The sequence below is a fragment of the Sphaerodactylus townsendi genome, linkage group LG11, assembly GCF_021028975.2.
Source record: "Sphaerodactylus townsendi isolate TG3544 linkage group LG11, MPM_Stown_v2.3, whole genome shotgun sequence".
In the NCBI taxonomy this organism is placed as follows: Eukaryota; Metazoa; Chordata; class Lepidosauria; order Squamata; family Sphaerodactylidae; genus Sphaerodactylus; species Sphaerodactylus townsendi.
In genome coordinates this window covers 10,337,381-10,408,698 of record NC_059435.1, presented here as the reverse complement: position 1 = coordinate 10,408,698, position 71,318 = coordinate 10,337,381, and the positions used below count along the sequence as shown (strand labels likewise).

Here is a 71,318-nt window from a genome sequence, read left to right as displayed (position 1 = left end):
GGTACTGCTTTAGTAAACAAGTCAGCTTGATTGTTTTCACTTTCAATATAAGACAAAGAAATTGTTTTATTTTGCACCATTTGCTTTACATTTTGGTACCTAACACCAATGTATTTTGTTCTTGTTCTCATGCTTTCAGTTTCAGCTAAACTTATACAAGTTTGTGAATCATCTTGAATGACTACAGGTTCTACACATTGCACCTTTAAGTCAGATAGCAATTGCTTCATCCATTGCAACTCTGTGCATGTCTCAGATAACGCACAATACTCTGCCTCAGATGTTGACAAGGCAGTTGTTGTCTGTTTTCTCGATCTCCATACAACAAGAACATCAGCATATTTAATAAGATAACCTGTGCAGGACTTACTTTCAGAATCATCTGCAAAAGAACTATCTGCTGCAGCTGTTAACACTTGGGTTTTGTTTGGAGCTATCACCAAGCAAAAATGCTGTGTACCTTTTAAATAACGAACGACCACGCTTCACTTCTTGCCAAGCACGAGTGTGGGTTTAGACACAAGTCTGCTTAAATAGCTAACAGCAAACATTATATCTGGTCTTGTCCAGTTTGCCAAATGGGCCAAACTTCCAATGACAGAACGATATAATCCAGGATTATCAAAAGAAACATCAGAATCCTTCTTTCCTTTAGTAAACTCAGTAGACATAGGTGTTTTGCTACTTTGGCTTTCTCTAAGCCAGTACTCACTATGAGCTCTTCAATTTTGTCTTTCTGACTTAGCAGCAAGGTTCCTTCTGCTGTTTTAGTTATGCTAATACCTAGATAGGTTTTCAGGTAGCCTAAATCTTTCACCTGAAATGTCTTCCTCAAACTGTCATAGACATCAGTGATTTGAGCATCAGTTAAGGCAGTAACACACATGTCATCTACGTAAACAATTATGATGACTTGCTCTTGGCCTTCACCTTTAGTATACACGCAAGGATCCGCAACACTTCGTTGGAAACCTAGTTTACACAAACCATCATGCAAACACTGATTCCAATTTCTAGCTGCCTGGCGTAGGCCATACAGCGATTTACATAATTTGTACACCTTGCCTTTTTTTCAACTGCATATCCAGGTGCTGGTTTCATGTACACATCCTCTGCCAGAGGAGCGTGTAAATATGCACACTGGAAGTCAAAGTGACGCATTTTCCATTCCCTTTGCATTGCTATAGCTAGCACCAGTCTCATAGACTCAGCCTTAGCAGTAGGCGAATATGTTTGCTCATAATTTTCTAGATAGGTTTGCCTCAGAAATCCTGGGTGACCAAACGAGCTTTGTACAAGCTATCCCCATTGGGCAATGATTTCTTCTTGTACACCCAACGTGATCCAACCACTTTCTGGTCTTGTGGCAAGTCTACAATTTCAAAAACATTTTGCTTCACTAAGGATTCAAATTCATCATCCATAGCAGCATTCCACAATTCTTGTTCCTCAGGAGGTCTAGTTACCATCTCCTGGAAACTTTGAGGCTCTACCCATGTTTGACAGATCCTAACAACCTGAGTAACACCAAATCTTTGTGGCGGCACTCCTTTATTTTCTCTGTTGGACCTTCTCGGAAAATCAACACATTTGCGTTTTTCCTCTTCTTTATCTGAGTCTGAACTACTGCTGTCCTCTCTCTCTCTCTTCACTCTAGGAATGTGACCTTGAGCAGAGGAGGATGGTGCGCTCTGGCTACTGATTGCTGCACCTGCAGGCTGTTCAGTTAAGGCAGGCAGAAAAACCTCTGAATTAGAATGAACATGCTCCCAACCTGTGTGCCTCTCAAAGGTGGCACTTCTGGAGACCACAATTCTGCCAAAATTCAGACTAAATCTATAACCTTTCGTGTTTTCTGAATAGCCTGTAAATCTTAATCTTTGATACCTGGGTTTACCTTTAGTTCTTTGTGCACTTGGTATCAAGACATTGGCAAAGCTCCCAAACCTTCTCAGGTGTTTCAAAGAGGGTTTCTTGCCAAACAACATGTAATGGGGTGTTTCCTGAATACTGGAACTCCAGAGACGATTAATTACATGAGTGGCAGCACAGACAGCCTCTCCCCAATAGTGAAAGGGTAGTTTTGCATCCTCAAGCATGCAGTCACGCATCACCTGCAAAATTCCCAAGCGTCTCTCTGATACCCCGTTCTCCTGAGGTGTAAAAGGGTTAGTTGTTCTGTGCACAATCCCCTTCTTTGCCAACCAGGATTGAAAGGCTTTACTCATGTACTCTCCCCCCGCGATCTGTTTGTAGCCTCGCTACCTTATAGGTGGTTTCTTTCAACCATGGCAACCCCATCCTGGAACCTCTCACAGGCTTCTGCTTTGGACTTTAACAGTAGACAATAAGAGTACCTACTATAATCACCCACAATCAACATGATGTAACGTGCACCCCCTTGGCTGGCTGGGAAAGGTCCAGCAAGGTCAGAATGGACCAAAGCAAAAGGTCTGTCTGTTTGTCTATTGCTTGCTTTAGCAACAGGAATGGCTTTGACTTTACAGCCACTACAAACAGAACACTCCAGGTAATGTTTACAGGGTTTTACTTGTATGTCACACACTTTAGCTAACTGCTTTATAGTAGACCAACCTGCATGACCTAGTACACGGTGTAACTCGTGCACACAGTTGTCGTGTAAAGGCTTATTAGACAGACTGGATAGTTGTTTTACACTCCCACTAGTACCTTTGGGAATCATGTGGTACAACATATCCCTTAGTTGTCCCTTTGCACACAACACATTATTTTTGTTCACATAGCACATGTCATTATTAAATGTGACTTTATACCCCTCCTGAACAAGGCATGGAACACTTAACAAATTAAAGTCTAGGTGGGGGACTAGTAACACATTTTGAATATTTAGTCCAAAAGCAGGTACATACACAGTTCCTTGTAAAGACACCTCTGATGATGAACCATCAGCAAGGCTTACGTGGGAAATGGTAGCAGCAGTTTCATCACGAAGCAAACTTCTGTCGTTTACACAATGTGCTGTGCAGGCACTATCCATCAACCAGCTGCTTTGCTTTTTCTCCACAGCACTAGACACCAACATAGCTGCGTCATACCGGTCAGGCTTGTTCTGGGCTGTAAATCTTCCGTTTCGCCCCTTCTGTCCTTTCATCTGCCTTTTATTGCCGGCATCTGGACAGTTTCTGGCGATGTGATTTACGGACCCACAGCAGTAACATCTCCGGACAGAATAGGCTTTCGCAGGCACCGTCTCTGATGAAACCTTCACCTCAGAGCGTTGTCGTCTCATAGGGGCAGCTCCAACAGCACGGCTCTCCTGCTGGAATTCCCTCTGTTGCTGACCTTCAAGCAGCTTAGCAGTCACGAAGGAAAGTGTGAGGTCTGCTTTCTTTCACACTTTGTAAACTGTAAACCAGCTGATCCCAACTTTGATCAAGTGATGATAAGATGATATAAGATTTATGGGACTCTGGAAAAACCATCCCACGGTCTTCCAATTGGACGAATAGGGACCTCATTAGCTGCAAATGAGTAGAAACGCACTCACCAGCTTTCAGCTTGCAGTTATATAGCCGTCTCGCTATCAGCATTTTAGACCCTGCTGTATCTTGCTGATATATGGCCTTGAGCGCCTCCCAACATTCTTTCGCGTTCACAGTGTCCCGAACATGCAGAAGCTGGGAGTTCTCCACGGCCAGAATTATGGAGGCACGGGCTTTTTGATCAGCGCGTCGACCTGCCGCGTCGGCAGCAGCCGGGGTTGTCTCCACCACAGACCACAAATCTTCCCGAATAAGATAGGACTGCATCTTACACGCCCATGACAAGTAGTTGTCCTCATTAAGACGTTCAAACGGCATGCCGGCTGCTGTGACCGCCATCGTAGACTCTGTACTGGACAGCCACACCACAGCTCACAGGAACACACAGGAACACACAGGAACCACCGCCTTACTCACAGGTAGACCACACCGCCTGGGCCCATAACCTGATAGCAGAATTTGAGCGGGGCTACTTAGAGTAGAACTAGTGGTCTTGTACAGCAACACTCCCACCTTCACGAAGTAAACTCCACACAGCTTTGTCATTCATAAGAAGGCGTTTATCATTCAGTTGCTCTATGTATAAGTAGCTATATACAACGAAGAATATACAGTAGACAATCAAAGTGCTTCGCCTAACACCTGTTTCCCAAAGGAACACTGACCCAGTATCATACAAGTGCTTTTATACAAGACTCAACCAATCATGTTAAAGGTCACTTGGAACAGGCTAGAACCGGTTTGTCAGCTCAGTCTCATGCTGACTCATGCTGGATAGGATATGGACACTTTAACTATCATGACATTCCCCACTTACTGTTTTCTGCGTGCTACTCTCCCCAAATAGCGCGGGGTCCAGCGGCGCTCCCCACGAATCCGGGTGGTGAGAGCGCAGCCGCCCCAACTCTGCCGCTCTCACGCCCTCTCAGCGCGCGTCATTTCTGGCGCTGAAGAAACAGCACCTTCTGACTGCCCCACGCTGTGGGGAACACGACCCCGCCGCAGAAATCATGCGCGCTGAGAGTAGCGCGCCGCAAACGGTAAGTGGGGAAAGGGCCAGTGTCACTTCCAGCTTTTCCTCAGAAGAGGCATTATCACACTTGTTTTCTTTAATTTTCCCTCAGGTGTGCAGGGAGCTAAGGGCAGGGAAATCGCCACTGGGTGGTATCTATGGAAAACAGTGCCAAGGGCAAGCAATGAAAATCCCATTTCCTCCACAGCAGTATTCAATTGTGAGCTCTGCCTCCAAAGTCCACATGAACTTCAGAGTTGAAAGCTGGACCCACCCAGGCAAAGCCCAGCATTGAACTGCTGACTCCACCTCTGCCTAATCCCCTTTTGAAGCCACCCACGTCTGTGGCCATCATTCCATCCTCTGGCAGCGAATTCCATGCTGATTACTGGACAGATGTAGCACTAAGATGCTGACTTCCCTGTGCGAATGGTTGGTTAGGGCTGGCCCATTGGGCAGGCCATTGGGGTCAAGAACCAGAGGGAACCCCCAACCAGAGGTGGGATCCAGCCGGTTCTTACCAGTTCCCGAGAGTGGGTTACTAATTATTTGTGTGTGCCGAGAGGGGGTTACTAATGGGGTCTGCTTTTCCATCTCCACGCCCTCGCCGACCCCGAGAGGCATCCTGCCTTTGAACGTGAAGGTTCCGTATAGCAATTGCGACTAATAATGTAACTCCCTGAACTGGGTTAATCCCTTCCAGGTACTGCAATTCATTGATTCTCAGCCTTTCGTACCTTTTATCTCACCAGTCTCTATCAAAGAACCTCTGTATTTCACCATTGCTGTGTTCAGATTTGTGAGTTGGGGCATTTTCTATAATGTGATGATGATTTAGACATGACCTGCTGCAAAAAAATTGGGGGGGGGTTGTGGTGGGGTGGCTGCCCATGGGGGTGGCATCCAACTCGGGTTTTGCCCAGGGCTCAGGTTTGCCTAGGTACGCCTCTGTCCCCTTTGCTGAGGGGGGGCTGGCGAGGGAACCTGTTACTAACATTTTTGGATCCCACCACTGCCCCCAACTCATGCTTTCAGGTGCCAGTTCTTAGAAGAAGTTATTTTCCTTTCTCAGCCACCATCCCCAGGTATCCCTTTCAACACAACAGAGGCAGCGGGGGAATTTTTTTTACTCTCAGATGTGAAAACTCAACAGTCAAATCCCCAAGTCCAAAATCTCTCATCCTTCCACGTATCCCGTGGAGATATCAGTCTGTGATCCAGGGCTGTTGTGAAGTTTACGGACATGGTGCACCTGGAATACTTTGAACAAAAGGAAAAATGTGAATATCGGCTTCTGCATTTCTCATCGTACACTCGATATTATCAGGTTATTACAGAGATGAATTCAGTCGGCATCGATGCTTTGTTTTGTTTTGTTTGATTGTCAGAGCTATTCAAGAAGCTTCTTTACACAGCGTCTGAAAGACAATACCTTTGGCTGCTGGCGAAAAGGGAGGTAGCCACGGCTCTGTTTATGTTTTTCAATGAGTTGAAAACTGCTGAAAGAAAACTAATATATGAAGACCTGTTATCTTCCAGTGGAGATCTTCCACGAGGGCTTCTGGGAACAGCCAGAGACCCTCAAGAACGCAGAAACGTTCTGTTCATCTTGTTCGCCATTTGTTTCCAAATGGCCTGGGGCTGTTATCAGCTCTTCCAAAGAACGCAGATGACTCAGACCCCCAAAATTGGGTAGCAACATAATTTGGATCCTTCTGTGATAGGGCAGTCAGATGTTTGCGCTACGGTTGGGAGCTGCCGAAAGGCAAACAAAATGGATCAATCTGAACTGCTTTTCCTTGGCTTATATTTTACTAGAAATTAGTGCTAACTATTTCCCCCCCCAAAAAAAAGCTGTAATTGGAGAACTGCCACCCTGTTTTCCAGCCAGATATTGGCTTTTTAATAAACTTAGACAGCACTTTCAGGAGCAAGATGCAATTCCTCCCCATCGTCTTTACTTCAAGGTCAGTTCTTAAACGTCCCTCGGCATGATCGACACTGTTCTCTCTGCCTTTCCTATACTGACTCCTTTGAACGCATCTTGCTCTTCTGCCCAAAGTATAACAGCTTTAGGCCTGATTTCTCTGCCATAACCTCAGCTGGGTTCAGGGATCTCTCTTCCAAGGTAAGATCATTTTTCTGCTCAACAACCCTTAGGCGGAAATAACAGAAATCGTAGCCAAAGTTTTGCTGCGCTCTTTGAACTAGGTTCTCTTGGCTTCTGCTCACACTATTTTCACTGTTCTCTATTGGATTTACCTTTCCCTTTTGTCCCTATGCTGTATATGCCTAATAAATACGATGACCAGACGTCCTGTTTTTGGCGGGACAGTCCCGCCTTAAGACAATTTGTCCCGCGGGTTTTTTGAAGTGTCTGGGCCGCAGGAGTGCACTGCCTTCTGGGGCGCTCCTGTCACAGGGCGGGAAACCAGGGAGCACCCCAGAAGGCAGTGCACTCCTGTGGCCGCGTGCGCAGGAGGCTGCCGCACTGCCTTCTGGGGTGCAAGGCAGTGCAGCAGCCTCCCGCACATGCGGCTGCAGGAGTACTGCCTTCTGGGGCGCTCCCGTTTCCCACCCTGTCACAGGGCAGGAAACGGGAGCGCCCCAGAAGGCAGTGCGCTCCTGCGGCTGCGCATGCATGCACGCGCGGCCACCCGCCTACCTGCCCGTCCCGGTTTACAAAGGTGACCATCTGGTCACCTTACTAATAAAGGTCTCTGAATCTGAATACTGGTTTTTAACTATTTAAAATATTTTATGCCTCTTCTCAACCCAACTAACAGTGCAATTCAGAATGGAGGGCTCGAAAGCGCTGTGGAGCTAGTGTGACCCTGGCATCAGCACAATTGCCACTTTAAGCAACGTAAGTGGCACTTAACGCTGGCATGGGAGACATTGACACAGGCAACAGGGAGCCACATGACTCCGTGTCACCTGGGCAGCATCGCAACAGCTGTGCCGGCGCTCTTCTGCCACAGGAACCTGCACAGTCAGTAATGAGGGTATTCATGAGGGAAGAGCCAACTTTTTAGTTGGCTTCCTGAGAGCATTTGGCCGAGGAATGTCCCCCTTGGCTGGTATTGACTTATACCAACTTAAAATGTGGCACATCATGAAATATTTAATAGGGTCACAAAGATCCCGAAAACATCCTAAGCAGCAAATTATTTAAATGTTCTTCTGAGATTTCTCTTTCTTTGACTGCAGTTAAGTTTAAGATTAAGGGGAAGAGAGAAAGCGAATGAGCTCAAGAGTGCCAAGTGGATTTAAAGTAAAATCTGCTAATCACAATCAATAAAAGGGGGACCTTGAATCACATAGATTGTGATTGGGCTTCTTTTCATGCACTAGTTCAGTAATTGTGCTGGGCATAACAAAATCAGTCATGCATTTGAGAACCACCCCCCCCACACACACACACGTTTATCATGGCACAAAAAACATTTTCATTTCTGTAAAGTCAGCATGGCAGGGGCAGGCGGGGGTGTGGCAGGGGCAGGCGGGGGTGTGGCAGGGGCAGGCGGGGGTGTGGTAGGAATGCAGGGCACATACGTGCCCTGGGGGCAGTTCCCCCTTGCTCCAGCCCATGACTAGGCTGTCAGGGACTCCAAGGCAGTAGCCAAGAAAATGCATATGGACAAATATCCATCCATCCATCCATCCATCCATCCATCCATCCATCCATCCATCCATCCATCCATCCATCCATCCATCCATCCATCCATCCATCCATCCATCCATCCATCCATCCATCCATCCATCCATCCAATAAAGATCAAAAACAACAATTAATGAGAAGCATAAACATCAGAATGAACGGTAAGTTCAGGTATTCCCAAACAAAATAAAAAGTCTTCACCCACAGGCAGAAGACAATGGCACAGGGTGTGCACGTGTGCACGCATGTGTGTACAAACAGATTTGCTGGGTGGTGTAGTTGTTAAGAGCATGTGGACTCTAATCTGGAGAACTGGGTTTGATTCCACAGACATCCACATGAGAGGCAGATTCTTATCTGGTGAACTGGATTTGTTTCCCCATTCCTACACATGAAGCCTGCTGGGTGACCTTGGGCTAGTCCTCTCAGAACTCTCTCAGCCCCATCTACCTCACAAGGTGTCTGCTGGAGGGCCACCACCACTGTGCGTAATAGCCAACCCCAGCCCAATCAGAGATCTCCAGGCCAGACCCGCACACATTGTCCCTGGTGCCACACAAAGAAGATTCAGAGGGAGTTTTGACTCTCAAAAGCTCATATCCCAAAAATCCTGTTGGTCTCTACTGGAGCCTAATCTAGCTGTTCTATTGCAGACCATGGCTAACCTCTGAAATACTGGGCTCGACTTGTAACAACCCACAGTGTGTGGATTCATCTTGAATAGCGACAATTTCCAGTCCTCCGACAGAATCCCAAAGCCTGCTGCCTTAGACAATCTACACTGCTCTGCCTAATGGAGCCAACTCCATTGCTCTACCTAATGGAGCCAACTCCCAGTAGAGTTCCAGATCGTCTTCAAGGTGTTGGTATTGACCTTTAAGGCCTTACGCGGCCTGGGACCCTCGTATCTTCGAGACCGCATCACCCCATATGTCCCCACACGGCCTCTTCGTTCAGCGGAGGCCAATTTACTGGTGGTCCCTGGCCCCTCGATGATGCGGCTGGCCTCCACACGGGCCAGGGCCTTTACAGCTCTGGCCCCGGCCTGGTGGAATGCTCTCCCACCAGCTGTCCGGGTCCTGCGGGATCTCAGTGAGTTCCGCAGGGCCTCTAAGGCAGAACTGTTCCGCCGGGCCTTTGGAGGGACCAGCTGCTGATAGTGCCCCCCCTTTCTGGCTCCTACATCTGGGCCTGTATCATCTGACGGGACCTGCCGTTCCTCCCTTGGGGGAAGGATTTAATGTCAGGTTATCGGGCGCCACCTACACTTATACCTATACTTCCATTTAAGTGTTAATGTTTAGTTAGTTTTCCGCTGCTTTTACAGGTTTTAGTTAATTTATGATGGTTTTATGATTGTATTTATTATATGCTGTACACCGCCCAGAGCCATTCGGGGACGGGGTGGTATAAAAGCTCAAAGTATAAATATAATAAATAGTATAAATAAACTCCAACAAATTAAAATACAAATCCCTCTACAAGGTCAAGAAACAGAGCCTTCTCTTTCAGGGGCCAGAATCAAGATAGAGGCAGTTGTGGAGGTCTGGCAGTGAAGCAGAAAGTCAGTCTGGTACTGCTCATCGTTTTGGGGAGCGCAAGGCTGGAGCTCAGCATTTTCTGTTGGCTCTGGGACCAAGCTGCAATGGTGTAACACTGGTCTAGTTATCTAAGTAAACAACTACACTTCATCTTAGCCAAAAGGCTGAGAAGCGATTGAGTTCTCTACCCTAATCACCGCAGCCAAGAAAACGTGCTCCCCCCTATATTTTTCTCTCCCATTTGAATGGGGCCACTTGGCACACTACCTGTATTGCTTAATAAACCCTGCTCAAAGGAGAACCAAAATGCTCGCCAGGTTTAATGTTATGCCTTCTGCCTTGTTACATGGCAGATTTAATAAGCAAGAAAAGGCTAAAAGATTGCGCCCATGTAACGATGGCTCAGTCGAATCTCTGGCCCACCAATTGCTACACTGTCTCAGATTCAAGGAAATCAGATCCAAGTATGTGAATCTTACTCCTTTACATTTACCCAATCTCCCCAATTTAATTAGATTACACTACTTGTTGGACAATCCTGATTCTTCTCTCAGTATGATAGTGGCAGACTTTCTTCTGGAAATTACTAAACGCCAGTAGATTTCCTTCAACCTAATATTTATTTCCTGTATTGTATATGTTTTTTAATCTGTTTTTATTATTGTTGTACTGTTGTCTATGCCAGTAAAGACTTGCTGCATACTAAGTAAACAACTACAATAAAAGTGGGAGGGAGTGGTTGGGGGAGCAGGGATGGTCTTAGTGAATTTGGGGCCCTGGGTCAGAATCCCCAAAACTGAAACAAACTCCTGAAAAAGAACAGTAGTTTATTGAGTATTGAGATCTTCTCTGGTCAATGCCAGAACTAAGGTTTGCCCTCACAAAAATAGTTAAAGCAGACTGCACCCCCCATTGTGGGAATGCGCACCCAAAAGGATCTGTGCAAGAGATAACAGTAAAGACAGCCAGGCACTGACCTTGGGCAGCACCTGGTACAGTATAAGATCATACAGAAGACAGAGGAAAGTCAGAAATGCAATTAACCCATTCCTCCCCCCTCAGCATACAGAAAGCAGTAATAGCAAAATCCCCATAATAACAGGCCTCCTGACACCCTGGGCCAAACTCGGATGGTACCCCAGAACCACTCAGGAACGTTGCCAATATTTCTGCCCCACTGAGGAAGGGAGAAAGATCCAGCTGATTGATTGCTTCCTTCCCACGGTGCATGGGTGGATGAGGGCAACCATCTGAAGGACTGGTCAGGAGACTCTTCATGCAAGGAAGGGGGCAGCTGTCCCTGAATTCCACTGGTGGGGGCCAGCATTGCCCCTTGCTTTTCTGGCAGGTAGAAGGCGTGGCCCCGCCCAGTCTCATCAGATTTTGTAAGCCAATCAAGGGCACTACATGGACCACAAAGGAAGACTTTGTAGAGGATGGCAATGGCAAACCACCTCTGCTTCTCACTGTGATTCGACAGCACATACATACAAACATTGTCTGGAAGTAACCCGAGACATTTTTTTCCTAATGAACCAGAAACCTTCTAAAAGGCATGTGGTCAATTTTTATTTGTAGAGGACAATGGAGGTTGGGGGCAGATTGACAGAGAAGAAGAAGAGAGAAGAAGGAGAAGAGTTGGATTTATATCCAGAGGTGGGATCCAGCAGGTTCTCACAGGTTCCCAAGAGTAGGTTACTAATTATTTGTGTGTGTTGAGAGGGGGTTACTAATTGGTGATTTTGCCACGTGATTTTTGCCTTAGTTACACCCCTCCTCTCAGCAGTAGCACACAGAACTTGAAGCAGTCTAGCAGGAGGTGCACCGGCGGGCGTGGCAGCCTGCGCCTGTGTGCATTCGTTTCCCGCCCAAAGTCCTTACAACAGCCCTGCCCAGGAGTGCCCCGCCCCCGGAATGCCCGGCTACGCCTCCATCGTGCCCCACCCATCCCCATTGGCACTAAGCCACAGTTTGAATCCCACCACCATGGGAACCTGTTACTAAAATTTTTGGATCCCACCACTGTTTATATCCCCCCTTTCTCTCCTGTAAGGAGACTCAAAGGGGCTTACAATCTCCTTTCCCTTCTCCCTTCGCCCACCCAGCAAAACCCCTGTGAGGCAGGTGGGGCTGAGAGAGCTCAGAAAAACTGTGACTAGCCCAAGGTCACCCAGCTGGCGTGTGTGGGAGTGCACAGGCTAATCTGAATTCCCCAGATAAGCCTCCACAACTCAAGCGGCAGAGCGGGGAATCAAACCTGGTTCCTCCAGATTAGAGTGCACCTGCTCTTAACCACTATGCCACTGCTGCTCCCTTCTGGAAGAAAAGGAAAACATAGCCCGTTTGCCATGATCATGTTGGCAGGTAAAACGTTATTCAAGATGGTCATACATCCCATGGTCTTGAGTAAAAAAAAAAAAAGCAACAAAGGCTGAAAATGTATTGCTGTAGAGTCACCACACTTGTACTATGGCCACAACAGGGCAATAGTTTCTGAGAACAAAATGAAGATGCCTAAGAAACTAAGGTGACACTTCAAAGCGGTGGAGAGAATGGATGTTTCAATTTGTCCCTTGATTACAGTGGGCTGATTGAACGTGCAAGTCAACTTATTAAAAATGATAATTGCTAAAGGAATCATGAAATATTTAATAGGGTCACAAAGATCCCGAAAACATCCTAAGCAGCAAAGTATTTAAATGTTCTTCTGAGATTTCTCTTTCTTTGACTGCAGTTAAGTTTAAGATTAAGGGGAAGAGAGAAAGCGAATTAGCTCAAGAGGGCCAAGTGGATTTAAAGTAAAATCTGCTAATCACAATCAATAAAAGGGGGACCTTGAATCACATAGATTGTGATTGGGCTTCTTTTCATGCATAACCAAATCAGTCATGCATTTGAGAATTCCTCCCCCCCCACACACACACACACATTTATCATGGCACAAAAAAAAAATTCATTTCTGTAAAGTCAGCGTGGTGTAGTAGTCAGGAGCAGGTGGACTCTAATCTGGAGAACTGGGTTTGATTTCCCCTCCTCCACTTGAGTAGTGGACACTAATCCAGTGAACCGGATTTGATTCCCTGCTGCTCCACATGAAGCCAGCTGGGTGACCTTGGGCTAGTCACAGTTCTTCAGAACTCGCTCAGCACCAACTAACTCACAAGGTGTCTCTTGTGGGGAAGGGAGGGAAAAGAGTTTATAAGCTCTTTTGAGATTCCTTATGGGTGAGAAAAGGGGGGGGAGAGGTGGGATCCAGCAGGTTCTCACCAGTTCCCAAGAGGGGGTTACTAATGGGGTCCGCTTTTCCATCTCCCCGCCCTCGCCTCCCTGAGAGGCCTACTGCCTTTGAACGTGAAGGTTCCATATAGCAATTGCGACTAATAATGTAACTCCCCGAACTGGGTTAATCCCTTTCAGGTACTGCAATTCATGGATTCTCAGCCTTCCGTACCTTTTATCTCACCAGTCTCTATCAAAGAACCTGTGTGTTTCACCATTGCTGTGTTCAGATTTGTGAGTTGGGGCATTTCCTATAATGTGATGATGATTTAGAAATGACCTGGTGCAAAAAATTTGGGGGGGGGGTCATGGTGGGGTGGCTGCCCATGGGGGGGGGCATCCAACTCAGGTTTTGCCCAGGGCTCAGGTTTGACTAGGTACGCCTCTGTCCCCTTTGCTGAGAGGGGGCTGGCGAGGGAACCTGTTACTAAAATTTTTGGATCCCACCACTGGGGGGGGGGGGGGGTTTATAAATCCAAACTCTTTCTTCTAAAACTACTGGTGAAGAGTTGGCATGATGGAAGTGTGATTCTTTCAGATGCTTCTGGAGTTTCAGCCTTTTTAATTGGTTGAACATTTCAGTGTCAAGCGATCTCCAGCAGTTGTCATCAAAGCGCTTCTGAGAGTGAATTGTGCATACGTAAGACAACCCATGCAAAGAAACAGGAAGAGAGGAACCCTGATCCCGTGACTGGTGTTTTCTCTTCCTGTTGCTTCAAAGCCTAATTTAAACGTGATGCTGGATGGCCAGCAGAATGTCCCCCTAAAGTGCTGCATGAACCTGGATTCTGTTCACCATGCATGCCATGTTATTATACCAGAACGTGTTAGACAAGGCAGGCATTGAGCGGGTATGTTCGTGTAACCCCCATGCTCAGAATGGGTTGACCCAGAAAGGGATGGAGACTCAAAGCAGCAAGAGGCTGCAGAGCTCACGTAGTTTGGAGGAGACAAGGCTACCAGACTCGGACCTTGATTTCTATAAGCCCTTAACACCTTGTTAAGGTAACTGCAATGTTGTTGGGAACTAGTGGGAAGGTAGTTTATTTTTTGCTGTGTTGTAAATGTTGGAGTTTATTGTTTCAGGGTTCTTTTTGTGGTTGTAATGGGTGAGAGTTCTCCTGGAAACCTTCATCATGTTGAATCCTGTTCATCAAGCCCTTGGAGTCTTCAGGAGCCAACCCACTTGCAAAGAAGAATTGGACTTGGCAGTATCAGTAGACTGTAAATATAAGGACTTGAAAATGCAACCTGAACAGGACTTTGAAGTGTGATGTTAAATGTTGATGTTTGATGTTATATGTTAAGAAAGTAAACCATTTTGTTTTTAAAATTTGTTGTTGCAAACTCATTCCAAGTTCTGCCCCACAGAACCCACAGATAGAGGTTACATTCGCATTAGTCTTGTCGAATGGTTTCCTTTTGCAAACACGGAAAAGCATGTTTGTCAAGACCTGCCTTCAGGTCTCCTGGAAAATATTGGCACCTCGCATCCTTTTTCAGGCAGCTTCTGGACCTTTCAACACCTAGGAATATGGTGTGGCCTTAACAATTGCAGTGTCTGGGAACTACTGCCCTTTTGAGAAGGGGAGAGGGGGAGTACAGTGTGGACAGGTTGGTAGGGGTCGCTTGTGCTTTGCTGCATCTTTCTTTGCCTGACAATTCTGGCAAGCCCTGCTGTGAAGAACAATGCCCATTCTCTTCGAATCAGTCCAGGTGTTATTTACCCTCAAGTCTGTGTGGTTTGAGAGTGGGGCACGACACATGTTCTTTCCCCACGATGGCGAGGCTCGGGGACCGTTCGCACGCTATCGTGCGAGCGGCCCCGACTTTCCCCTCAGCTGGAGAGGTGGCTCCGTTGGGTCGCTCCCTCCACTCAGCGTCCTGTCCAGCGTCGCTCTGGAGGGCTGCAGGGACCCACCCACGCTGCCCTCTGACCTCCAGGGGTCGGAGGGCAGTGTGGGCGGGTCTCTGCAGCCCTCTAGAATGATGCTGGATGGGACGGTGAGTGGAAGTAAGGGGGAAAGCAGCATCTTCCCAGCGGTACGATTCGCACCACGCCGATGGGAAGACACTGCTTTGCAAAAACCTTGCTTGTTTAGCGAGGTTAAAAGCAGCGGCTTCACACCGCTCCCATACAGCCAGGACAGAACTGCTGCAGTGCAGCAGCGCCTCCTGTGCGAACAGCAGCCCAGTGATGGCATTTTTGCCATCCCTGGGCCACTGTATATTGCCTGTGTGGAAAGGGCCTAGGAGATACAAGTTGGAATCCTTACTCTGCTTGGAAGCTTGCTAGACAACCCTGGGCCTGTCAAATATTCCCAACATAACATACCTCATGGAATTATGAGCATAAAATGGAAGAGAGGAAAATGAGGTAAGCCATTTTGGTGTTGAGCCAGCTTGCTGTGGTCACATGGTTAAGAGTTGTCGACTCTAATCTGGTGAACCCGGTTTGTTTCCCCACTCATACACATGAAACCTTCTTTGGAACTCTCTCAGTCCCACCTACCTCACAAGGTGCCTGTTGTGTTTCTCACAATACTAGAACCAGGGGGCATTCATTGAAAATGCTGGGGGGAAAATTAGGACTAATAAAAGGAAACACTTCTTCACACAACGTGTGATTGGTGTGTGGAATATGCTGCCACAGGAGGTGGTGATGGCCACTAACCTGGATAGCTTTAAAAGGGGCTTGGACAGATTTATGGAGGAGAAGTCGATTTATGGCTACCAACCTTGATCCTGTTTGATCTGAGATTGCAAATGCCTTAGGAGCAGCAGTGGTGTAGTGGCTAAGAGCAGTGGCTAAGAGCAGGTGCACTCTGATCTGGAGGAACCAGGTTTGATTCCCAGCTCCTGCTGCTTGAGTTGTGGAGGCCTTATCTATGCGAATTCAGTTTAGAGCCTGTACACTCCCCACACACGCCAGCTGGGTGACCTTGGGCTAGTCACAGCTTCTCGGAGCTCTCTCAGCCCCACCTACCTCACAGGGTGTTTGTTGTGAGGGGGGAAGGGCAAGGAGATTGTCAGCCCCTTTGAGTCTCCTACAGGAGAGAAAGGGGGGATATAAATCCAAACTCTTCTTCTTCTTCTTCTTAACAGACCAGGTGCTCGGGAGCAACAGCCGCAGAAGGCCATTGCTTTCACATCCTGCATGTGAGTTCCCAATGGCACCTGGTGGGCCACTGCGAGTAGCAGAGAGCTGGACTAGATGGACTCTTGTCTGATCCAGCTGGCTTGTTCTTATGTTCTTAAAGGAGTTTGTAAGCCCTTTTGAGTCTCTTTACAGGAGTTTGTAAGCCCTTTTGAGTCTCTTTACATCCAAACGTCTCCTCCTCACCTTCTTCAGGTTCCCACCAGAATGAAAGGCAAGGAATAAAAGAAGTAAATAAAAACGTAATGTTAATGACAGTCCTACCTTAATCTTCTCCGGTGATGTCCTTCCTCCTGTAACTAACTTCCTGCCTGCCCTTAACTTTGCTAGCATCCCAATTCTCTGTTTATCTTGCATACATTACCCTGGAACTTTGGCAATGAGGAGTTTCAGGAGGAATGGTCCTCTCAAGTCCCTTCTTTATCTTTCCTTAAGATTGATCTGCACCACTGGTAGCAGGGAAAAGAAGAATGGCTAATCATCCCACACAGTTTCTCCTCCACTATAAATCTGAGGTGCTTTACAACGAAGAAAGGACTGTTAGGCTAATGTTAGGCTAATGTTTAAATGCAGAGGGATTTAACGGTCAGGAAAATGCACTTCCTGTAGTGGGGAACTACAAGAGAAAGTGCATTCCCGAATGCCTGAAGAAAAGAAGTACTTTACCAAATGATATTTCTCTGAAAGAAACTTCCAGAAAGCCTACTGTCTCCCACATCCCAAAATAACTACAGAATTAAAAAAAATGCATGGTTACAATAATCATTAACCAATTACTGCTTGGCGTCCAGTAAGTGCATGCCATTCAATAGATGTCCATTTGGATGTGGGTGTTTCTGGTAGAAAGAAACGGAACAATTGCTTGGGTCGATCAAGAGAATGTCAAGTGGTCTTCAAATGGCAATTATTTTCAGATGTCCAGTGACCTTTCTTTGGACCTTTCCACTTCCAGGGGGGCTATTGAAACATTTTTTTCCACAATTGGTGTCTTCCTAGTAGCCAAATTGGGCCCCTACTTATAGGCTTCTAGGCTGATGGACAGGTGGAAATACAAATTTCTATTTTCCTGTTCAAATCTGTCACTCTCCTTGTTCTGCAAGCACCGCACAATTAAAGTAGTGCTTACTGTTTTATGTATTTAAGGGGAAACACAGTAGTTTAGAGTTTAGAGTTAGAGTTTGGATTTATATCCCCCTTTCTCTCCTGCAGGAGACTCAAAGGGGCTGACAATCTCCTTGCCCTTCCCCCCTCACAACAAACACCCTGTGAGGTGGGTGGGGCTGAGAGAGCTCCGAAAAGCTGTGACTAGCCCAAGGTCACCCAGCTGGCCTGTGTGGGAGTGCACAGGCTAATCTGAATTCCCCAGATAAGCCTCCACAGCTCAGGCGGCAGAGCTGGGAATCAAACCCGGTTCCTCCAGATTAGATACACGAGCTCTTAACCTCCTACGCCACTGCTGCTCTTACGCCAGCTTCTGCAGCAGTTCTTAATGAGTTCCAAATTATGTAGGGTGGTGAGAACCGCAAAGGATTGCGAAGAGCTCCAAGCCGACTCCTGGGTATTTTCAAATTAGGGGTGAGGGGCTAAGAAATGGCAAATGCAGTTCAATGTAGCAAAATGTAAAATGATGCACATAGGGGCAAAAAATCCAAACTTCACATACACGCTACAGGGGTCAGTGCTATCAGTCACAGACTGCAGGAAAGGGATTTAAGGCTGCCTTAAGTTGATAGTTCCATGGGAATGTCAACTCAATGCATGGCAAAGCTGTGAAAAAGGCAACCTCTATGCTGGGGATCATTAGGAAAGGAATTGATAATAAAACTGCAAAGATTGTCATGCCCTTATATAAAGCAGTGGTGCGACCGCACTTGGAGTACTGTGTTCAGTTCTGGTCGCCACATCTCAAAAAGGATATCAAAGAGATAGAAAAAGTGCAGAGAAGGGCAACGAAGATGATTGAGGGACTGGAGCACCTTCCTTATGAGGAGAGGCTGCAGTGTTTGGGACTCTTTAGTTTGGAGAGGAGGTGTCTGAGGGGGGATATGATTGAAGTCTGTAAAATTATGCATGGGTGTAGTCGTGCCCGCGAGGTCAGCGCAAGAACAAGATGAGACGCGGTGATAACATCTGGTGGAGAGTGCCAGCAGCGGGAGCGCGGGTGTCCGTGTTCCTAGCGACTCTCCCGCGTGCTGGTTCTTGGCACCTTTTATTATGATTCTAGCGGGGGCGTATAGAGGGGCGGAACGGGGGGGATTCCGGGAGAGCAGGAGACTGAGAGATCATCATGTGATGCATGATCTCACCTGGCTGCTCACCACGATGCGGAGAGAGGAAGCATCCAAGCGTCTGGGCCTAATCCTCACCTGGGGGCAAGACCATTGTCCCTTTGTCCGGGACACCCGGTGGTTGTGAGCCAGGTAGTTCATGACCCGTGACTCATCGGGGGATGAGGGGTGGGGGAGCGGTGCGACCAGAAGGCTGTAGGAGCGCCGGTGTTCCAGCGCTCTACTTACGGTGCTGCTGGGTCAGCAGTTCATCCCTACACATGGGGTAGAAAATGTTGACAGAGAGAAATTTTTTTCTCTTTCTCACAATACTAGAACCAGGGGGCATACATTGAAAATACTGGGGGGAAGAATTAGGACTAATAAAAGAAAACACTTCTTCACGCAACGTGTGATTGGTGTTTGGAATATGCTGCCACAGGAGGTGGTGATGGCCACTAACCTGGATAGCTTTAAAAGGGGCCTGGACAGATTTATGGAGGAGAAGTCGATTTATGGCTACCAATCTTGATCCTCCTTGATCTGAGATTGCAAATGCCTTAACAGTCCAGGTGCTCGGGAGCAGCAGGCCATTGCTTTCACCTCCTGCATGTGAGCTCCCAAAGGCACCTGGTGGGCCACTGCGAGTAGCAGAGAGCTGGACTAGATGGACTCTGGTCTGATCCAGCTGGCTTGTTCTTATGTTCTTATGAGACTGTTTAGTACAGCAAAAAGTTTTCCTATGAACTCATCAACCTCCCTCCTAATTGGTCAAACTAAACTATTTCGATACCTCTGTTGAAAAAGTGAACAGGAAGAGGCTAACCTGACATACATGTATTACAGCACAGTATAGTGGAGGGCGGGCCTACAAGGAGCACATGTCCTGGTGGAGAGCTAGGTACCTAGGCGGGTGAAAACCCCTCAGTTCTGCCCCCACAAAAGTCAGAAGTCTTAGCCACGGTGGAGCTGCACTGGCATCCACAATGGATGCCAGCATGGGAAGGACAGAACACTGTAAGGAATGTAGTATAGTTCTGCAGAGCCTGCAAGACAGAGCTGTTCCACCAGGCTTATGGCTGAGGATAACAATGATATCCCATGTGTTTGGCCTCCCCTCTCCCCTTCCTTGATCTCATCTTCCTTTCTCTTTCCACTGTCCCTATTTCCCCCTTAGACCAGTACAAGTAAGCAATTTGTGAATAGTTGATTTCATTACCATTCCCTTAATTGGATTTTATGACACCTGTACTGGTGAGAATGTATGGATTTCATGGTATTTTATCCTATCCTATTGATGTTGTATGACGTCTTGAACCCATACAGGGAAAGGTATGTCATAAATCAAATAAATATATACCCAAAGCAGCACTATACAAAAGCAATCATATTAGCCTGCACCATGAAAGTATAGAAAGGCAAAACAGACAAGGACATTTTTGTATATTTGATTTTTATCCTGCCCTTCCTGACAAAAGTCTGACTGAGGCCCACTAACAATAAGAGAAATGGAACAAAATTAAAATAAAATACAATCCTAAACCATTTATATATATCAACACATTTTAAATCCTCACCTAATATTAAATTCCACCACAAGCCTTTATTGGCATATAAAACAGGACCAAATTTTAAAACAAAACAAGGTTAAGAAATGCAGTTAAAACTACTAATTTCCAGTATAAAATTTGCAACAGTTTCACAAAAGAGCACATCAGAGCTGTTCAGGAGATTGGGTATCTTATAACACTCATGCCACTGAGAACATTGCAAGAAAATGGAATTCATGTATTTCATGCGTATCTTGTTGTATTTAGGGCATAGAAACAAAGAATGGTCAAGTGTTTCAACCGTAGTTTCAACTCTTTTAGAACGTTCCATATTCTTAAATCTTCCCTCCAGCCGAGCTGATGGCAGCACATTACATCTTGCAGTAGCCAAGGCTCTCCTCTGGGTGGGATTAATCAGCAGACGAAGACATGCTGCCATAATTCCACGCTCGCATGGGATTAATAATGTAGTCGGAGAACAGGTTGTCTTGGCAGCAAGAGTCAAATTATGAAAATCAAGATCCAAGAGCCTATTCTTAACTAGTCTGAAGGCTTCCACCTTTGTGAGCATAAGGAGTGATTCCAAGGGGAAACCAATAGCTTCAACCTTTCTAAAGATCAAAGTATACCATTCTGAAATAAAGTGATCTGATATTAAATTCCAGATGACATGCCTGCTAGAAGTTGGAGTTCCCCTGGGTTCATGTGTAGCTATGTTTCCCACAGCTGCCATTTTGTTACTCAACCCTCCACCCTGTGTCAGAATTCCAGAATTATCCATAGGCTCAAAAAGTTTGGAGACTGCTAATGTTTACTAATACGCCCATTTGGGCATATTTAATCAGTTAGGGCTCCTATTCACCTACAGTTCCTTTAGTAGTTTTGAGGCAGTCCGTTTGTCTTATTTTCCTAGGCTTGGGCATAAACGAACAATGACGGTTGCTCTATCTGGAACAATTGTCTCATTTAACCTCCCTGAGATGTGTCTTGCCTGGCACTCAACGACTGATCCCTCTGATTGCTGTTTGCATGGCAATGAACGTCTCTGCCGGAGCAACGAGTAAAATGTTTAGGTTTTCCATGCACGAGAGAAATCATCTTCTAGCAGCCACAGGTGCCACATTCTCACGTGCAGTAATGAAAATCAGTCAGACTCTCTCATGATTAGTTTATCTGCAGAAATGATTTGGCAAGCCCTCCTGTTGACAAGTTCATTTTTCAAGCCGCCTGTCCTATAATAGCCAGCCCTCCTAGCAGGCGTCACCTTATCCGGCCTCCCTCAGAACCCTGAAGTAGCTTCTGGCTGACTGAGATTCATTATTGCCTGTACAAAAATCGAGTCCCACAAGATACACATGCCCATACAAATGAGAGGAAGGAGTGTTTGAATAATCTATATTTAATACATTCCCAGAAACACTGCGGAACATTTTTCAAAATAATAATAATAAGAGTTTGGATTTATACCCTGTCTTTCTCTCCTGTAAGGAGACTCACGGTGGCTTACAAATTCCTCTCCCTTCCTCTCCCCACAACAGACACCTTGTGAGGTAGATGAGGCTGAGTGTCAAACCCCAGATCTATGACCCAAATCAGACTCTGTAACTGGAAGCTTAAGAAGCCTTTATTGGTAAACACATGGGTAAGAGGGAAAAAGCTGGTTCTGCCAGAACATTCAAACAGCCCCAATATATCAAACCCTGTTCCTTCTTCCTTCTCCCTAACCCGTAATACTATCCCACACTCCGGAAGGCACAAAACACAGGAATGCAGGATGGACTCAAGGTCAGAAGGCTGAGATAATGGGCCTTTCCCCACTTACCTTAAGCCCTGTGCTACTCTCCTCAAGTAGCGCGGGGTCCCCCTGCACTCCCCACGACAGGGGCGGTGACAGCGCAGCCGTCCCGACGCTGCCGCTGTCGTGCCCCCTCATCGCGTGGCATCCCTGGCGCTGGAGAAAACGGCACCTTTTGATGATCCCGCGCAGAGCGCAGGGTCGTGGGGACGCCCGGGCGTGCACCAGGGATGCTGCGCGCTGAGAGCAGCGCGCGGCATAGGGGGGATCCCTGTGAGTGGGAAAACGCCCAATGTCTTTAGCTCCGGGAGCCTTTACTTCAGGGGTGGCCAACTTATGGCGCTCCAGATGTTCATGGACTACAATTCCCATCAGCTCCTGACAGCCCCTACCAATTGGCCATGCGGGCAGGGGCTGATGGGAATTATAGTCCATGAACATCCAGAGCGTCATAGGTTGGCCACGCCTGCCTGGTTACCGAGGGGAAACTAAAGTAATTTCCCAGCATCTGGAACTCCCTGTCCCCTCTAGCATCTTCCTGCTTGATGCCAGGCTCCAGTCTGATACTGTTCTGAATGAACTGGGGCTAGCTAGCCCAAGAGTCGTCCATTAGGCTTCATTTGTAGAAGCATGGAAACAAATCCAGTTCACCAGACAAGAGTCTGCCAAATCATGGAATGAATCTGAATAAATCTGAAAAAAAAAGAACTTTGGGGGGAAAATAAAGGCTACCGACCAATGAAAGCTGCTTAGATTGATTAGCTCATTAATCCAGAACAAATCCCAACACTGAGTCAAAGGGTTCTTTGATTGTTCAATATAGATGAAAATTAAACTTGCATATTTCCAGACCCTCAACCTGGGTTTCTGTTAGAGATAATGGCAGCCACGTCATAATGGGAGGCCATGGGCCGTGGCGCTGATGCGGGCCTGTCCTCCTGCTCCCATAGGGGCTTCCGAGTGATATGGGGAGGCTCGCAAAGTGCAAAAGTCTCCCCACTGCTGAGAAGCCCCTATGGGCCACATTGGACATTTGCAGTGTGTCTTCAGTCCAACCTGTTGCCCACCAGGATAATGATCTTTGGCTATGCCGCTGGCGAGGGTGCCGGGACACTGGCATTCCAATGCCAGGGAGGGCTGCAGTGGCTGCACGGCAAAGGAATCACCCCTCCACCACAGGGGGATTCCCAGCCCCCCGATGGGGCTCTAAAGCAGATGGGGAGCAGCAGTGGCGTAGGAGGATACGAGCTTGTGCATCTAATCTGGAGGAACCGGGTTTGATTCCCAGCTCTGCCGCCTGAGCTCTGGAGGCTTATCTGGGGAATTCAGATTGGCCTGTACACTCCCACACACACCAGCTGGGTGACCTTGGGCTAGTCACAGCTTCTCGGAGCTCTCTCAGCCCCACCTACCTCACAGGGTGTTTGTTGTGAGGGGGGAAGGGCAAGGAGATTGTCAGCCCCTTTGAGTTTCCTGCAGGAGAGAAAGGGGGGGATATAAATCCAAACTCTTCTTCTTCTTCTTCTAAATAAAATATGAATACTAACCAAGACCAGTCACGGGTGGTGGGGTTAGCTTAGACCTTAAGTTAAAGGAGACCGCAAATGTAGACACTTGTTAATTTTCTGGAATTCATAAGTGTCATAGCTTGTTTTTATACACACCACATGTCATCGTTTTAAAATGTTTTTATGATGATGAAGAAGAAGAGTTGGATTTATATTCCCCCTTTCTCTCCTAAAGGAGACTCAAAGGGGCTTACAATCTCCTTTCCCTTCCCCCCTCACAACAAACACTCGGTGAGGTGGGTGGGGCTGAGAGAGTTCAAAAAAACTGTGACTAGCCCAAGGTCACCCAGCATGCATACGTTGGAGTCAGCGGTGAGATCCAAAAATTTTACTAACAGGTTCCCATGGTGGTGGGATTCAAACTGTGGCGTAGCGCCAATGGGGCTGGGCGGGGCACGACGTGGGGTGGCCGGGCATTCCGGGGGCAGGGCATTCCTGGGCGGGGCTGTGGCAAGGACACAGCCACTGTGCCAGTCCTTGGGCGGGAAACGAATGCATGCAGGCGCAGGCTGCCACGCATGCCGGTGCACCTCCTGCTAGACTGCTTTAAGTTTTGCACGCTACTGCTGAGAGGAGGGGCGTAACTAAGGCAAAAATCACGTGGCAAAATCACCAATTAGTCACCCCCTCTCGGCACACACAAATAATTAGTAACCTACTCTCGGGAACCTGTGAGAACCTGCTGGATCCCACCTCTGGTTGGAGTGTAGAGGCTAATCTGAATTCCGCAGATAAGCCTCCACAGCTCAGGCGGCAGAACAAGGAATCAAACCCAGTTCCTCCAGATTAGAGTATAGTACACCTGCTCTTAACCTCTACACCACTGCTGCTCCTATGGAGGGGTCTAAATAGTTGGTCAAGATCCTGATGAACTTCTGAGAAGGCCTGGAAGCTCCGGCTATCAGGCTTGGTGGAACAAAATGCTACCTTTTATTTTTCATTCTTGATCATGGGGACACATTCAGACAAGACAGACTCACAGAATAAACAAGAAAGCTTTCAGCCTGTTCAAAACCAGCCTCCATCCATTAATTACTTCACACTTCAGCCTGATTAGCCTACAGACTAAACAGACACACAATTAATCAGTAATGAGATTATATGCCATTAAAGGTTTTGTATTTGTATTTGTATTTGTAATCAGTAATGAGATGGAAAACATTTGGGGAAGCAATTTCTATACTATCCTCTCACAAGAGTCCCGAGTTGCAGCTTTCTCATCATATATGTATATGTATGTATGTATGTATGTATGTATGTATGTATGTATGTATGTATGTATGTATGTATTATGTACGCATGCATGCATGAGTGTGTGTGTGTGTGTGTGCGCGTGTGTTTCAGCAAAGCCAAAAATCCTGGGTTCATTAGAACTGCACGTCACTCATCTGTCCTGATTTACATATTGTGCCAAAATGCCAAGATGCACGGAGGCAGCAGGGTACGGAACGTGCCTCTCTTTGACAAAGCGGCCTCCGAAAGATGTCTTTGCCAGATCGTTGGCTGTCAGTCAAGATAATGAACAGGCTAACCTTCAACAGTTTGGGCCACACACTTGAATGCACGCGGTGCCACTTTCCACAGCTTCAGAGAGAATCCTGAGTTTTTGAAGAGCTCGTTTATTTGCCTTTGCTTTGAGAGACAAATTTCAAAAAGACAGGCACCGATACAAAATGAAGAACAGAAGCCCAACACTACATGAAAATGCATCTGTCCCTTGAACATCGCTGGGGTTAGGGGCGCTCCCCCTGCCCTGGCAATCTGGACAAACAGCCAATTTTTGTTGTTGTTGTTAAGGTGGACACCTCTGGGTGAAAGTGAGTGGTAGGGATGCAGGTTTTACTGACAGCTTGTGTGCAGTGGTGGCAGCTATTCTCCGCCACTGTGGCATAGTGGTTAAGAACAGATGTACTCTAATCTGGAGGAACCGGGTTTGATTCTCCACTCTGCCGCCTGAGCTGTGGAGGCTTATCTGGGGAATTCAAATTAGCCTGTGCACTCCAACACATGCTGGATGGGTGACTTTTGGCTAGTCACAGTTCTTCGGAGCTCTCTCAGCCCCACCCACCTCACAGGGTGTTTGTTGTGAGGGGGGGAGGGAAAGGAGTTTGTCAGCCTCTTTGAGTCTCCTTACAGGAGAGAAAGGGGGGATATAAATCCAAACTCCTCCTCCTCCTCCTCCTCCTCCTCCTCCTCCTCCTCCTCCTCCTCCTCCTCCTCCTCCTCCTCCTCCTCCTCCTCTTCTTCTTCTTCTTCTTCTTCTTCTTCGGGTCTGCTCTGAAGGCAGCGGGTGTTGGAATTAGCAGTGGCAGCCCCCTGATAGTAGTGGATGTGGGGGGACTTTTAATCAACCCTTGTAGTAGAGGAGCCCACTTTGAGGGAACTCTCTGCCAGCTGACACCAGGGCCCTGGAGGATGTTAGACAGAGGGACACGAGCTAAGAACATGCAGCATTTGTGACTCGTAGGATAGAGGGAGAATAAGCCAATGGGATTTTAAGGTTCATGCTTATAGCATGTGAAAGGGGTATGGATCTTATGGGATACGTTTACAGGTATGATTAATGTCTGTACCAGTATTCTTTGTATCTATAAAGACTAAGGTCTTTCGTATGGTGGGTGTGTCTCTCTTTCAAGAGCACCCGGAGTGTGCCTCTCCCTTGGGAGGGGTCACCTTCTGTCAGAGATCTATATTCTGTTCAGTAAAACTTTCTGTTTGTTTCTGATGTCTGATGCTTTTGGGGGGTTTATTTCCTAACCTATCATTTCTTAAGACAGCTGCGCAGGCCGGACATGGGTTCTGGCCTCACAGTTTATACAGGCTTAACGCTTTAAAAAATAGGCACTAGGGGACAATGAAATTGACAGATGAAATACTGTAACTGTCACTTGCAAATTTAAGAGAAGCCATACAGCTTCCTAAAACTCCATAAATGCAACTTTTCCTCAGCTAGCTTTGACTTTGCTCACCCATTCCATAGCAGTTCCTACTACTCTTTGGGCCAGCACTGTATTCCAAAGGGTGGGCGGGTGGGTGGCTGGGTGGGTTGGTTGGTTGGTTCCTTCCTTCCATGCTAGCAGGACAAATCATGAGATGTCCCCAGGGTGTTGGGACATCTGGTTTTGTGGAATATGTTTCACTTAGTGCTTCCTGAGAATGGTAAGTCCTTGGCACTCCTTGATTTCCTGGGCAATTTTCAAATGTGAATTTTGACCTTTATAGTCCTGAGTGATCTGCAACCGGGACAGCCCAAAGACCACCTTTTCTTGGCTTGCCTCTGTACTTGCCTCTTCTAGAAGTCAGGACAAAAATGTTCAGTTTCAAGTCATACTATTAGAAGGGTTGCTGCATAATAGCACCTTGCTAGGTTTTGTGGGTTATTAATTTTGTGGATAGCTGTGAAGCTCTCTTCTAGTTACACATGAATTTTACTGCTTTTGGTTTAGAATTGATTTTATCTCCTTACATTGTTTGTGATGTGGTAATGCGTTGTTGTAAGCCAAATTGAAAGAAAGGGTATAAATCCCCTTAATTAAATTAAACGAAACTAACTCAAAGGTATGGGGAGGATTTGAGTGCAAATCACTATGTAATGCAATAAATTTCAAAGAGCTTCCAATAGCTTATAATAAACCAGATGAAAAGCACCTCTGGAAAAAAAACTGTGTATAGTGAGCTTAATTATTAAAAAAATACCTGCATGTTGATACAAGCGGAAAAAACAATCCATTAAAGAAAGACAACAATAATAAACTGAAGAGATGTTTTTAAAAAAGAAGAATACTGTGAAAGTAATTAAAACATCTTAAATTATTTTACTTTTCTAGTGCAGAAGTGCGTGGTTGATTAAACTGTCATGCGGAAAAGCCGTGTGGAATTATATTAACGTGGAATAATGAGCTTTAGAAAGGCCCAATCGTTCAACACTGCTAAGAAGCCCAAGAACAGAAAATGTGAAATGATTTCTGTATGATGTCGACGGAAGTCTATTGAACTGTCAAGCACTATTAAGTTGTGTTGATTTTTTTTCTAAAAAAATGACCCTCTAATATAAAACAAACGGAGAATCGCTGCTTCTTCTAATTGCTCTTCTCTAAGATAAAGGGAGACTTGTTTAAAAAGTTATCATCAGCAAAATACATAAATGTATATTGTTAATATGCGACAGCGAGGTTCTAAGCACAGTACTGTCCGGAGTCCCATAAACTGGATAGGTTTTGGATGAATAGAAAAATGTACAGGTGGCATCCGAACCTGTCCCCAGAATTTCTCCAGACTTTTTCAATCATCTCAAGCCCCTTCCGCACATGCAGAATAATGCACTTTCAATCCACTTTCACAATTGTTTGCAAGCTGATTTTGCTATTCTGCACAGTAAAATCCAGCTTCAAAGTGGATTGAAAGTGAATTGAAAGTGCATTATTTTGCACGTGCGGAAGAGGCCTCAATAGCAGGTGTGAGGGTCACCTTGCATGAAGCTGCTGGGGGCATCTTATGAAAGCTAAGTGATTCTCCGTTTGTTTTAGATTAGAGGGTCATTTTTTTAAAAAATAATCAACACAACTTAATAGTGCTTGACAGTTCAATATACTTCAGTCGACGTAATACAGAAATCATTTCACATTTTCTGTACTTGGGCTTCTTAGCAGTGTTGAACAATTGGGCCTTTCCGAAGCTCATTATTCCACGTTAATATAATTCCGCGCGGCTTTTCCGCATGACAGTTTAATCAACCACACACTTCTGCACAAGAAAAGTAAAATAATTTAAGATGTTTTAATTACTTTCACAGTATTTTTCTTTTTAAAAAAATCTCTTCAGTTTATTATTGTTGTCTTTCTTTAATGGATTGTTTTTTCCGCTTGTATCAACACGCAGGTATTTTTTAAATAATTAAGCTCACTGTTACACAGTTTTTTTCCAGAGGTGTTTTTCATCTGGTTTATTATAAGCTATTGGAAGCTTCTTCTAATTGCTCTTCTCTCAGATAAAGGGAGACTTATTTTAAAAGTTATCATCAGCAAAATACATAAATGTATATTGTTAATATGAGACAGCGAGGTTCTAAGCACAGTATTGTCCACAGTATTGTCCAGAGTCACAAAAACTGGATAGGTTTTGGATGAGTCGGAAAATGCAGAGGTGGGATCAGAACCTGTCCCCAGAATTCTCCAGACTTTTTCAATCAGCTCAATAGCAGCTGTGAGGGTCATCTTGCATGAAGCTCCTGGGGGCATCTTATGGGCTTTTTCGCACACACGGTTTGTTCTTGAATTAAGGCAATCCGCATTGACATCCTGACCTTTTTGTTGCTGTTTCGTTGCTCAAGATCATACACACATCACTAGGTTGTTGTGGATGTTCTTGTTGCTTCAGAAACCCCTAGGTTTTGCATTGCCCTGGAATGCAGTACAAACGAGAGTTCCGATTGGCTGTTGTGCCATCCAAGGGCGTGTTCTGTGTGGCACTTGGCCCCCATCATCACAAGCTAATGAGCTAACAAATCAGTATGATTTCACTATCTCAGTGTACCACTGCATTGAGAACTCGCTGTCTCGAGATATCGGGGCTGCGTTGGAAACAATGCACTGAGCAACCGCAAGGAGGGGCTGGAGGAGAGTGAGACGTAAACGAAACAGTGAAATGTGCGAGCACAACTGGCAAGCTCTACCGCATCCTGATTGGTTGGAGGAAATCGCATCACACAGTGGGCGTGATCCCTCACAGTCGCTTGTTCGAGTTGCGTTTTGCACCTAGGCACCAGATTGTGGGGGGGATCCGTTTTATCCAAGAAAGTTGCACAATTATCGAGCGACAGGAAAAATGTGAGACAAAGGCTGAAATGAGCGACAGATTAGGGGTCGAGGCACATTACGGCTCAAGTGTGTGTGAAAAAAAGGCAGAAACCGTGACGACCTCATATATTAAATCAAGAACAAACCGTGCGTGTGAAAAAGCCCTATGAAGGCTGCTCTGGTGGCTCCTAGCAACACCCTACCTGTCCTGTTCTCCTTAAGAGTAGAACCTGTCGTGGCCAGCAGGGAAGAAGACTAGGGGCCTCAGAGAGTGTGTCACTTCAGAGGAGAAGTCTGCGACCTGTCTTGCCTTGTTCCCCTCCTCAGGGCTCCGTAATTCCATTGTAATTCCTTGACTTGCGTTTTAATTTTTCACGCTGCTTGGATGGTCTGCGATCTTTTAAAAAAAATTGTACGCAGCTGTTGGAATAGGAAACTCTTCTACCTGCTACTGTTCACTGAGTTTGATCCAGTTTACTGGCATAATTTTTAATTATGTCTATTTTGAAAAGATTGTTGTGAGTAAACTTGGGAGTTCTTTTTTTACGGAGATTATAAATATTTCAGACAAACAAACACAAGATGTCTGTTCCCTTCAACATCCATGTGGTGAAATAGTGTTCCAGAAGCTGTGGCATATGCTATGATTCATCAACTAGTGTGTCCTGAAAAAAATTACAAATGCCAGATACATGGCAAATAGAGAAAAACAGTTTAAGCTTCCTTTTTTTCCCACGAACAGCCATCAAACCCCTATTAGGGATTAGAGGTATTATTGCCAGTTTAATTAAACCTCTGAGGTCAAGAAGCAAAGACCCCTTTGACCAAGAGTCTTGAACTGTGATATCCCAGTCATTAGTTATTGATCTGTCCAGTGAGGGGTGGATTCCGCACTACACAAATATAATGGGCCGAGGAAGGAAAATATCCTGTTTAGGGGAAGAATTTCGCACAGGTCTCTTCCCCCAAACGAGCTCAGCCTACTATATTTATTTCAACCAGGTTTTACAAAATTAACTAAACTAGCAATCTTTTTGCAAAATCATAGGTTTAAAATGCTTCCTGTTTGCCGGTGCAAACTACAGCATCAGGAAGCGTCCAATTTCCCCTGTTCTGTCCACCATTTGAGTGGATCCTCCAGAGAGTCCACTCAAATGGCAGCTGCCATTCTCAGAGGTGGGGGAGACTCTGTTGTGGGGGGAATCTCTTGCTACCCACCATTCAAAAATCCCAAGTACGGGGGAGAAGGGAGATACATTTTTATTTCATTTTTGTTTTCTTGTATGGCCACAGAGGTCCTGGGAAGGGGGGAAAAGTGTCTTTTGCCCCTTCCGCACACGCAAAATAATGTGTTTTCAAACCATTTTCACAACTGTTTGCAAGTGGATTTTGCCATTCCGCACATGTTCAGAAAAAAGAGCCAAACTGAAAGCAGTTTGAAAGTGCATTATTCTGCATGTGCGGAATGAGCCTTTGTGTGAAGGAGCTGCAGCAGTTACACTCATTATGAATTAGCTTTGCAGAATGTACCCCAGGGGCACACAAGATGGCAGCTGGTGGCGGCGAGATCCTGCAGACCAAGGCAGTTTACAGGGAGGAGTCCTACCCCAGGCCAGAGGCTGTTGCCCAGCAACAGAAGAGGCCTAGAAGTTAGGTTGAGCCACTCAGCCTTTTCTGCCCAAGTCATCCCAAGTCATCCTAGATATATAACTCAGTGGTGGGATCCAAAAATTTTAGCAACAGGTTCCCATGGTGGTGGGATTCAAACAGTGGCGTAGCACCAATGGGGCTGGGCGGGGCACGACGGGGGCGTGGCTGGGCATTCCGTGGGTGGGGCATTAATAATTTCTCTGTTACTGTAAAAAACTCTTACTGTAAAAAAAAGTTCCTAATTTCCAGCTGGTATCTTTCTGTCCATAAGTTAAACTCATTATAGCAAGTCCTATCGTCTACTGCCAACAGAAACAACTACTTCTCCTCTAATTGACTGCCTGTCAAATACTTAATACTTTCAAATACTTAATTTTGTTTCTAGAAATCAAAAGAAGGATACTTTCCTTAAACACCGAACTTGACCATATTTCTAAAACATGTTTTTGAAACAGCCCAACAGGGAGAATTATCCCGTTTTCTACCTTCGCTAACCAGCCACATAGGAAACAACAGGACTTCATGATTTTTGGACCTAATGGAATTTCTAATGGAAAAGCAGACCCAATTAGTCACCCCCTCTCGGCACACCCAAATAATTAGTAACCCACTCTCGGGAACTGGTGAGAACCTGCTGGATCCCACCTCTGATATAACTGCCTAAGGGTTGAAATGAGTCAACAACTCACTTCCAACCAACAGGTGAGCAAGACTCAAGAGGTGAGTGCTACGCACCTATTGACTGGAAGTGAGTCCCTCACATTCCAACCACCTTCCCCGTGACCAAGGCCTCTCCATTTCCCCGCCTGCCCTCTCCCACCCCCACAGGCAAGGCAGGGAAGGGGCACCTTGCCACCTGCTACCCAGCCAAACTCACCACTGGCCTCCCCATGCCCCTGTCCTCCCTCTCCCATTCTCCAAAGACAAGCTAGGCTGGTGGGGCAGTGATGCCTTGCCATCGATGGCCCTGCCAAACCCACCACTGACCACTCCATCCCCCTGCTCACTGTCTCCCACCCCCTGCAGCCAAGCTAGGCTGATGGGGCAGCAGCCCTTGTTGCCCGCCGCCCTGTTGAGTCCACTGCCAACCTCTCCAGCCCTCACTTGCCCTCTCCCAGCTCCCTCAGGCCAAGCCGGGTCTCCCGTCTCATCCCACAAAACCAGCCCAGGGGACCTCCCTCTCCCAAACAGCCTGCCCAGCTGTCAGGGGCATAATGCCCATTGGGCAAGGTGGGCAGCTGCCCAGGGCACCACCTTGTGGAGGACTTCAAAATGCAGGGTTCGGTTTTGGGTATTTTTAGTGGTTTTCCATTTTTGGCCTGCAGGGGGTGCAGTTTTTAGGCTAGTGGCGCCAAAATTTCAGCACTGTCCTTATGCTACCCCCCAAGTTTGGTGATGTTTGGTTCAGGGATTACAAAGTTATGGACTCCCAAAGGGGGTGCCCCCATCCCTCCTAATGATACGCTGAAATTTTGGGGCTGATATGTCTAAAAATGCACCCCCTGCAGGCACCAATGTCCTGGTGCAAAAAAAATTGGTCGTGGTGGAGTGGCCACCCATGGGGGGGCATCCAACTCAGGTTTTGCCCAGGGCTACAGTTTGCCTCATTACGCCCCTGCCTGTTGTCACCATGTCTGGCACCTCCCGCTGCTTTTCTTGCCCTCACAGTCTCCTGCTCATGAAAGCCATCTTAATCAAGGAAATGGTTGCCTTATTTATAGTCCGACCCTTCAAATTGCTAGTTTTTAGAAATGGGAAATGTCAAAAATGAGCTTCAGGCAGGCATGCCCACCTGCAGGATCCACTGTTTTCCCCTGCCAATATTGTCTAGCTTAAAAATTCATTTATTTACTTCTCATTTGTTTGAGGTTTGAAATGGCTCTGCCGTAAAAATTATAAAGTAACGGTGCCTTTCTGTGTCCAAGCCGCTGAAGGCAGTGAGCAAGCGAATATTTGTTAATGCCACATTACAAATCATTTGCAAAACTAAGTTTTGAGTACCAAAATTCCACTGGCTCCTATGAGATCTTGGATAGAGACTGGGAAATCCTAAGCATGTATATTCAGAAATTAGTTGCACGGAGTTCCATGGAAGTTAAACATTAGTAACGGGGCTTAATATTGTAGCCTTAACAAAATTCAAAACTGATTCATTTTATGAACGGCTAACAGTTTTGCTTCTCTGCATCCTGGGAGATAATTATTATAAATGCAAAATCAATACAATTTTATATTTTTTAAAAGCCAGTTTTTTTAAAAAAAACTCGTCGAAAGTGATCCACAGAGTTTACATTTCTGCATGTCACAGTAAAGATATCATGAGAAAATGGTTCTCAGAATTTTGGATCGTCTCATAAGAACATAAGAACAAGCCAGCTGGATCAGACCAAAGTCCATCTAGTCCAGCTCTCTGCTACTCGCAGTGGCCCACCAGGTGCCTTTGGGAGCTCACATGCAGGATGTGAACGCAATGGCCTTCTGGGGCTGTTGCTCCCGATCATCTGGTCTGCTAAGGCATTTGCAATCTCAGATCAAAGAGGATCAAGATTGGTAGCCATAAATCGACTTCTCCTCCATAAATCTGTCCAAGCCCCTTTTAAAGCTATCCAGGTTAGTGGCCATCACCACTTCCTGTGGCAGCATATTCCAAACACCAATCACACGTTGCATGAAGAAGTGTTTCCTTTTATTAGTCCTAATTCTTCCCCCCAGCATTTTCAATGAATGCCCCCTGGTTCTAGTATTGTGAGAAAGAGAGAAAAATTTCTCTCTGTCAACATTTTCTACCCCATGCATAATTTTGTAGACTTCAATCATATCCCCCCTCAGACGTCTCCTCTCCAAACTAAAGAGTCCCAAACGCTGCAGCCTCTCCTCATAGGGAAGGTGCTCCAGTCCCTCAATCATCCTTGTTGCCCTTCTCTGCACTTTTTCTATCTCCTCAATATCCTTTTTGAGATGCGGCGACCAGAACTGGACACAGTACTCCAAGTGCGGTCGCACCACTGCTTTATATAAGGGCATTGGGGGGGTGGGGGGGGGGGGTGTTGGGTGGGGGGGGTGGGGGGGGTGGCGGGGGGGGGTGGGCGAGGGGGGTGGGGGGCCGGGGGGGGGGGGGGGGGGGGGTAAGGGGGGGTTGGGGGTGGGGGGGGGGGGGGGGGGGGGGGGTGGGGGGGGGGGGGGGGGGGGGGGGGGGGGGGGGGGGGGGGGGGGTGGGGGGGGGGGGGGGGGGGGGGGGGGGGGGGTGGGGGCGGGGGGGGGTGGGGGGGGCGGGTAGGGGGGGGGGGGGGGGGGGGGGGGGGGGGGGGTGGGGGGGGAGGGGGGTGGTGGGGGCGGGGGGTGGGGGGGGGGGGGGGTGGGGGGGGGGGGGGGTGGGGGGGGGGGGGGGTGGGGGGGGGGGGGGGTGGGGGGGGGGGGGGGTGGGGGGGGGGGGGGGTGGGGGGGGGGGGGGGTGGGGGGGGGGGGGGGTGGGGGGGGGGGGGGGTGGGGGGGGGGGGGGGTGGGGGGGGGGGGGGGTGGGGGGGGGGGGGGGTGGGGGGGGGGGGGGGTGGGGGGGGGGGGGGGTGGGGGGGGGGGGGGGTGGGGGGGGGGGGGGGTGGGGGGGGGGGGGGGTGGGGGGGGGGGGGGGTGGGGGGGGGGGGGGGTGGGGGGGGGGGGGGGTGGGGGGGGGGGGGGGTGGGGGGGGGGGGGGGTGGGGGGGGGGGGGGGTGGGGGGGGGGGGGGGTGGGGGGGGGGGGGGGTGGGGGGGGGGGGGGGTGGGGGGGGGGGGGGGTGGGGGGGGGGGGGGGTGGGGGGGGGGGGGGGTGGGGGGGGGGGGGGGTGGGGGGGGGGGGGGGTGGGGGGGGGGGGGGGTGGGGGGGGGGGGGGGTGGGGGGGGGGGGGGGTGGGGGGGGGGGGGGGTGGGGGGGGGGGGGGGTGGGGGGGGGGGGGGGTGGGGGGGGGGGGGGGTGGGGGGGGGGGGGGGTGGGGGGGGGGGGGGGTGGGGGGGGGGGGGGGTGGGGGGGGGGGGGGGTGGGGGGGGGGGGGGGTGGGGGGGGGGGGGGGTGGGGGGGGGGGGGGGTGGGGGGGGGGGGGGGTGGGGGGGGGGGGGGGTGGGGGGGGGGGGGGGTGGGGGGGGGGGGGGGTGGGGGGGGGGGGGGGTGGGGGGGGGGGGGGGTGGGGGGGGGGGGGGGTGGGGGGGGGGGGGGGTGGGGGGGGGGGGGGGTGGGGGGGGGGGGGGGTGGGGGGGGGGGGGGGTGGGGGGGGGGGGGGGTGGGGGGGGGGGGGGGTGGGGGGGGGGGGGGGTGGGGGGGGGGGGGGGTGGGGGGGGGGGGGGGTGGGGGGGGGGGGGGGTGGGGGGGGGGGGGGGTGGGGGGGGGGGGGGGTGGGGGGGGGGGGGGGTGGGGGGGGGGGGGGGTGGGGGGGGGGGGGGGTGGGGGGGGGGGGGGGTGGGGGGGGGGGGGGGTGGGGGGGGGGGGGGGTGGGGGGGGGGGGGGGTGGGGGGGGGGGGGGGTGGGGGGGGGGGGGGGTGGGGGGGGGGGGGGGTGGGGGGGGGGGGGGGTGGGGGGGGGGGGGGGTGGGGGGGGGGGGGGGTGGGGGGGGGGGGGGGTGGGGGGGGGGGGGGGTGGGGGGGGGGGGGGGTGGGGGGGGGGGGGGGTGGGGGGGGGGGGGGGTGGGGGGGGGGGGGGGTGGGGGGGGGGGGGGGTGGGGGGGGGGGGGGGTGGGGGGGGGGGGGGGTGGGGGGGGGGGGGGGTGGGGGGGGGGGGGGGTGGGGGGGGGGGGGGGTGGGGGGGGGGGGGGGTGGGGGGGGGGGGGGGTGGGGGGGGGGGGGGGTGGGGGGGGGGGGGGGTGGGGGGGGGGGGGGGTGGGGGGGGGGGGGGGTGGGGGGGGGGGGGGGTGGGGGGGGGGGGGGGTGGGGGGGGGGGGGGGTGGGGGGGGGGGGGGGTGGGGGGGGGGGGGGGTGGGGGGGGGGGGGGGTGGGGGGGGGGGGGGGTGGGGGGGGGGGGGGGTGGGGGGGGGGGGGGGTGGGGGGGGGGGGGGGTGGGGGGGGGGGGGGGTGGGGGGGGGGGGGGGTGGGGGGGGGGGGGGGTGGGGGGGGGGGGGGGTGGGGGGGGGGGGGGGTGGGGGGGGGGGGGGGTGGGGGGGGGGGGGGGTGGGGGGGGGGGGGGGTGGGGGGGGGGGGGGGTGGGGGGGGGGGGGGGTGGGGGGGGGGGGGGGTGGGGGGGGGGGGGGGTGGGGGGGGGGGGGGGTGGGGGGGGGGGGGGGTGGGGGGGGGGGGGGGTGGGGGGGGGGGGGGGTGGGGGGGGGGGGGGGTGGGGGGGGGGGGGGGTGGGGGGGGGGGGGGGTGGGGGGGGGGGGGGGTGGGGGGGGGGGGGGGTGGGGGGGGGGGGGGGTGGGGGGGGGGGGGGGTGGGGGGGGGGGGGGGTGGGGGGGGGGGGGGGTGGGGGGGGGGGGGGGTGGGGGGGGGGGGGGGTGGGGGGGGGGGGGGGTGGGGGGGGGGGGGGGTGGGGGGGGGGGGGGGTGGGGGGGGGGGGGGGTGGGGGGGGGGGGGGGTGGGGGGGGGGGGGGGTGGGGGGGGGGGGGGGTGGGGGGGGGGGGGGGTGGGGGGGGGGGGGGGTGGGGGGGGGGGGGGGTGGGGGGGGGGGGGGGTGGGGGGGGGGGGGGGTGGGGGGGGGGGGGGGTGGGGGGGGGGGGGGGTGGGGGGGGGGGGGGGTGGGGGGGGGGGGGGGTGGGGGGGGGGGGGGGTGGGGGGGGGGGGGGGTGGGGGGGGGGGGGGGTGGGGGGGGGGGGGGGTGGGGGGGGGGGGGGGTGGGGGGGGGGGGGGGTGGGGGGGGGGGGGGGTGGGGGGGGGGGGGGGTGGGGGGGGGGGGGGGTGGGGGGGGGGGGGGGTGGGGGGGGGGGGGGGTGGGGGGGGGGGGGGGTGGGGGGGGGGGGGGGTGGGGGGGGGGGGGGGTGGGGGGGGGGGGGGGTGGGGGGGGGGGGGGGTGGGGGGGGGGGGGGGTGGGGGGGGGGGGGGGTGGGGGGGGGGGGGGGTGGGGGGGGGGGGGGGTGGGGGGGGGGGGGGGTGGGGGGGGGGGGGGGTGGGGGGGGGGGGGGGTGGGGGGGGGGGGGGGTGGGGGGGGGGGGGGGTGGGGGGGGGGGGGGGTGGGGGGGGGGGGGGGTGGGGGGGGGGGGGGGTGGGGGGGGGGGGGGGTGGGGGGGGGGGGGGGTGGGGGGGGGGGGGGGTGGGGGGGGGGGGGGGTGGGGGGGGGGGGGGGTGGGGGGGGGGGGGGGTGGGGGGGGGGGGGGGTGGGGGGGGGGGGGGGTGGGGGGGGGGGGGGGTGGGGGGGGGGGGGGGTGGGGGGGGGGGGGGGTGGGGGGGGGGGGGGGTGGGGGGGGGGGGGGGTGGGGGGGGGGGGGGGTGGGGGGGGGGGGGGGTGGGGGGGGGGGGGGGTGGGGGGGGGGGGGGGTGGGGGGGGGGGGGGGTGGGGGGGGGGGGGGGTGGGGGGGGGGGGGGGTGGGGGGGGGGGGGGGTGGGGGGGGGGGGGGGTGGGGGGGGGGGGGGGTGGGGGGGGGGGGGGGTGGGGGGGGGGGGGGGTGGGGGGGGGGGGGGGTGGGGGGGGGGGGGGGTGGGGGGGGGGGGGGGTGGGGGGGGGGGGGGGTGGGGGGGGGGGGGGGTGGGGGGGGGGGGGGGTGGGGGGGGGGGGGGGTGGGGGGGGGGGGGGGTGGGGGGGGGGGGGGGTGGGGGGGGGGGGGGGTGGGGGGGGGGGGGGGTGGGGGGGGGGGGGGGTGGGGGGGGGGGGGGGTGGGGGGGGGGGGGGGTGGGGGGGGGGGGGGGTGGGGGGGGGGGGGGGTGGGGGGGGGGGGGGGTGGGGGGGGGGGGGGGTGGGGGGGGGGGGGGGTGGGGGGGGGGGGGGGTGGGGGGGGGGGGGGGTGGGGGGGGGGGGGGGTGGGGGGGGGGGGGGGTGGGGGGGGGGGGGGGTGGGGGGGGGGGGGGGTGGGGGGGGGGGGGGGTGGGGGGGGGGGGGGGTGGGGGGGGGGGGGGGTGGGGGGGGGGGGGGGTGGGGGGGGGGGGGGGTGGGGGGGGGGGGGGGTGGGGGGGGGGGGGGGTGGGGGGGGGGGGGGGTGGGGGGGGGGGGGGGTGGGGGGGGGGGGGGGTGGGGGGGGGGGGGGGTGGGGGGGGGGGGGGGTGGGGGGGGGGGGGGGTGGGGGGGGGGGGGGGTGGGGGGGGGGGGGGGTGGGGGGGGGGGGGGGTGGGGGGGGGGGGGGGTGGGGGGGGGGGGGGGTGGGGGGGGGGGGGGGTGGGGGGGGGGGGGGGTGGGGGGGGGGGGGGGTGGGGGGGGGGGGGGGTGGGGGGGGGGGGGGGTGGGGGGGGGGGGGGGTGGGGGGGGGGGGGGGTGGGGGGGGGGGGGGGTGGGGGGGGGGGGGGGTGGGGGGGGGGGGGGGTGGGGGGGGGGGGGGGTGGGGGGGGGGGGGGGTGGGGGGGGGGGGGGGTGGGGGGGGGGGGGGGTGGGGGGGGGGGGGGGTGGGGGGGGGGGGGGGTGGGGGGGGGGGGGGGTGGGGGGGGGGGGGGGTGGGGGGGGGGGGGGGTGGGGGGGGGGGGGGGTGGGGGGGGGGGGGGGTGGGGGGGGGGGGGGGTGGGGGGGGGGGGGGGTGGGGGGGGGGGGGGGTGGGGGGGGGGGGGGGTGGGGGGGGGGGGGGGTGGGGGGGGGGGGGGGTGGGGGGGGGGGGGGGTGGGGGGGGGGGGGGGTGGGGGGGGGGGGGGGTGGGGGGGGGGGGGGGTGGGGGGGGGGGGGGGTGGGGGGGGGGGGGGGTGGGGGGGGGGGGGGGTGGGGGGGGGGGGGGGTGGGGGGGGGGGGGGGTGGGGGGGGGGGGGGGTGGGGGGGGGGGGGGGTGGGGGGGGGGGGGGGTGGGGGGGGGGGGGGGTGGGGGGGGGGGGGGGTGGGGGGGGGGGGGGGTGGGGGGGGGGGGGGGTGGGGGGGGGGGGGGGTGGGGGGGGGGGGGGGTGGGGGGGGGGGGGGGGGGGGGGGGGGGGGGGTGGGGGGGGGGGGGGGTGGGGGGGGGGGGGGGCATGCTGGCAGGGGCTGATGGGAATTGTAGTCCATAACATCTGGAGTGCCAAAGGTTCGCCACCACTGCTCTAGGGATAACATTGTTTTTCCCAAGAAATCAACTAATTTAGGCATTTTGGAGAGCAAACAAAAGATATTTAAGAGGACTGTATTTTTGTTGACTATTAGAAAAGTTGATACTTAGTTTGGAGGTCCTTTATAGATAGTTAACAGGCTTGGAGAATCCTGCAATTCTTGTAGTACTTTCATGAATCCGGGTTTGCCAAAGCAATGAAAGCTTCCATTCTTAGTGCAACCATATAATCTCAAAACAAAAAATACCGAATCCCACACAAGACCTAACTCAATGCAAACAACCTATAATATTTGAAAGCTATTAAGAGCTGCAATCCATAAAGTAAACAGACTGGTATCCCTTTTAACGCATGGAGAAAACTCTGCATGTGATCATTCAATAACCACACATTCACCGCTACCACCAGAAAACCCCGTATATAATACTTAGTAAATAAAACAACAACAGTAAAACTAACACATTTTAAGAAACGTTCTCTGAAAGCAGGAGAAAGGCTGCCCAGGTGGGTTGCAAATATCTCTTCAACAGCGCTAACCGAATCACTGAATTGATGCTCTATCCAAGTTTCTTTGGCAGCACAGTCTTTCGTCCACATGTTCATCCAAAAGGAACTTACATCAATTGATGAACAAGACAAACCTATGTAACCCGCTCATATGGGAGCGCTTCTCCTACTGTGAACAGCAAGCAGTACATAAGAACATAAGAACATAAGAACGAGCCAGCTGGATCAGACCGGAGTCCATCTAGTCCAGCTCTCTGCTCCTCGCAGTGGCCCACCAGGTGCCTTTGGGAGCTCACCTGCAGGAGGTGAAAGCAATGGCCTTCTGCGGCTGTTGCTCCCGAGCACCTGGTCTGTTGAGGCATTTGCAATCTCAGATCAAAGAGGATCAAGATTGGTAGTCATAAATCGACTTCTCCTCCATAAACTTGTCCAAGTCCTGGAACAAGTTTCTCACAATACTAGAACCAGGGGGCATACACTGAAAATGCTGGGGGGAAGAATTAGGACTAATAAAAGGAAACACTTCTTCACACAACGTGTGATTGGTGTTTGGAATATGCTGCCACGGGAGGTGGTGATGGCCCTTAACCTGGATAGCTTTAAAAAGGGCTTGGACAGATTTATGGAGGAGAAATCGATCTATGGCTACCAATCTTGATCCTCCTTGATCTCAGATTGCAAATGCCTTAGCAGACCAGGTGCTCAGGAGCAGCAGCAGCAGAAGGCCATTGCTTTCACATCCTGCACGTGAGCTCCCAAAGGCACCTGGTGGGCTACTGCGAGCAGCAGAGTGCTGGACTAGATGGACTCTGGTCTGGTCCAGCAGGCTAGTTCTTATGTTCTTATGTTCTAACAGCCTAGAGAAGACAAGTGCTCTACATGAAGAACTTAATGGGCATTCTTCTCTTGTAAATGGCAATCGGCTTTGTCTAAATCTCAAAGAAGGGTAGAATAAACTGTACGAGGATGCTGGTCGAATCTCTTCCCGTTTCATGGTATCTGCGGCCACTTCACCAACTATTCAGTTATAGCTTGCCCATATTATTTCCAGAGTACTGACATAATGAATACATTATATAAAGCATTATCACATCTCATACACATTCTCTTAATAGTAACTACAATGCAATGTCATAATAAATGCTATGTACCTCTTTGCTATCCCGGGAGAAAAAATTCTGCTTAACATAAGATGCGCATTTTATAATACTTTACAAATCATTTACAAAGACTACTGTGATGTCGCACTTTGCCCGGGGATCTCTAACTACATGTATCCTTTTACCTTTGATTTCTAGTGGCTGAGAACTTCTGCTATTGACAAGCAACTGGCGAGATTTCTAATAATCCTTTGGCTGCACAGGACTCCTCTGAATGGTATATTCTCTAATTTTTCCTGCCATCAGTGCTGTGATTATGTGAAGCTTGACATTCTACTGATCCTGCAAAGATTTTTCTCCCAAACATCTGCATTATGAGATCCTGCAAAGACTTATCTCCCAAACATCCCCATTATAAGAAGGGCAGCAAAAGATAAGCAGCAAAGGTCAAGGACAGGAAAAGTTACCAATTAAGACCATTCCCTTTCTAATGTCATCTGCAGCATGTTTTTTCCCCCAAATTTCTTGGATTAAGAACATAAGAACATAAGAACTAGCCTGCTGGATCAGACCAGAGTCCATCTAGTCCAGCTCTCTGCTACTCGCAGTGGCCCACCAGGTGCCTTTGGGAGCTCACATGCAGGACATGAAAGCAATGGCCTTCTGCTGCTGCTGTTCCTGAGCACCTGGTCTGCTAGGGCATTTGCAATCTCAGATCAAGGAGGATCAAGATTGGTAGCCATAGATCGACTTCTCCTCCATAAATCTGTCCAAGCCCCTTTTAAAGCTATCCAGGTTAGTGGCCATCACCACCTCCAGCATTTTCAATGAATGCCCCCTAGTTCTAGTATTGTGAGAAAGAGAGAAAAATTTCTCTCTGTCAACATTTTCTACCCCATGCATAATTTTATAGACTTCAATCATATCCCCCCTCAGACGCCTCCTCTCCAAACTAAAGAGTCCCAAATTATATTGAAACAGTGATTTCCATACTCTGGATTGCTTTCCCCTAGAGATGCTCTGTGGGTTGACTTTCTTTTCGGTGGACTATCTTTTCAGGGGAAAAACTTCTTGGACGTTTTCCTGCCTTGAATTGATAACCTCATTCCCAAGACTCAGCAGAAAAGAAAATAATTTACTCTTGAGATAAATCTGGTTGAACTCTTCATGAAAGCTGTAAAGAACTGTGGATCTAGGGCAAAGGAAGAACCAAAGAGGATTGTTAAATGTGAATTTATTGCAACAGGCTGTGATTTGGCATCTGCATCACAATGCAGGTCATGGGAAAACACCTGAGCGTAACCGGAATTAATGCTGGTTAAACATTGGGCCTTTCCCCACTTACCTTAAGCCCCGCACTACTCTCTTCAAGTTGCGCGGGGTCCTCGGGCACTCCCCACGACAGGGGCGGCCACAGCGAAGCCGCCCCGACGCTGCTGCGGTCGTGCCCCCTCAGCGCACGGCATCCCTGGCGCTGGAGAAAACGGCGCCTTTTGATGACCCCGCACAGAGCGCGGGGTCGTGGGGATGCCCGGGCACGCGCCAGGGATGCCACGCGCTGAGAGCAGCGCGCGGCATAGGGGGGATCGCTTCGAGTGGGGAAAGGCCCAATAACCCATTTTACCGAACTGTAGGCTGATTCGTACATTGCTTCAGGGCTCCTTGTTTAATGACTTCATTTCATTCATTAGGTGAATTGATTCCACAAACATTTTGTTTATGGGGAGCAGTAATGTATCTTTGGGTACTGAATCACATCCAGATGTCTTCACTGGGTGTTGCAGTGAAGGGCAAATGTGTATGTATGAATTCAACGTCTATTCCTCATCTTTGAAGCGTCACTTTTGGAAGTCTCTGGAACTAGTTCTGACATCTGTTCCTCTGTGTATTCCTTAAGTTCCATTCCTTTTAATTATGTTTATCATGCTCAGCAAACAGTTCAAATAACTGCTGAGCAATGAATTTAACAAATTATTAGTGGCACTGTCATTATTCAAAGACAGATGCAAGCTTTCTTTTTCCCCAGTTCCTCATGCCTTGTTATCAAGATTTAGATTGTGCTAAGTGTTCCCTTGGGAATTAGTAATTAGACAGAATTCCATCACTAATAATCATGTAAAAATATCTTTGAAGGAAGTGCTTATCCCCAATAATTATAGAATATTGAAACCTGGCTGGAACATTAAAATAAAAGAATATTTATGGCAGATGATACTGAAGCTACAAACTCTTGGAGGAGAGGTAGGGCAGAAATCTATTTATTAATAATACACCAGTGTACTAGTTCTTGTTGTAGTTTCTGGCTTGATCATCAGAAGCATGCATAATGCTTTGCAGGTTGTTATACACCAAGACAAATCTTAGGAGATTCACAGTGGGCAACTGGATAGAGGGACAGGCTGGATTGGTCCATATTTATTTATTTATTTATTTATTTATTTATTTATTTATTTATTTATTTATTTATTTTATTAGATTTAATATACCGCCCTATCCCCAAAGGGCTCAGGGCGGTGAACAAGATAAAATATTATATATAAAAACATACATACAATTTAAAAACAGTTACATTCTAAAACCACGTCCCACGAGACCCATATACAACCCTCCCCATATAAACATGATCTGCTTTCTTGATCGTGGTAAGGCTTAAAGGTGCACCTCTATATACCTCCCATCAACGATCCTGCCATGATGTGTTTGTGTAGGCAAAGACTTAACGTGGTATATGTATGATCAGATGGTGTGTTGTCGGTCTGTAGGTTATACAGGTGTGTATTTATTTTTATACACATTGATGTATCTATTTTATAAATTCATTCATGACCTTTTAAATAAGAAAGTTGTATTTATTTTGCACACATAAACAACATATACAGAAAGAGAAGAAGAAGAGGAAGAAGAGTTTGGATTTATATCCCCCCTTTCTCTCCTGTAGGAGACTCAAAGGGGCTGACAATCTCCTTGCCCTTCCCCCCTCACAACAAACACCCTGTGAGGTAGGTGGGGCCGAGAGAGCTCCGAGAAGCTGTGACTAGCCCAAGGTCACCCAGCTGGCGTGTGTGGGAGTGTACAGGCTACTCTGAATTCCCCAGAGAAGCCTCCACAGCTCAGGCGGCAGAGCTGGGAATCAAACCCCGTTCCTCCAGATTAGATACACAAGCTCTTAACCTCCTACGCCACTGCTGCTCCATTTTCCATAGAGGAAAATGTCCTGTCCCATCAGTAGGAGTGTAAGGTATGGAAACAGACAGTTGAGAATTTGCATGGAATGGAGCTAAATAAACATCACTTGGTAAATAACACCCCACTAGGGACAGATTCCTTTTTTCTCTCAGGAGCACAGTAGCATAGTGGCTAAGAGCAGTGGCTAAGAGCAGGTGCACTCTGATCTGGAGGAACCAGGTTTGATTCCCAGCTCTGCCGCTTGAGTTGTGGACGCTTATCTGGGGAATTCAGATTAGCCTGTACACTCCCACACACGCCAGCTGGGTGACCTTGGGCTAGTCACAGCTTCTCTGAGCTCTCTCAGCCCCACCCACCTCACAGGGTGTTTGTTGTGAGGGAGGAAGGGCAAGGAGATTGTCAGCCCCTTTGAGTCTGCTGCAGGCGAGAAAGGGGGGATATAAATCCAAACTTTTCTTCAAACTCTTCCTCTTCTCCAGGCTATTAGCAGCCCTACATGCTCTTCAGGAATGTGATTGTTAAGGCAGATATATATGGAGAAACAGACCACAAAATCTGTTTGTATGCTTCCCCAGTTCAAACATGATTCTTTAAAGGGTGGAACAGGCTACACCAGATGGGAGGGAGGGCAGGTGCATTCCCATTTCCAAGCAAAAGTTGGGAGTTGGGACTTACGTTTAGATCTCTGGAAATAAAACATGGAACTTTTTAATATATGAAAGCAGCAGCAAGAACACTGTACATGCAGAAATGGAAAACTCCAGCTATGCCTACAATTGAAGAATGGTAGGTGAAGGTACTAGAGTTTGCTGAGATGGCCAAGTTAACTTTGCTGCTCAAAGAAAAGAACTTAATTAAATTTATGGAGAATTGGAAATCCATGATAGAGTATTTAGACAACACAGAAAAAAATAAATTGATGACTACTGGTTTTGAAGGTTAAGCAATGTTAAAATAAGAATTGAAAAGTGAGACTTTTTACCAGTAAAGATTTAAACGACAGATTTAATTTTTATTTTGATGCTTAATGACCAAGCACTAAGAAATTCTGTGTGCATTTTTAATTGTAGGGGTTAATATTCAGTGCAGGAGAAACTGTGGAATAAGTACTTTATAATTTGGTGAACTGTTATGTCTTTGTGCATTCTGGATGTTGCTAAGATAATGAAGGGCAAATAAAGAATTGTGGACTACAAAAAAAGTCAGGAGTCGGGTCACCTTTAGGCTATCTACTCCGGCCCTGTGTTGCTTTTCTTCACTCAAGAAGAAGAAGAGGAGGAGGAGGAGGAGGAGGAGTTTGGATTTATATCCCCCCTTTCTCTCCTGTAGGAGACTCAAAGGGGCTTACAATCTCCTCGCCCTTCCCCCCTCACAACAAACACCCTGTGAGGTAGGTGGGGCTCAGAGAGCTCTGAAAAGCTGTGACTAGCCCAAGGTCACCCAGCTGGCATGTGTGGGAGTGCACAGGATAATCTGAATTCCTCAGATAAGCGTCCACAACTCAAGCGGCAGAGCTGGGAATCAAACCCGGTTCCTCCAGATCAGAGTGCACCTGCTCTTAGCCACTGCTCTTAGCCACTACCCCACTGCTGCTCCTCTGCCTTTACTTACATGTGAACAATCCTGCACTGGAAGATAAGGTAAACATCAAAAACGAAGCACAAAATGATCAGAGTGCTCAAGAAGCACAAATCTACACGCCTATTCTTTTGCCTGGAGACTTGCCATGCCATTTGGGCTGATTATCTGCCATTTTCTTTCTTGGTACTACTTTCCTTTTATTGTATTTTATGTACACTGTGATTTTCTAAAATTGTTAGACACTTTGATCACAGCACTTTTTTTAAAAAAAGGACATTATATGAAAATTTCAGAGAAGCAGCTGTTACCTGAACTGGGGCGGGGTCTGTTCCCTTTCAGTTAGGGAGAATTACCAGGAACAAACGTACCTATGTGAGAGGCTCAGGCTGAGATCTCAATTGAGTTATACCAGGTTTTTCTCTCTTAGGCCTTTCCGCACAGCAGAAAGGGCGCCCCTGCACCGGCAGGAATTCTGCCGGTTGAGGGGTGGGGGCCGATCGCACAGGAGCATGCGAGCGGCCCCCGCAGAGGCCGGATTCCTCGTCCCTCTCCCACTCACCTCGTCGCCTTCATCGCCCTGCTGGCCTCCTAAGACGCGCCCACGCTGCCTTCTGACCTCCAGGGGTCGGAGGACAGCGAGGGGAATCTTAGGAAGGCAGCATGCGCTTTAAGTGATGGCGGCAGCAACAGAGGGACGGGGAAAATAGCGTGTTCCCAGCGGTGCCGTTCGCACCATGCCGCCGGGAATGCGCTGTTTTCCAAAAACTTCCCTCCAGGAGGGAGGTTTTTGGAGGCAGCCTGACGCCCCCCAGGGGGTGGAGGAGGGGAGCCAGGTCGGCACTGCTGCATTTTGGCAGCGGCACCTGTGCGAACTGCTCCCTGGGGACGGCGTTTTTGCCGTCCCCAGGGTGCGTAAATGGCCTGTGCGGAAAGGGCCTTAGAAATTCGGAATTTGGAGTAAGTTTTAACACTTTTATTGAAAAGCAAAATAATTAATGTTACACAGACAGTCTGGTAGAAATGCAAACACAGAGAGCTTCAAGAAGCCTAGGATTTAGACAGAATATTCCTCCGGGGATGTCCTTATTCTGGTATTGATGATACCCCATCAATTCCAGCACAGCCATGTTCACATGTTGACAGTCAAGTTATGCCATGAAAGGAAAAAGCTAAAAAGCTTCATATCGACATAAGAACATAAGAAAGAGCCTGCTGGATCAGACCAGAGTCCACCTAATCCAGCACTCTGCTACTCGCAGTGGCCTACCAGGTGCCTTTGGGAGCTCACATGCAGGATGTGAAAGCAATGGCCTTCTGCTGCTGCTGCTCCCGAGCACCTGGTCTGCTAAGGCAAAAATCAATGAAAAGAACTAGGAACAAAAATCAATGAAAGAACTAGGCACAAAAAAGAAATAAAAATATTTGCACACTACTGATTTTATTTTCCTTGATGAGGACAAGGGAAACCGAAGTGGTCAAATAGGAAGAATAGTGGTAGACTATGTCTTAACATACAGGTCTTAACTATGTGAGGAATCAAGAGTTTCAATTGTGCATTGACTTCCCAAGAATTTCAGAAAGACTTAAACATACCAAAAACATTACACGGGTAACCTATTATACAGATACATGTCATCCTTTGAAATCAACATGCCCTTCTGTCTTGCAGCAATTTCTGTACACCAAGAATGAGTCAGCTACTTCATTGACTTGTTTAGCAACGGCAACACTATAGCACAGCCTGTTAGGATGGGCAGCCTCATTTGGGATCAACGTGGACCTGCATGACTTCAGTAACTCCGACGAAATCTATGTGGGAAGGGAAGGTTATATGATATAGCCCTATCTTGTCAGATCTAGGAAACTAATCATAATAAGTGTTTGGAAGAAAAGCTATCAGGCAAGACTCTGCAGAAGAAGGTAGTGGCAAACCACCTCAGCTTCTCACTTGCCCTCTGCTGTGGTTGCTGTAAGTCAGCTGTGACTTGAAAGCTCTTTACACATACATACACAAAATCCATGGTAGAGGCAGACTCAACCAGCCAGACCCAAAATCTTACTGGGTTATACGTTGATTAAAGAGTCTGCAACTCCATGGTGTTCAGTGTGGTATAGTTTTTAGAGCAGAGGACTTTTATCTGAAGAACTGGGTTTGATTCCCCACTCCTACACATGAAACCTCCTGGGAGATTTTGGGCAAGTCACAGCACTTTCAGAACTCTCTCAGTCCCACCTACCTCACAAGGTGTGTCGTGGCCCCTCCTGCTGCAGCTGACAGCTCATCCAAGGAAGAGTTAATAAGCCTCACAGAGAGATACCAGCTGAATCAATAGACCCTGAACCAGCACAGACTTCTGCCTCAGAGCTAATTAACAGGACTAAAGAAGATGCCAGTAACTCTGGGACTCCAGATGTAAGCCTGTGTTGCAGATAAATGTTGAGACTGGCCATAAAGGAGAGGTGCCGCTCAGCAATGATACAGGCTAGCAGTGGCGGCGAACCTTTGGCACTCCAGATGTTATGGACTACAATTCCCATCAGCCCCTGCTGGCATGGGCTAATGGGAATTGTAGTCCATAACATCTGGAGTGCCAAAGGTTTGCCACCACACCCAGAGTCTTTGCGGGAACAGTCCCAGGCAAGTAGCTCTGAGGAATAAATGGCCTTTGGCAGGAGCTGCAGCTGGGGTTTCAAAGTGTGTTCTTCCTGACCTGTGCCTGCATGCCACTGTTGGTTCCAGACCATGACTGACTGACTACAGTCTGGCTTCTTGACCTCGATTCTTGGCTTCTCCTTGTTGCTGTGTACCTTTCTGGCTTTTCACTCCTGGTTTGATGTACATTGCTGTGGACTCTCCCATGGACTTTGCTGTGGACTCTCCCATGCTATCAGTCACAGACTAGGAAAGGGATTTGGGCGTCTTAGTTGATAGTTCCATGGGAATGTCAACTCAATGCACGGCAGCTGTGAAAAAGGCAAACTCTATGCTGGGGATCATTAGGAAAGGAGTTGATAATAAAACTGCAAAGATTGTCATGCCCTTATATAAAGCCGTGGTGTGACTGCACTTGGAGTACTGTGTTCCGTTCTGGTCGCCACATCTCAAAAAGGATATCGAAGAGATAGAAAAAGTGCAGAGAAGGGCAACGAGGATGATTGAGGGACTGGAGCACCTTCCTTATGAGGAGAGGCTGCAGCGTTTGGGGCTCTTTAGTTTGGAGAGGAGACGTCTGAGGGGGGATATGATTGAAGTCTATAAAATTATGCATGGGGTAGAAAATGTTGACAGAGAGAAATTTTTCTCTCTTTCTCACAATACTAGAACCAGGGGGCATTCATTGAAAATGCTGTGGGAAAGAATTAGGACTAATAAAAGGAAACACTTCTTCATGCAACGTGTGATTGGTGTTTGGAATATGCTGCCACAGGAGGTGATGATGGCCACTAACCTGGATAGCTTCAAAAAGGGCTTGGACAGATTTATGGAGGAGAAGTCGATCTATGGCTACCAATCTTGATCCTCCTTGATCTCAGATTGCAAATGCCTTAGCAGACCAGGTGCTCAGGAGCAGCAGCAGCAGCAGAAGGCCATTGCTTTCACATCCTGCACGTGAGCTCCCAAAGGCACCTGGTGGGCCACTGCGAGTAGCAGAGAGCTGGACTAGATGGACTCTGGTCTGATCCAGCAGGCTAGTTCTTATGTTCTTATGACTTGGTATCTCTTGAGTCATTCCCTAATAAACTATTGTCAGCACAGCCTCAGCTCTGAGCCTCCTCAGTGCTGTGTGTTGCTGTGGCAGCACACCGGCTCCACCCAGCCTGCACAAGGTGTCTGTTGTGGGGAGAGGAAGGGAAGGAGCTAGTAAGTTGCTTTGAGACTCCTTACTGTTGAGAAAAGCAGGGTATAACTCCAAACTCTTTTTCTCCTTCAAGACCATTACAGTCCCGGCAAGAGAGCAAACTACTGAAGAGGCCCAGTGGCTTCTCACACGATGGAGAAGACAAACTGATTCAAGAATGATGCTCAAAGCCCAATCAGGGGCAAAAGAAAGGTTAATAAAGCAATATTTACACAAACAAATGACTCTAGACAAATGGCTGCATCTGCTTCTATCAGGCTCCATTAGAGATGCTTTGATGGGGTTGATTTAATCTGGAGTTGCATCCATGAAATAAAAGCTATTGTGCGCACAGCACGAGGGAAAGCGCATCATCATTCTGCACACGCCATCATGGGTTTTTAGTTTGGAACACAGGTTATTTCAGTCATATTGGATATGAGTAATTCACTTAGTCTAAAGCGATGGTTAATGATGTGTGAACTGCAGCCAAACAACGGGCGATACTAGAAATGTAATTGTCAGAGGCGGGTGCTTATGTGAAGGAAGGGAAGCGATTTGTTAACCAGAGAAGGAAGGGAAAGGGATGCAGACTCTGAGACTCTGCCCCAATGCCTGCTGGAACGGAGGGAATAACTACAGTTTGCAAAGCGCAAAAGGAAAGCTCTGATTTATTCTGGGAGGGGGAGAGGGAAGAAATAGGAAAATGCACTAATATCTCAGTGTCAATTTCAACCTGCAGCCAGCAAGTGCCTGAATTGATGGCCGTTGTGTTCCCTGGCACAGTATGAGAATCGCAAATATTTATTAATTTAGGCATTTCTACACTACTTTTCTCTCCCAAGTCGCTCAGAGCAACTGACAGAAATTTCCAGACCAGCCAATTTAAAACAATGGCCTATTATGCATGCAGCGCTCGCCCTGCAGTTCTTTTCATCACAGTGGGTTTTGTCTCACGGTTGTCTGCCTAAACCAGAAATTTTCTCACTGTGAGGCATCCCCAGCTTAGCCACCTGCCATTTCCCTTGCCTGCCACTTCCTGTGTTGCCTGCCACCTTACCTTTGTTTGTTTTTGGCTGTCTTGGGTCTCGCATTCCTTGACTAGATCAGAATTTTTTTTTTAAAAAAAGAAAGAAATGGTTTGAGCTGCTCTGCTGGCCCAAGGAGTGGTAGGAGCTGCTATTGGATGGATGGGGGAAGGGGGTGAAGGTTGGGAGGGTTGATAAAAGAGGAAGCAAGTAGACACACACGCTCCTTCCCTTTACTTTCTCTCTGTGTGGGGGTGGGAGTCGCCCTTTGCCTGCTTTCAGAAGTCATGGGGCAACTCTGATTTGTGCCGCCATGAGTTCCATCGAGGCTAAAATGAGTGCATAACTGAGAATCCAATCCGAAGTAGAAGGATGCTCCATGTGAGGCAGACCACAAGTGCACATGCAGAATAATGCACCTTCAATCCACTTTCAATGCACTTTGCAGCTGGATTTTACTGTGCGGAATAGCAAAATCCCCTTGCAAACAATTGTGAAAGCGGATTGAAGGGGCATTATTCTGCATGCGCAAAAGTGCCCTAATTTAAATAAATGATGCAAATGAACAAAAAAGGCAACCAGATCCTGGGAAGATCCTAACTGACGCTCTCATTAGATGCTCTAATGAAGATCATCTAACCAGTAGAATTAGTACCACACACGGGGTTAAGCAGGGTTGTATATTGGCCTCTGCTTTATTTAACTTATTTTGAATGATCTACCTCATGCTCTAGCGTTGGTGAATGGTCATAGTCCCAAACTACATTCTACCCATGTTCCCTTACTTTTGTATGCAGATGATGCTGTGCTATTGTCTTTGTCTTTATTGGCTCTTGTAGCTCTCCCTCTGACATTTGTGGGCCAAGATCTTTGGCTCCTGCTCGTCAACTTGCACCTCTGGCTACACCCAGGTTGAAATCCTTGCAGAGGGAAGACCAACCATAATCGGCCCAAGTGATGTACACATTATGCCTTATGCTGAATCAGGAGCAAAAGAAAAGGAACAAAGACAAAATACACAGCAAACCCAATATAACCAAATAAACAAAAGCTGTGTCAACAATAAAGCTCCAATTCCTTATAACGTAATTGTGCTGTATTATTCTTACAAGCCAAATAAATAAACAGCTTTTGTTTATTTGGTTATATTGGGTTTGCTGGGTATTTATGCTGACTCAGATCATTGGTCCATTAAGGGCAGTATTGGCCACTCAGATCGGCAGCAGCTCGCTACTGTTGGTGGACTCCTGTCTTGGCGGCAGCATTCACCATAATTAATCATATGGGTATCCTACCCAACAGCTGTCCCACAAGAGATTTCTGGCGATTTGCCATTATAGTACCCATCTATAAAAAGGGTGACCCTGCCGATCCTTCCAATTACTGGCCAATTAGTCTTTTATCAGTAATTGGAAAGCTTTATTCAAAATTCTTATTAATTAGGTTGCAAGCCTGGCTGGATTGTGCTAAAATTATTGGACCTGAGCAAGCTGGATTCTGTAAGGATAAATCAACCTTGGATCACTGCCTAGTACTTTCACATTTGGCAAATAAATATACCACTCCCAAAGCTTCCAAGTTATTGGCTGCTTTTATTGATTTAAAAGGAGCCTTTGATTCTGTAACAAGAAATCTCTTGTGGGACAAGTTGAGGCTATTGAATGTTGACCCCAGATTTCTATTCCTGATTAGGCAGTTGTACATCAATACTGCTTGTCAAATTAGATGCTCTAATGAAGATCATCTAACCAGTAGAATTAGTACCACACACGGGGTTAAGCAGGGTTGCATATTGGTCTCTGCTTTATTTAACTTATTTTTGAATTATCTACCTCATGCTCTAGTGTTGGTGAATGGTCATAGTCCTAAACTATATTCTACCCATGTTTCCTTACTCTTGTATGCAGATGATGCTGTGCTATTGTCTTTGTGCAGTGTGGAGAAATGCCTCCTTCCCCCTCCCTTTTCTTTTTCTTTCCTCCTCCCCTCTTCCCATCAGGTATCATAGATTTGGAGGACGTAGAAATTCCAGAGAAACATCAGGAAGTGCTACCTGACCTAAGGGGAAAAGATATCTTGACCCAGCCTGACCAGGTCAAAGGAGGGTGTGGTCTGGGATCTGATAAATTGCTGCGAGTGAAGGGGCGAGGTCTCTTCTCTCCTTCTGCTTGGGAGCAGACCCCTTGCCTGGGCTGTGAAAGCAGCAACCATTTTTGGACCATGTGCCCAGTCAGGTAATGTGAACTCTTTGAGAAATAGCAGCCAAGTCACCGGTGGCAGCCATTGCGGCAGAGGTGAGCAGCACGAGTCAAAAGGAATGGGGCAGCCAGCTCTGAGGGCGCAGTTGCAGGGAGCTGCAACGATTGGCCCGAGCTGCAAAGGCGGGAACAGCAGAGCGCTTATAAGCGCCACGCCCCGAGCCTCGGCTTTCTTGGCTAGCCGAGGCTCAAGAGTGACGTGACCCACCCACCCTCCCTAGTTACAATTGTTAATGGTTGACATATTATAAATGGTTTTATTGTGATACTTGTACTTTTGTCACAGCCCAGCGGGTTGGCAACGGAATTGCAACATCTGTGGGGAGAAGCCAAGTAGGGCGGCCGGTCTTCTCCATGGTTGCTGCCCTTAAGGAAGGGCCTGGGGGTGGGGCGGGCCGGTAAGCAAGTCGGTAGGCTTAGCTGGTGCCCGCCACCCCAGCAGAAAGGGTTGACACCACCTGGTGGCTCCCGGCTTCCTGCCAATGCCCCAATAGAGATTGGGGACAGCATGGTTGGGTCAGCAATGGTGCTGACCTGCTGATGTTGCAATCCGTTTGTCTCCCAGCTTCTTGAGTGTTATGCTGTGAATTAATAAATTGGGCTGCTGCCCAATCTATTTCCAAGTCCTTGTTGTGTTTTATTTGCCGGGGAAGGGTCTACACCAACTGCATGCAATTGCAACGTTCTAAGTTTTACATGCCTACCCTATGTTCAACAACTCCTAAGTTGGGTATGTTAAGAGATAGGGGACCACAGCCCCAGAAGCAGCTGGTATGGTAAGTATTGGGCTGGGCCTCACAGTAAGGCTTGAAGTACAACTAACTGCCCTTTAAAATGTTGATAAGGAGGCAATGTGTTTTCATGCACTGCTGTTTTTATAATCCAGAATTAATTAAAGCCTCTGTAAGAAAACATGTGCATGTATATTTCATTAGGGACAATTATTCTTTTGCATAGGAAACAGCGTTAAAATATTCTTGAGGTTGTTTGGAGGTTCTAGCAGGGAAGAGCAGCTATTGTCTACCCTTGACAGAAGAATGGTACACCCTTCTATCTGGGATTATCGTTCTTTTCCACTGAGCATGCAGCTTTGGGAGGGATGCACATGGAGTGATGAAGGAGGTAGGGGACACCCGTCTAGCCAGCCAGATTAGCCAAATCACCCCTGGCAATCAATAAGTTGGCAGATGTCACAGCCAGATGGCCCTCACGTCCTGTATTAAAATATTCTTCAAGAGCCCATTTGTAAAACTGTCTGAGCCATATATAGAATTGCCCCAATGGATACAAAGTTATAATGCCGTGTACTCGCAAACAAAACTCAGGCTAAACACAGAATTTGTAAGGCTTTATGAGTCAAAGGCCCCTTCTGCAAATGCAAAATAATGCAGTTTCAATCCACTTTCACAACTGTTTGCAAGGGGATTTTGCTATTCCGCACAGTAAAATCCAGCTGCAAAGTGCATTGAAAGTGGATAGAAAGTGCCTTATTCTGCATGTGCGGGATCATTAAACTGGCTGTAGAACCATATTGGTGTGGCATGAATTTATTTTTTTAAAAGGATTTTTGAAGCATGACCCCTTCTGCTTCTGCTAAGCAGCATTTGGAACAAATTGAAGTTTCAAGATATTTTTCAAGATTTACAGACCTGATTTTTTGGAGAAAGTGAAATCCAAAACCCCCTCTGGACTGTTTATTCCTGTGGTGGCGAACCTTTGGCACTCCAGATGTCATGGACTACAATTCCCATCAGCCCCTGCCAGCATAGCCAATTGGCCATGCTGGCAGGGGCTGATGGGAATTGTAGTCCATAGTATCTGGAGTGCCAAAGGTACGCCACCACTGGTTTTATTCGCTCTAATCCTGTCCACTACTACTTCTGAACCCCAATCCGGGGACATCGCTTTAATTCACTCTGATAATAAAGATAAATTGAGCTGGGTGGCATTTGGATACTGAGGAGTTCACAACTGTATCTGATTGCATTCTAAGTTTCATGCCAAATTTACATTGCAATTCTTCACTGATATCAATAGAATTGCAAGGAAAATTTATGGCAGTTTGGGGGTGGAGCCTATATAGGACCATCTTTCCAAGTCCATCTTTGAAAGCAGCCGTTTTCTCCAGAGGAATTGAACTTCATAGTCAGGAGATCAGTTGTATTTCTGGAGACCTCGAACCCCATCAAGTGGTTGTCAGCCCTAGCTAGAGGAAGAAGAAGAAGAGTTTGGATTTATATCCCCCCTTTCTCTCCTGTAGGAGACTCAAAGGGGCTGACAATCTCCTTGCCCTTCCCCCCTCACAACAAACACCCTGTGAGGTGGGTGGGGCTGAGAGAGCTCCGAGAAGCTGTGACTAGCCCAAGGTCACCCAGCTGGTGTGTGTTGGGAGTGTACAGGCTAATCTGAAGTCCCCAGATAAGCCTCCACAGCTCAGGTGGAGGAGTGGAGAATCAAACCCGGTTCCTCCAGATTAGATACATGAGCTCTTAACCTCCTACGCCTCCTAGGACACTTTCACAGATTGACAATGAACTCGTAGAAGATCTATCCGGGGAAATTTTTAAGCAGTTATTTTCCCCCTCCTACTTTCTACCGCATTGTTTACAATACCCTATTATTTTTCTCTAAGGATGTGATCCAGTTTTATTTTATAATTTATCATATGTATTTTTAATAATTTTGTATTTTGCCTGGAGTCTCAATGAGCAAGGTGAATGATAAATGAAGTAAACGATTACATAAATGAGTAGGCAGTTAATGGTTCTGGGGGTTCTGAAACAGATGTCTGGATGGGGGGAAAAAATCACAAGCCAGATGAGCTCCATTGTACAGATCCCTCATTAACTGAGAAAAGAACATTCATCACCAAGAATATCACCGCAGGGGATGCCCTTCAATGGGTTCTGAGCAGTAGACAGCAAGATCTATAACAGCCTTCCGAAACCTGGACTGAAATCATTGATCTTTTGATCCTTCCAACCGTTTTACTTTCAACACTCAAAAAGTATGGACATGATCCAGTGTTTCTGAACACCCTGCATTTGGAGCTTTGCCAGCTATGGTATCTTGAAGAGTCAGTCTAATTCAGTGACTGGACCCTTGCTTAGAACCTGGGAGATCTAGGTTGAAATATCTATTCTGCCATGAAACTTACCAGGTAGCCTTTGGCCGGTCACTATCCCTCAGCCTGAAATGCCTCACATGAATAAAACGAGGGAGGAGGACATGTATGCTGCCCTATACTCCTTGAAAGAAAGAGCAAATACGAAATGCACTGATACACAGGTGGCAAAGAATTGAGTTGGGGTCCCCTTTATGACTCAGGCCAGGAAGATGAATGCAGCTAAAACAGAGGTCCTTGATCGTGTCATGATATATAAAAAAGAGAGTAAAGGTTCACTAAAAGGTCATCTTCTAAGTTAGCAGAAGTTTGCAACCCCCGAGGCCGGAGACAGTCAGTCTAGGGACGAAGGAACAGTTAACCTTTAACATAATTGGTTAGTTCAACTGTAACTCTAGAGCATAGGTGTCAAACTCGTGGCCCTCCAGATGTTATGGACTACAGTTCCCATCATCCCATGCCAGCATCATGCTGACAGGGGATGGTGGGAACTGTAGTCCATAACATCTGGAGGGCCGCGAGTTTGACACCAATGCTCTAGACCAATGAAAGGCTGTTGCCTGGGAAGGGAAAGTATCCAGTTGGATGTATGCATTGTATATGCTATGCTAAGTTGAGATAGAGATAGAGTCTGAGTTGAGTTCTGTGTGTGTTGAACTTTGTTATTACTGAAGAGTTCTGTATAGTTTTATAGTCTTGTATAGAACAGGCTTATGTAACCTTTCAACAGCTAATGTAAAACCTTCCTATGGAAAGAACATCTTGAGTGGAGAGTATTTTTTTCCAAAGGTGGTAGGAGGTTGCAGCGAGTGCAAGAAGACTAAACCTTCTCATCTTACCAGAGTGACTCCGCTTTAAACTCTGCTGATAGATCATCCTGGCTAAGGCTATTTTAGAATGATCAAGGAAGATGGTTGCTCAAACAGAAGGTGGAAGACACACAGTGGTAATACAATCTTGTGAGATTGCCTAATGTCATCTGCCCCACAAAGGTTAAGAGTATATTGGCCTCGACATTTTACCTTTCCCCATTAGATTTCAACCAGCTGCCAAGAGCTTTCACTCTAGCCATATGTGATGCCTTGCCATCAGTGGCATAGTGTCAAGAAAGCGGGAGGGGCGTGATGCACCAGGTGCGCACAAGTGCGGAGGCACGGCAGGGGCATTCCGGGGCAGGGGTGGGCGGGGGCATGGCAGGGGTGCAGAGCTCACACAGTTCCCCCTTGTTCCATCCCTTATTGCCATTGGCAGTTCTTGAAGGTAGATATAATTAGACATCATACAAAGAGAAAATCTGTCCATATAGTTTAGAGAAAAAAATAGTCTCTGATGCACATTTTTTTCAAATGTCTTTTTAAATATGAATTGCCACTGAAGATTATTCATCCATTATTAGTTAATTTCCAAGGTTGTTCAGATAAAATGCACCTCAAAAAATAACTTGCAAGTAAAAATCCGATGACTTTGAGGCAGGTGGCCAGGTTTAGTGCCTTTGTCTATAAAGCATGTAGAAGGTTTGATGCGAAACATGGGGAAGGGGCGGTTTACAATCTCATTTAATTTTTTTTGGCTATACTATATGCTTTATTGATGGAAATTGTTTTTAATTTACTTGTTTTAATTTACTTGTTGTCCACCGCCCAGAGCCCTTAGGGGATGGGGCGGTTTATGAATGCAATAATAGATAGATAGATAGATAGATAGATAGATAGATAGATAGATAGATAGATAGATAGAGAGAGAGAGAGAGAGAGAGAGAGAGAGAGAGAGAGAGAGAGAGAGAGAGAGAGAGAGAGAGAGAGAGAGAGAGAGAAACTTGCCTCATGATGAATTTCCTGAAACTTCCTGATTGTACATTTTTATACTGGTCTATGACAACAATAAACGAATTAATTGCCATGAAGGACGCCCACTGCTTTCGCTGAATTTTCTCTCTAGTGACCTGGCCTGTTAAGTAGTTCTAGCGCAGTAGATCTAGTGCAATCATCTAAAGCAGGGGTCTGCAACCTGTGGCTCTCCAGATGTTCATGGACTACAATTCCCATCAGCCCCTGCCAGCGGCTGGTGGGGATTGTAGTCCATGAACATCTGGAGAGTCACAGGTTGCAGACCCCTGATCTAAAGAAACCCAGTAGGTGTTTAGGGGATCTCCCCTTGTAAGACATGCATCTCTTATATGATCCCATTCCCAGTCCTGGCTTTCTTCAGCAATTCCCTCCGCCCAGCCCTGCTATGAGCAAGTTGTATGCCTGGACAGGCAGGGATTCCAAACAGGGAAACAAGGAGAAGGCAGCTATCATCACAGTACACCTGCCGTGGGCTTGCAATTGCTTATTTGCATTTAAAACAAAACAGAAGTCCAGGGACATCTCAAAGACTAGCAAAGGGGGAGCAGCAGTGACGTAGTGGTTTAGAGCAGGTGCACTCTAATCTGAAGGAACTGGGTTTGATTCCCCACTCTGCCGCTGGAGCTGTGGAGGCTTATCTGTGGAATTCAGATTAGCCTGTGCACTCCAACACGCGCTAGCTGGGTGACCTTGGGCTAGTCACAGTTCTTCTGAATTCTCTCAGCCCCACCTACTTCATTGGGTGTTTGTTGTGAGGGGGGGAAGGGAAAGGAGTTTGTAAGCCCCTTTGAGTCTCCTTACAGGAGAGATTTATATCCAAACCACCACCTCCTCCTCCTCCTCCTCCTCCTCTTCTTCTTCTTCTTCTTGACCACAATTCACCATTTGGCCCACCCCCCACTTCCTTGTTCTGTCCAATTGGTGGGCGGGAAGAGCAAGGAAAGCTGGGAATAGCAAGGAAACCCGAATGAAGTGAAACACATGTTGATTACCTTCGCTTTCCCTTTGCTTTCCCCTGAAAAGTCAGACTTTAACTGGTCTCAGAAACTGCAGGGAGAGTCTGACCTGAGAGCATGAAGAGGGGGACACACGTGTACAATGAAGAACCCAACCCCAAGGGAAGGTACGCTGAATGCGAAGGAAACCAAACGTACATAATAGCCCTAAGACAGCTATGCCACTGGAAAAATTTATGCATGCACAGGCAAGAGTAGGGACCAGATGCAGACTGCGGGCACGTGTGTTTGGATGCTAGGACCCTTCCCCATGGTTGGTGCTCACCGGAGGCCAAGTGTGTAGCTGCAATGGGGACATCTAGGGCAGTCCCGGCGCTGCCATTGCAGTCACGTGGGGAGGGAGGGCTCAGTGTCAGGGGGGTGTTGGGGCAAGCAGTGTTGGGGGCGTTTGGGGGCGTGTCATGCCCCGGGCACAGTTGCCCCTCCCTTTGTCACTGCCGGAGGAGGCCTCGGCCGCTTTCTGTCCGTGCTTGCAAGCAGAAGCTAGATGGTGGTCTAATTATTGGCAAGGCTTGCTTAATGCTAACGACGAGGGAAATGTTAATGCTGCGCACTAAGTGTGGCAAATGGTAATTCTGTGCAGCCGCGGAGGCTTTCTTCTCCAAGTAAACACACTGATTCATGCAGTTTTCAAGGGCGACGCTCCCTGCGCTGACAGGAAGCCGCCATTCACACTGTAATTGTCGATTGCCATGTGTTTCATTTATTGCTCTAGTGGCCAGGGACTTTATTAGCTCTGAAATATTGGCTGGGGCCCTGCGGTACTGCTAATTTTGTAAACCAATTTGCATGATGTAGTCGTGATCCCCTTTTCTGAAGCTGTCAGACGGCACCTCTCTGGCCTACGTTACTCTCCGATGCTTCCCACTTCACTCATTACCTGGCTGGGAAATTCAGGAGACTCCTTTTCAGGAATGTTTTCCTCCTGAGGAGACTCGTGGAGCTGTAGCCACCTTTCTTTAGGAGGTAGGACTGCTGACCCTTCAAAGAAAACAGAGATATCCATGTAACTAACAGAGATCTCTGTAGCTATGTTGCTAAATCCCCTGGCGCTATAGTTACTGCAGAATTTGTTAGAAATGTTTTTAAAAATAGACTTGGAACTTAAGGGGATATATCATGGAAATGTGCATTGTTATGTTGAGTGGAATTTCCTTTTCTGAAATTCACTCTTAATTATGGCCACTGATTCTTCCTATTAATTAATTCTTATTAAGTAATTCTTATTAATTAATTCTTCTTCTTCTTCTTCTTCTTCTTATTCTTATTATTATTATTATTATTATTATTATTATTATTATTATTATTATTACTATTATTATCAATATCACCATCATCATCATCATCATCATCATCATCATCATCATCATCATCATCATCATCATCATCATCATCATCATCATCATCATCATTATATTGATACAAAAACAGTTATACACAGCAAACAAGATCAATATGCTGGATTTTGTATTACATCACACGTCGGACACTTCCCAAGCATCTAGGACTATGTGATGTATCGACGAATAATGCGTGCAGAGCCGAGTAGGGTGGCCTTTTGCAGCTGACATATGCCGATTTTGTCAGCGCCGATTGTTTTTAAGTGCCCTCCAAGGTCTTTAGGCACCGCACCCAGTGTGCCGATCACCACTGGGGTCACCTTTACTGGTTTGGGCCAGAGTCTTTGTAGTTCAATCCTTAAATCCTCGTATCGTGTAAGTTTTTCCAGTTGCTTCTCATCAATCCTGCTGTCACCAGGAATTGCAACATCAACTATCCACACTTTCTTTTTTTCCACAATCGTGAGGTCAGGAGTATTGTGTCTCCCAAAACTTCACTCAGTCTGAATTCGGAAGTCCCAGAGTAGTTTTACGTGTTCATTTTCAGTGACCTTTTCAGGTTTGTGATTCCACCAGTTCTTTGTCACAGGCAGATGGTAGTTGTGGCACAAGTTTCAGTGAATCATCTGAGCAACAGTATTATGCCTCTGCTTGTAGTCCGTCTGCGCGATCTTCTTGCAGCAGCTAAGTATGTGATCTATTGTTTTGTCTGCTTCCTTGCAGAGTCTGCATTATTATTATTAATTAAATTTAATAGACCACCCTACCCCCGAAGGGCTCAGCACGGTTCACAAAACAATATTGGAACACAACAAATACTTTCAGCTAAAACAATAAATAAATTAAACATTAAAACACTAGCAGCAGTGATCTTCCACAATTAAAATAAGTAGATGATGTCTGGCATTAACCCCCCCGGGAGGGGACTGATTCTTCTTATGCTTTTTGATTTCTTTTTATATTAGAGATAAATTTCTCTTTGTCGTTTTCTGTTAGTGGCCACTTTTTTTGGTATTTTTCGGGTTCGGCTTGAAAAGCCCGACAGTTTTTCAGATTTTAAAAACCAAATACCCAAAACACTATCGCTGCACAGCTGAATGCAGGGATCGGCTGAACGCCTCCCTGCATTCTGCTAAGTGGTACTGCCTCATCCCTTACAAAACCAAAACCAACTTTGCAAGCAGTGAAGGAGCACAGCCTGGAAGGGTCAGGTCACCTGATCCCCCAGGCAGTTACAAAAGCCAAAAAGGCTGAAATCTATTTGGCTTTTTGGGCACTAGGCTATTCAGCTCTACCAAACAACCTGGGGTTTTTTCAGTGCAAACCTCCCCCCCCCCCCACACACAGCAGTGGTGTAGGAGGTTAAGAGCTCATGTATCTAATCTGGAGGAACCGGGTTTGATTCCCAGCTCTGCCGCCTGAGCTGTGGAGGCTTATCTGGGGAATTCAGATTAGCCTGTGCACTCCCACACACACCAGCTGGGGGACCTTGGGCTAGTCACAGCTCTTTGGAGCTCTCTCGGCCCCACCCACCTCACAGGGTGTTTGTTGTGAGGGGGGAAGGGCAAGGAGATTGTAAGCCCCTTTGAGTCTCCTGCAGGAGAGAAAGGGGGGATATAAATCCAAACTCCTCCCTCCCTCCTCCCCCCCTCCCTCCCTCCCTCCCTCCCTCCCTCCCTCCCTCCCTCCCTCCCTCCCTCCTCCTTCTTTCTTCTCCTTCTGTTTCTTTTCCTCTTCTCTTCTTCTTCTTCTTCTTTTCCTCCTCCTCCTCCTCCTCTTCTTCTTCTTCTTCTTCTTCTTCTTCTTCTTCTTCTTCTTCTTCTTCTTCTTCTTCTTCTTCTTCTTCTTCTTCTTCTTCTTCTTCTTGGAGGGGGAGAGGTTCTCATTTGGCTTTACCAGATGTCCAGCCCTACTTGAACACCACACAGAGTCATCGTAAGCCGACTATAACCTGACAGCGTTTTCCACCAACAACAACTGTTTCCTTCTTTTGATTTCCATTTTTCAACATCTGGCTTTCCATTGTTTCCTGTTTCCTTTCAGATGTTGATGCTACCAATATTAGGGTGCCCATCTGCTTGTAAACACGATGCATTAAATTGATGGAGGGGAGGCATTAATATGACAAGCATCCCATCCTGCGTGAGTCCATACCCTGTTTCCCCGAATATAAGACATCCCCCGAAAGTAAGACGTAGCAAAGTTTTTGTTTGGAAGCATGCCCGACGAACAGAACACAGAAAAAGAAGACATCCCCTGAAAATAAGACATAGCGCATCTTTGGGAGCAAAAATTAATATAAGATGCTGTCTTATTTTCGGGGAAACACGGTAGTAACACTTTCCAGATACTCACTTTGGTATAGCAATGCACAGCCACTGCCCATTAAAGATGGAACTTGTTGATCGGTAACCTTTCCCCTGCGGATAATAACTTGTCTTTTCATATAAGGCTCAATTTCCGTTTGGGGATGGGGTATCGGAAAGAGGGTCTGGCATCTGATAAAATGCACGGTAATACAATCAGCATGAGGAAAAAGCCGTAGCTCTCCACTATCAGGAGTCAGGCTTGTCACTATCTTTAACAGCTTGTGCATGGGGCCAACAGGTGAATTAAAATTCATAAGGCTTTAAGTTACCTGATTCTATCACCAGGCATCAGTTGGGTTTTATCTGTCTCCCGTTTTGCCGTCTCATTTCCACTTGGAAATAGGCTAACCTTTGAATGCGGGAAAAACAAAAAATGGCGTCAGTTTTGTTTTCTGGCTGTTTATCTCCTCCTTTGTCAATCAGTTTTTGTGCCCACCACCTGGCAATTCTCTTGTTTGCTTCCACTATTTTATTTTATCTAGTGACGGGAGTCTTGACACGCAGTGTGACAGCCTTTACATTTCCATATATAGATAAAGAGATGATTATTTCTCTCTCTCTCTCTCTCTCTCTCTCTCTCTCTCTCTCTCTCTCTCACTTTCTCGCTCCCTCCTCCCTTTTATGTGTGGGTTTGTACTACTGCAAATGATGGACTTCACCAATAAGAGGTAATAACATGTTCCTCTTTCCAAAAAACTCACACTTCTTACCAATTGTAATGCCTTTCAAGATCAACCCACACAGTCAAGTTTCTGGTGCATGTGAATAGATGAAAAAACTTCATCACTAGATGGGAAAACTTCATCAAATAATTGATCCACTAAAATACATCAGCAAATCAATCATTTTAAAAAGCAACCTGTTATGTGGATACAACGGAGCAATCCTGGGCTTGTGTACTTCCTATGCTCATTGGTGCTGAGCCCAAGGTTGGGGGGCGGAGCTTATTCCCCTCATCTCAGTTTCTTCTCCCATATTCACTGCCCCTGCCTTGACCTGGATGGCTCAGGCTAGGTCTGTGTTGCCAGATCTTGGAAGCTAAGCAGGGTCAGCCCTGGTTAGTGTTTGGATGGGAGACCACCAAAGTGTGCAAGGTTTGCCGCACAAAGGCATAGACCCAGAGGTGGGATCCAGCAGGTTCTCACAGGTTCCCGAGAGTAGGTGACTAATTATTTGTGTGTGCCGAGAGGGGGTGACTAATGGGTGATTTTGCCCCATGATTTTGGCCTGAGTTACGCCCCTCCTCGCAGCAGTAGCGCGCAGAACTTGAAGCAGTCTAGCAGGAGGTGCACCGGCGTGCGTGGCAGCCTGCGCCTGCGTGCATTCGTTTCCCACCCAAGGACTGGCGCAGTGGCTGCATCCTTGCCACAGCCCTGCCCAAGAATGCTCTGCCCCCTGGAATGCCCGGCCACGCCCCCGTTGTGCCCCGCCCAGCCCCATTGGCGCTACGCCACAGTTTGAATCCCACCACCATGGGAACCTGTTACTAAAATTTTTGGATCCCACCACGGCATAGACCTTGAAATATACTACCTTCACACGTGTTGGGGGCTTGTCTGTAATGGGAGCATACACTCCCTGCACTCTCCTGTGTGTGCAGGTTTGGTATTCATGCATGGTAAATGCCTTCATTTTCCCTGCTCACACAACATTGCAACCACTCAACCTGGGAGGAACGTGGGTAGCTTACCCTCCCATTTCACATTGTTGGTAGACTCCCATAATGTCTTAGGCTCATTCCGCACATGCGGAATAATGCACTTTCAAACTGCTTTCAGTGCTCTTTGAAGCTGTGCGAAATAGCAAAATCCACTTGCAAACAGTTGTGAAAGTGGTTTGAAAATGCATTCTTTTGCGTGTGCGGAAGGGGCCTGACGGTAACATTTGAGGAGGCCTTTTTCCCTCACTCAAGGTATTGCGTCCAACAGGGTTGACCCTGCCCAGCCCCACCAAAGTGAACATAAGAACATAAGAACTAGCCTGCTGGATCAGACCAGAGTCCATCTAGTCCAGCCCTCTGCTACTCACAGTGGCCCACCAGGTGCCTTTGGGAACTCACCTGCAGGAGGTGAAAGCAAGGGCCTTCTGCTGCTGCTGCTGCTCCTGAGCACCTGGTCTGCTAAGGCATTTGCAATCAGAGATCAAGGAGGATCAAGATTGGTAGCCATAGATTGACTTCTCCTCCATAAATCTGTTGTGGGCTTGGCTCAGGGGTCAGCTGCCCAAGACAAACCAATGCTAAAGACTTCTTGTCTTGAAAACTCTACAGCAGGGGTCTGCAACCTGCGGCTCTCCAGATGTCCAATTGGCCATGGTGGCAAGGGCTAATGGGAATTGTAGTCCATGAACATCTGGAGAGCCGCCGGTTGCAGACCCCTGCTCTATAGGGTCTCCATTGGCTGTGCCTTAATCGCACTGTTCACCCCCATCACTGACTGTCACACAGAATTCATGTACACCGTCGTCCAGTGAATTAATATTTAGATTAAACTACTTTTAGGATTGCTGGCCAGCCAGTATTTCTCAATTCCTGTCAGTGAGATCATGCTGTGCCAGGTAAATGTTGCTGAGATTGCAAAAGCCAATAAATGCATAACCCTGCTTGGCTTTGCCAGAATAATCCCTGTCCTACATTCAACAAGAGCCTAACCAGTTTCAGCCTGGTCCCAGTACTGCTTGTTGCTGTGCAGTGGTGGGATCCAAAAATTTTAGTAACAGGTTCCATTCAAACTGTGGCGTAGAGCAATGGGGCTGGGCAGGGCACGATGGGGGTGTGGCCGGGCATTCTGGGGGCAGGGCATTCCTGGGCGGGGTTGTGGCAAGGACGCAGCCGCTGCGCCGGTCCTTGGGCGGGAAACGAATGCACGCAGGCGCAGGCTGCCACGCAGGCCGGTGCACCTCCTGCTAGACTGCTTCAAGTTCTGCGCGCTACTGCTGAGAGGAGGGGTGTGGGGGGGGGGGGTCGGGCGGGGGGGGGGGGGGGGGTGAGGGGGGGGGGGTGGGGGGGGGAGAGGGTGGTGGGGGGGGAGTGGGGGTGGGGGGGGGGAGGGAGGGAGGGGGGGGGGGGTGGAGGGGGGGGGGGGTGGGGGGGTGGGGGGGGGGGGGGGGGGTCGGGGGGGGCGGGGGGGGGGAGGGGGGGGGGTGGTGGGTGGGTGAGGGGTGGGGGGGGTGGGGGGGGCGGTGGGGGTGGGGGGGGGTGGGGGGGGGGGGGGGGGGGGGGGGGGGGGGGTGGGGGGGGGGGGGGGTGGGGGGGGGGGGGGGTGGGGGGGGGGGGGGGTGGGGGGGGGGGGGGGTGGGGGGGGGGGGGGGTGGGGGGGGGGGGGGGTGGGGGGGGGGGGGGGTGGGGGGGGGGGGGGGTGGGGGGGGGGGGGGGTGGGGGGGGGGGGGGGTGGGGGGGGGGGGGGGTGGGGGGGGGGGGGGGTGGGGGGGGGGGGGGGTGGGGGGGGGGGGGGGTGGGGGGGGGGGGGGGTGGGGGGGGGGGGGGGTGGGGGGGGGGGGGGGTGGGGGGGGGGGGGGGTGGGGGGGGGGGGGGGTGGGGGGGGGGGGGGGTGGGGGGGGGGGGGGGTGGGGGGGGGGGGGGGTGGGGGGGGGGGGGGGTGGGGGGGGGGGGGGGTGGGGGGGGGGGGGGGTGGGGGGGGGGGGGGGTGGGGGGGGGGGGGGGTGGGGGGGGGGGGGGGTGGGGGGGGGGGGGGGTGGGGGGGGGGGGGGGTGGGGGGGGGGGGGGGTGGGGGGGGGGGGGGGTGGGGGGGGGGGGGGGTGGGGGGGGGGGGGGGTGGGGGGGGGGGGGGGTGGGGGGGGGGGGGGGTGGGGGGGGGGGGGGGTGGGGGGGGGGGGGGGTGGGGGGGGGGGGGGGTGGGGGGGGGGGGGGGTGGGGGGGGGGGGGGGTGGGGGGGGGGGGGGGTGGGGGGGGGGGGGGGTGGGGGGGGGGGGGGGTGGGGGGGGGGGGGGGTGGGGGGGGGGGGGGGTGGGGGGGGGGGGGGGTGGGGGGGGGGGGGGGTGGGGGGGGGGGGGGGTGGGGGGGGGGGGGGGTGGGGGGGGGGGGGGGTGGGGGGGGGGGGGGGTGGGGGGGGGGGGGGGTGGGGGGGGGGGGGGGTGGGGGGGGGGGGGGGTGGGGGGGGGGGGGGGTGGGGGGGGGGGGGGGTGGGGGGGGGGGGGGGTGGGGGGGGGGGGGGGTGGGGGGGGGGGGGGGTGGGGGGGGGGGGGGGTGGGGGGGGGGGGGGGTGGGGGGGGGGGGGGGTGGGGGGGGGGGGGGGTGGGGGGGGGGGGGGGTGGGGGGGGGGGGGGGTGGGGGGGGGGGGGGGTGGGGGGGGGGGGGGGTGGGGGGGGGGGGGGGTGGGGGGGGGGGGGGGTGGGGGGGGGGGGGGGTGGGGGGGGGGGGGGGTGGGGGGGGGGGGGGGTGGGGGGGGGGGGGGGTGGGGGGGGGGGGGGGTGGGGGGGGGGGGGGGTGGGGGGGGGGGGGGGTGGGGGGGGGGGGGGGTGGGGGGGGGGGGGGGTGGGGGGGGGGGGGGGTGGGGGGGGGGGGGGGTGGGGGGGGGGGGGGGTGGGGGGGGGGGGGGGTGGGGGGGGGGGGGGGTGGGGGGGGGGGGGGGTGGGGGGGGGGGGGGGTGGGGGGGGGGGGGGGTGGGGGGGGGGGGGGGTGGGGGGGGGGGGGGGTGGGGGGGGGGGGGGGTGGGGGGGGGGGGGGGTGGGGGGGGGGGGGGGTGGGGGGGGGGGGGGGTGGGGGGGGGGGGGGGTGGGGGGGGGGGGGGGTGGGGGGGGGGGGGGGTGGGGGGGGGGGGGGGTGGGGGGGGGGGGGGGTGGGGGGGGGGGGGGGTGGGGGGGGGGGGGGGTGGGGGGGGGGGGGGGTGGGGGGGGGGGGGGGTGGGGGGGGGGGGGGGTGGGGGGGGGGGGGGGTGGGGGGGGGGGGGGGTGGGGGGGGGGGGGGGTGGGGGGGGGGGGGGGTGGGGGGGGGGGGGGGTGGGGGGGGGGGGGGGTGGGGGGGGGGGGGGGTGGGGGGGGGGGGGGGTGGGGGGGGGGGGGGGTGGGGGGGGGGGGGGGTGGGGGGGGGGGGGGGTGGGGGGGGGGGGGGGTGGGGGGGGGGGGGGGTGGGGGGGGGGGGGGGTGGGGGGGGGGGGGGGTGGGGGGGGGGGGGGGTGGGGGGGGGGGGGGGTGGGGGGGGGGGGGGGTGGGGGGGGGGGGGGGTGGGGGGGGGGGGGGGTGGGGGGGGGGGGGGGTGGGGGGGGGGGGGGGTGGGGGGGGGGGGGGGTGGGGGGGGGGGGGGGTGGGGGGGGGGGGGGGTGGGGGGGGGGGGGGGTGGGGGGGGGGGGGGGTGGGGGGGGGGGGGGGTGGGGGGGGGGGGGGGTGGGGGGGGGGGGGGGTGGGGGGGGGGGGGGGTGGGGGGGGGGGGGGGTGGGGGGGGGGGGGGGTGGGGGGGGGGGGGGGTGGGGGGGGGGGGGGGTGGGGGGGGGGGGGGGTGGGGGGGGGGGGGGGTGGGGGGGGGGGGGGGTGGGGGGGGGGGGGGGTGGGGGGGGGGGGGGGTGGGGGGGGGGGGGGGTGGGGGGGGGGGGGGGTGGGGGGGGGGGGGGGTGGGGGGGGGGGGGGGTGGGGGGGGGGGGGGGTGGGGGGGGGGGGGGGTGGGGGGGGGGGGGGGTGGGGGGGGGGGGGGGTGGGGGGGGGGGGGGGTGGGGGGGGGGGGGGGTGGGGGGGGGGGGGGGTGGGGGGGGGGGGGGGTGGGGGGGGGGGGGGGTGGGGGGGGGGGGGGGTGGGGGGGGGGGGGGGTGGGGGGGGGGGGGGGTGGGGGGGGGGGGGGGTGGGGGGGGGGGGGGGTGGGGGGGGGGGGGGGTGGGGGGGGGGGGGGGTGGGGGGGGGGGGGGGTGGGGGGGGGGGGGGGTGGGGGGGGGGGGGGGTGGGGGGGGGGGGGGGTGGGGGGGGGGGGGGGTGGGGGGGGGGGGGGGTGGGGGGGGGGGGGGGTGGGGGGGGGGGGGGGTGGGGGGGGGGGGGGGTGGGGGGGGGGGGGGGTGGGGGGGGGGGGGGGTGGGGGGGGGGGGGGGTGGGGGGGGGGGGGGGTGGGGGGGGGGGGGGGTGGGGGGGGGGGGGGGTGGGGGGGGGGGGGGGTGGGGGGGGGGGGGGGTGGGGGGGGGGGGGGGTGGGGGGGGGGGGGGGTGGGGGGGGGGGGGGGTGGGGGGGGGGGGGGGTGGGGGGGGGGGGGGGTGGGGGGGGGGGGGGGTGGGGGGGGGGGGGGGTGGGGGGGGGGGGGGGTGGGGGGGGGGGGGGGTGGGGGGGGGGGGGGGTGGGGGGGGGGGGGGGTGGGGGGGGGGGGGGGTGGGGGGGGGGGGGGGTGGGGGGGGGGGGGGGTGGGGGGGGGGGGGGGTGGGGGGGGGGGGGGGTGGGGGGGGGGGGGGGTGGGGGGGGGGGGGGGTGGGGGGGGGGGGGGGTGGGGGGGGGGGGGGGTGGGGGGGGGGGGGGGTGGGGGGGGGGGGGGGTGGGGGGGGGGGGGGGTGGGGGGGGGGGGGGGTGGGGGGGGGGGGGGGTGGGGGGGGGGGGGGGTGGGGGGGGGGGGGGGTGGGGGGGGGGGGGGGTGGGGGGGGGGGGGGGTGGGGGGGGGGGGGGGTGGGGGGGGGGGGGGGTGGGGGGGGGGGGGGGTGGGGGGGGGGGGGGGTGGGGGGGGGGGGGGGTGGGGGGGGGGGGGGGTGGGGGGGGGGGGGGGTGGGGGGGGGGGGGGGTGGGGGGGGGGGGGGGTGGGGGGGGGGGGGGGTGGGGGGGGGGGGGGGTGGGGGGGGGGGGGGGTGGGGGGGGGGGGGGGTGGGGGGGGGGGGGGGTGGGGGGGGGGGGGGGTGGGGGGGGGGGGGGGTGGGGGGGGGGGGGGGTGGGGGGGGGGGGGGGTGGGGGGGGGGGGGGGTGGGGGGGGGGGGGGGTGGGGGGGGGGGGGGGTGGGGGGGGGGGGGGGTGGGGGGGGGGGGGGGTGGGGGGGGGGGGGGGTGGGGGGGGGGGGGGGTGGGGGGGGGGGGGGGTGGGGGGGGGGGGGGGTGGGGGGGGGGGGGGGTGGGGGGGGGGGGGGGTGGGGGGGGGGGGGGGTGGGGGGGGGGGGGGGTGGGGGGGGGGGGGGGTGGGGGGGGGGGGGGGTGGGGGGGGGGGGGGGTGGGGGGGGGGGGGGGTGGGGGGGGGGGGGGGTGGGGGGGGGGGGGGGTGGGGGGGGGGGGGGGTGGGGGGGGGGGGGGGTGGGGGGGGGGGGGGGTGGGGGGGGGGGGGGGTGGGGGGGGGGGGGGGTGGGGGGGGGGGGGGGTGGGGGGGGGGGGGGGTGGGGGGGGGGGGGGGTGGGGGGGGGGGGGGGTGGGGGGGGGGGGGGGTGGGGGGGGGGGGGGGTGGGGGGGGGGGGGGGTGGGGGGGGGGGGGGGTGGGGGGGGGGGGGGGTGGGGGGGGGGGGGGGTGGGGGGGGGGGGGGGTGGGGGGGGGGGGGGGTGGGGGGGGGGGGGGGTGGGGGGGGGGGGGGGTGGGGGGGGGGGGGGGTGGGGGGGGGGGGGGGTGGGGGGGGGGGGGGGTGGGGGGGGGGGGGGGTGGGGGGGGGGGGGGGTGGGGGGGGGGGGGGGTGGGGGGGGGGGGGGGTGGGGGGGGGGGGGGGTGGGGGGGGGGGGGGGTGGGGGGGGGGGGGGGTGGGGGGGGGGGGGGGTGGGGGGGGGGGGGGGTGGGGGGGGGGGGGGGTGGGGGGGGGGGGGGGTGGGGGGGGGGGGGGGTGGGGGGGGGGGGGGGTGGGGGGGGGGGGGGGTGGGGGGGGGGGGGGGTGGGGGGGGGGGGGGGTGGGGGGGGGGGGGGGTGGGGGGGGGGGGGGGTGGGGGGGGGGGGGGGTGGGGGGGGGGGGGGGTGGGGGGGGGGGGGGGTGGGGGGGGGGGGGGGTGGGGGGGGGGGGGGGTGGGGGGGGGGGGGGGTGGGGGGGGGGGGGGGTGGGGGGGGGGGGGGGTGGGGGGGGGGGGGGGTGGGGGATAGACAACAGTACAACAATAATAAAAAACGGATTAAAAAGCATATACAATACAGAAATAAATGTTAGGTCGAAGGAAATCTACTGGCGTTAAGTATTTCCAGGAGAAAGTCTGCCACTATCGTACAGAGAGAAGGATCAGGGTTGTCCAACAAGTAGTGTAATCTAATTAAATCGGGGAGATGGGGTAAATGTAAAGAAGTAAGTTTCACATACTTGGATCTGATTTGCTTGAATCTGAGACAGTGTAGTAATTGGTGGGCCAGAGATTCAACTGAGCCATCATTACATGGACACAATCTTTTAGCCTTTTCTTGCTTATTGAATCTGCCATGTTACAACAATGGCTGAAATGCTAAAGTTGATGCATAGGGTTTGATCATTCTGCAGTGTGTGAATCAAATGCTGTCCAGAAGATTATTCACAGGGCCATATGAAATATTTGCTGCAGGAGATATTGACACGAGCGAGCTGTGCCATTAATTAGCCAGGTGTTTATTTACAGGAGGGTATTACTCCAGGAAGGTATGAAGAAAATGAAGGGCCTTGGAAAATGGATTTTTATGCCTATAAGGGCATAAGGCATTGATTCAACACTGCATTGCCCAATGTGTCAAAAGTTCTATAACATTCAAAGCAAATATACCGATGGAGTAATCCTGAGCAGAGTTACATTGCAAATACAGTTCAGAACTGAACCGCAGATTATTCGGCCTCCCATTGTGCATTCTGAGAGCAAATCCTATTTGGGGTTCAGCAGGTTTGCACCACTTTGGGTGAACCAGTTGCTAAAATTGTGCTTGTAAACAACCAGTTGTTAAATTATTTGAATCCCACCACTGTGCACAGCCCCATCCAAACTGGAGGCAGTGGGCCACTACTCCCAATGAGGCTTCCTGGAAACGTGGAGAGACTCGAAAAGGGCAAAAGCCTCCCCGACACTGAGAAGCCTCTATTGGCCACAAGCTCACCAGTGTAATATTGGCAAAGGCCAAGAGAGAGTTGACTAATTTTGGCTCCTCCCCTGGCCACACCCCTGGCTTGCCCCTGTTATGTCAGTGGTGACAGCAGGGGCCATGGGAAACTGAAGGGGCATTCAACACCCCATCCCAGGTCCGGGGGCAGGGGGCAGCAGTGGCCACACACAATTGGAATTCATGACACACACTGGTTTTATGCCTAATAAAGGTTTTGGATTTGGATTTGGCCATACACAGGCAAAATCACCCTCTGTTGGGGTAAGTGTCCTGGGGATGGAGAAACCGG

At 52.5% G+C, this 71,318-nt stretch overlaps 1 long non-coding RNA gene across 1 annotated transcript; it reads right to left on the bottom strand.

Annotated features, from left to right (window-relative positions):
- Window positions 1–31,514: 31,514 nt before the first annotated feature.
- LOC125440696 lies at window positions 31,515–46,109 on the bottom strand. The gene is made up of 3 exons (XR_007245734.1): window positions 45,966–46,109; window positions 32,963–32,964; window positions 31,515–31,526 (listed from the first exon to the last, which is right to left on the bottom strand). It is a non-coding gene; the product is annotated as an uncharacterized LOC125440696 (long non-coding RNA).
- Between the last annotated feature and the right edge of the window lie 25,209 nt (window positions 46,110–71,318).